At 37.5% G+C, this 72,089-nt stretch overlaps 1 protein-coding gene and 1 long non-coding RNA gene across 3 annotated transcripts; both read left to right on the top strand.

Moving 5' to 3' along the window:
• The first annotated feature begins 14,117 nt into the window (after positions 1-14,117).
• On the top strand, positions 14,118-39,053 carry LOC129350297 (uncharacterized). Of its 2 annotated transcripts, XR_008603649.1 has the most exons (6): positions 14,149-14,479; positions 19,100-19,171; positions 21,154-21,251; positions 29,250-29,321; positions 32,939-33,036; positions 38,865-39,053. It is a non-coding gene; the product is annotated as an uncharacterized LOC129350297 (long non-coding RNA). The 2 variants fall into 2 exon arrangements; XR_008603648.1 differs by having other exon boundaries at positions 14,118-14,479; positions 19,100-21,251.
• A 28,140-nt stretch (positions 39,054-67,193) lies between these two features.
• lbx2 (ladybird homeobox 2) lies at positions 67,194-70,522 on the top strand. Its single transcript, XM_023272605.3, has 2 exons — positions 67,194-67,920; positions 68,694-70,522. Exons 1-2 carry the CDS (start codon positions 67,596-67,598, stop codon positions 69,155-69,157), a joined length of 789 nt encoding a protein of 262 aa, XP_023128373.1. The 5' UTR covers positions 67,194-67,595; the 3' UTR covers positions 69,158-70,522.
• Positions 70,523-72,089: the final 1,567 nt, after the last annotated feature.

The raw sequence follows: 72,089 nt of genomic DNA, 5'->3' as shown, positions 1-72,089 counted from the left end.
ATTGTATGCAGTGGAGGCTTCCAAGTAGAGTCCCATAGACTACAAAAACTGGTAACAGCTATGTATCTGTGTATCCACAGCTGCCCATGTGAGCATCCACACTGGAGTATAATCAGGGGCTTTATGATTTCAGCATCTGCAAATATGCAAGGGTCCATGTGATGTAAATTTTGCCTTTTCCCCAAGTCCACAAGAGTCCATTCAGACCCTTCTGCACACTTGCAACCCAAAAATTGCACAATGGTGCAACTGAGTCCACCAAGCAAACTCCTGTAGACTAGAAAAGTAGTATAATAGCAACATCTAGACATCAATTTGTGTCTGTAGCTGTGTGTGTTTGCACTGGAGTATAATCAAAGCTTTAGAGTCTAAATAGTAGATATTAGTCCAAGAACTGACTGGTAGCCTGTATGTAACTGCCCTGACACCCTACACAAGATAAGCAGGTATAGACAATGAATGGATTTTATTTGGAACTTTGCGTGTAGATTACAGTAAGAAGAAGAGAACAAGTAAACAAACTGTAAATACGTTCTCTAATTAAAAACAATCAAGCAATATTTAACTTTTGGAAATAATCAGAGGAATTTCTGAATTCTATGACAGGATCACTCAAGGTTAATCCTCTAAATATGAATGTGACAACACAGACTACAGAGTACTGTTTCACATGAAACAGTTTCAGAAATCAGGAATTAGTTGTGACTTAACCTTGATCTCATGTCTGACTTGTACTTGGATAGCTGCTGGTTTAAGGAGATCAGTTTTTTTCTGGGTCCACAAATCCTCTCCAGTGTTAGTTTAACATTGTTGCTGCAGTGGCAAATACTCTTAGGTAACATTGATCCTCCAACCCCATCTCCATGCCTCTGCACTTGACCTGAATGTGTCCTCAGAGATCAACAGTCAATTAAGCGCCCCTTTATTTTATTTTTTTTACTTGTTTTACCTTGAGAATAGAGAGGAGCTCAGTTTAGCCTTCTTCACTGCTACTCCGCTAATTGGAACCAGGATCTGTAAAAATGGGAACTTAAGTAAAACATGCCATAAAATTCTGAAGGCTAACCATAAACTAACCAATTTCTTTCGTTCTTTTAAAGGGAACTCTAACTGAAACCTCCACGTAAACTTTTACGAGGATCCCTGGGGTCACCCGTAAACCCGTTAATAGAGATGAGATATGAGCAGGGCGCTTGGGCCTCCCATTTCGTTTGCATTTCTTTCTCTCGCTTTTTTTTTTCCTCGTGTTCCATTGCATTCTTGAAAGAGGTCAAATGCTGTTCGGAGCAAACACTGCCAAGAATCCATGGTCGTTTCTATCAAAGAGCAAAATGACAATTCGATCCACGTGGAAAGATTTGAGTGGTTAAGTGTCGACACATCTGTGCCATCGGTCCATTTCGCTGTAGTTGTGTTCTTTGCTCGCTGCTCGCTGCGATGATGTGAGTTTGGTACCGAGGTGTGAAAAGGTGAAGCTCACACTGTTTTAGTAGCCATCATGCAGAGACATTTCTCTTTCAAGTTCAGCTTGAGACCATACATTAGCTTCAATTACCATGTGATTGACAAAGTGGGGAAATTAGTACAGAAACTATGAGTCAGATTTTTTTTTCTAAGATTAAATGTAAAAGAAAAATCCCATCATCCTCCTGTAAACATTGATACTCTACAACACTGTTTATTAGTAGAATATAAAATATACAATAACCACACCAAAATTCCCATTAAATTCCCCACATGGCTTAGAATCTGATCTTAAGAATTTTAAGAGGCTCTGAAATAAAGTCGCATCCACTGAAATGATAAGTATCTTGACAGTGTTAGAGGGCTTAAAAGCCCTCTAGACAATAACAAAAATAAATGTGTTCTGGCAGCCTGCAATCCTGCTAAAAAACACTCTTAGGAGAAGTGATCATACTGTTTGGTAGCTTATGTTTAGAAAAGTCCATTCTGCAATATCCACCACATGATAAAATCCTGTAGTTCAGTGTATTAGCTGAACCTGTGATAACCTGACATTTTATTTCCTGATTAGTGTTTTATTAAAGATAATCATAAACTCATTAACTTGTGGTTTTGTGGTCTTCACAGAATCTCTGTCCAAGTAAAACATATAAGAGGAAAAAAAGAAGGAAAATAACAGAATCCTGGACTGCTCAGAGTGTAATGTTGGGAATCATTATCTACTTAAATGCTCTAGCCTTGTTCTCTTTGTTGCTTTACCCAAGCATGAGCTGTGTTTCATATCCCACTGAGACTAATGAGAACAGGCTTGGGACTCATTGTGGTTATTTTGACAAATTGAGCCTGTAGTTGTTTTCCTTTTACTCCCTCATATATTGCAATCTAAATCACTACTCTTACTGTAACAGAGATGATTTGGATCTTTAGTTTTGTGCTTTCCGGGACCAAATTATAACGCTGAGCATTGTAACCGCATATCCTGGGAGTGAAGTAAGTGGTCACTGACTCATAGCAAGTCTATTAGCAAAGGAATGATGGTGGTGCTGAAAAATCTGACAAAACAATTGGTTAATTTTACAAATGATAATGATTTTTTTAAAGTCAGATGGTCCCTCCGGGCAACCAAAATATAGGCCTCGGTAAAACGTCATGTCATCAGAGTTCACAAGTGTGTGATGCCTTTGGTCGACAGGACAGCCGTCCACATTTTTTAGAGCGACACGATCGTCTCAGGTTACACTGTAGCCCGAGCCAAGCAATGGCCTGAGACCACCCTTCAATTAATCTTGCCCTTGTAGCGGCTTATAATTTGCCATTACAAAAGCCATTAAACCTGAGGGCCTGATTCGGAGCTCCTGGGACTGCTTTGGGAGGAGGGGATGGGGCTCGGACAGGCCTCTAGTTGGCCCCTTGGACTCCGGACGAGCCCCCTTCCACAAAACAGACAGGTACTTAAAAACAGGGTGAAAAGATCACCTTAAAGAAAACAAGGAAGATTAATGGGGAAAAATGAGGGCCCTTTAGGTTGCTTTCATCTGGGTTTGATTCAGGTCTTCAGTGAGCCATTAACCCAAAGGACAACTGTCCACCGCCAGAGTGAGAAATGAAGCTCCCCTGCACCGGTTCAGACAAGTATTTGAGTCACTGCCGAAACTTTCGAGTGGGTTAGGACACGGGGAGTGAGATCTACTGAGCTCATCAGTGATTCACTAAGCAGATGCTGATAATATTTACAGTGATAAATAACATCATGCTTTTTGGGCCTGCAAATCATCTCCAATACAATCTTGTCACGGAAATTGCACTTACAGTAAAGATCAAGTAGGATCAGGCAAAATTAATCAGTCAAGTTCAGTTCTGCCAAATACAATTCATAAAGTGTAATAGAAATTGTGCAGGAGAAAAAAGAGGAAAATTAGATGACAGCTAATTCTGGGATGAATTGTATCTGCACGCATAACACGACAAGAAAAGATTATGATAGCTCACCCTAATGTTTCAACAAATTGCTTGAAACTCTGATCGGACTGTTGCTTTTGGAACAGCTCCTCACAGCAATGAAGGTTGCATCGCTCCCTCTTCCAGTTTTACTTAATACGTCTCCATGACACAGTATGAAACAGATCTCAACCATCTGGTGCCGCAACCGCTTCATGTGACCACTCAGAAATAGTATTTTACCTATATGTGTTATTTATGCCACAGTGGTAAAGGTTAAGTAGCAATGGAGATTCGTAAATGACAAAATTATTGAGTGAGCACAAAAGAAAAGTTAGCAGTAAACAACATTAAGGGCAGGAGGGATGTTTTCAAGAAGAAGACAAATCGAGTCACTATAGGACTTTAAAGCTGCTTGTTTGAGGAACTCACAGAGGAAGCTGCATTAGATGTGGTGAGACTTGGCAACACTGGTTCTGAAGTGCCTTTAAGTCCCAAAACAACGAGACAAGAATATGAAAGCAGAATGATTCAATGCAGACAACAGGATTATGACTAAAATCTGATTGTGTCCAATACCTAGAAATTCATTGAGGTTTTGCAGGAAGCTATGAGGCGAACATCTCTTGCACTATTCAGACATTAGAAATTACATCGTCACGCAGCCTCTAAAGGTGGATATAAATAATACAACACTGGACGGGAAGGCTGGAGTGCCGGTACGGTTCGTGGCAAGTACAAAGCCCACACCTGGCCCCGGAGTGAAATCAAATCTATCCTGAACTCTGTCTCTCCTCTCATTTTGCTTCGGCAGTTTTCCGTGAGCGGAGTTCTGGGTCAGGAGCTAGAAGGAGTGATTTGAGTTCAGGTCACACAGACGGACAGCTTCACACAATAATGTGTTTCAAAGCTGTTGCATAACTGGGGTAAAAGAGAACCACGTTAAAATGTTTTTATTTTTCAAACATTTCCCCATTTTAAAGAAATAAGTACAGTGACTCAGCCCTGTTAATTTATAATTTATGCAGTGCATCTTGTGAATTATTTACAGCTATAAAAAACTGGACCCTGGCTGATAATGGGCTGTAATCATTGGCCATTAAACCACTTTCAATGGATTAACACCCATTGAATCTTCTATAAGTCAGTGTGTGTGTTTTTTTAAAGAGATCAATAAACCATTTCCTCTTGGTTATGTTTTCCTTGTCTACAGCAATCAGTTCGGTGCTGATTAAATCACAACACGTTATCTCCCCGGGATTTATCTTGCCTAAATTGAGTTCCTTTCACCCTCCTGGCCACAGGAGAGTGGGCAACGCCTGCTGGGAGAGAGAAATAATCATTCATTAACCTCTGACCTGAAAGGAGTGTCAACTGAGTCACCCGACTGTGTTCTTACCCCCCCCGTGCTCCCTGAGCGCCCAGCCACAGCAAATTGACAATTTACACACTGCAGCCTAAACTTTATTAACCTGCGCCGTGGTTTGATGCAGTCACTTGATCAGCTGGTAAAATGAGGCGCAAAGATCGTCTCAGATCTGAATCACACGTGTTCACAGGGGAAAGTGTTTATGCCTGTTTTCTCCTTTAGACTTTCAGGGTGACGTGGAAAGAGACCAAAGGCGAACAGTGGGTGAGTGGGAGGATTGCATGTGAAAATATAACTTGAGCTTAATTTATGGAGTGTGACAATCTCAAAGGGATGGACGTGTACATCGTATCATTTGTCATTATGGTTCTCAGCTGCCTTTCTTTCTTTTTGAGCATCACATAGCTGCCGACCCACTGCGATGCTTTAAGCCTCAGTACAGTTTGATGTCTTCATATGGTCGCAGTAGGTGATAAATTACTGGATATTTTTTTCCCCCTCTACACCACATGGATGTCTTCATGTGTAGGCATGCATCAGATTTTTTTTAATGTGCTTCAGAAGAGTGCTATCACAAATCATGCTGAACCATTTTTGTCACAGTGATGGTGAAATAATAAGCTGGCATTCTGTGGCACCAGTTTTTCTACCAACAGACCAAAACAAAGAAAAGAAGACCGACAAAAAACTGGAAGTCTGAAATAGATATATTTTGTCTGAGAACTGGTACATATTTCAACAATAGTCCACCGATCGTCACGCATGAGATAGAAAAGCCTAAATGTAAGGCAGAAAAGGCATTTTCTCTGACTTTTAAAGCATTACCTCGAGTATTGATTGTGTTGTCAATAGTCTTGCAGTTATGAATCATAATTCTATGTCTGTCCCTGCACAGTAGCAATAAACACAACCAAGCTGCCCCAAGATCTTTCCCTCTGACATTATTAGGAGCTACAACTGTGTGAGACTCAACATGGTGTAAAAACAAACCAAATGTCAGCGCTGCTGCCCAAGCGCTTCTGCTATAGCCAACAGCAAATGTAATGAAAGCTTGGAAGGGTCTGTTAGTACGCCGCTGACCTTTTATACATTTATTGTTCTCTTGACATTTCTCCAAGATGGAGGAGGTGAAAAACAGAATGAGGTGCTAAAGCAGAAATCAGGATTTTCAACTTCCATCTCCCCCCCGTTAGAGAATGACTTTCATCGATCCAAACTCTTGGACTTCACAGAGGGTCGATGCTCCATGATTGCCAACACTAACTAACTTGCTGCTGCTCTCTCTGTAGACATGATGCAGTTTTTATTAGCTTTTGTGTCCCTTTAGTGTTACTGGAAAGTGAAAAGTGAAGAAAAAGGTTCTGCCCACTGGGCTGTTTTCTTTTCCTTTGGAACAAAATAGTGAACATTAAACTGGCTGGTGGTTTTCTATATTTCACACAGCCTGACTTTGACACGACCATAGAGCAGGTTTAGCAGAAAAAACACGCTAATGAAACAACTATCTAACCCCAAAAATGTATCTGAGTTGCCCTCTCAACGACAACCATTTTCCACAACACATGGTGAGTGAAGACAAGAATGTGTGATAATATTTGTGCAGGTATCCTAATTTGAGTCGGCCTCTGAGAGGAACTGATCTAGCAACAAGAAGGGGAAAACAGCTGCTTAATAATTCAGGATGCCGAGATTAAAAAGTGAGTTTGCTGGGCGCGTTATTAAAAGGCAGAGTAATTACTTCAGAACTCCGTGTCACCGCTTCAATAAAAGGCGCCTAATTTGGTTACTGCCACCTCACGTGTAATTGGCTGAAGATGAACAATGGCTTCCACTCGAAGGGAGCTGCAGCTGAGCAAAGTCCCCACTACACACCGGATTTAATAAGAAGAAACCTCGAAAATGATAACTGGAATCTGGCATGTTGTTTGACAGAGACGGTAGCTTGCTAGTGCAGATAACTGTATGTTCATGCACATGCATTTGTCTTTATATATCAATTGATATTATTCTTAAGGAACTTAAGTGATCTCGTTCTGTTGAAAGTTTTTTTTTGTTCATTTAAAAGTAAATTTTACTACAATGCCATATAATCCTATACGATGTATCTAATATTTGAGAAATTACAAAGAAAATGCTCCCAGTAAGCTAAAAGAATAGCATATGCTTGTTAAAGAATAGTCTAGAAAAGTGCAACCTAAAGCAGAGCAACTTTGATGTGGAGCATCCTGAAGGATTCAGTAAATTTTTACAATAATTTAGGTAATATTTAACTAAATGATTACAATGAGTGTCTAACAAAGTGCTCCATGGTACTAAAAATGAGCTCATCAGAAGTACATCACTCAAATCTTCTTTCCTTTACCTTGACCCTCTCAAATCAACACTGTACGCATCCACATTGGGACTGGACTCCTTCCCTCCACAGGCACTCCATCACAAAACAGAGGGAGTTGCTACCAGATGGTTAAACAAACACATCGCCCAACTGACCATAACTCAAATCCACTTAGCACCCTCTTGTCAACATGTCTCTCACTCGTTCTCTACCTCTCCCGTCTTCGGCCTTCGCAGAGGAAGGAAGGGAGGAGGGTGGGAGGGAAAAAATAATGCAGAAATAATGAGAATCAGCAAGAAATTCCTGTGGGGTGTGTTTAATTTTAATCACCAAGACTATCCATCCTCGGTAGCTCTCATCTCTCCCCCGCTCTCCCTCACTTCCTCCCTTCCCTAGGTGTATTGAAACGAAGGGGAACAGCGAGCACCTGGAGTGACAGCATGCATAGGTTCATGAAGACAAAGTCCAAACGCGATGTTTGACTCAGGCCTTTTCTGAGAGCTCTCGGGGAGGAGCCCAGGACTCAGGCCAGGGGTTAAGAGTTTGGAGGTCGCCAGGTCACGCAATTTTCCCTTTTCCCTTGGCCTCATCCCTGCGCTTAAAACCTCAACGGTGTACTTGAGAGGGTAATTTATTATCCTGAGTGCTGTCCAGCTTGGACAAGAAGTTAGAAGCACAGAATTACGCTTCCCACATCTGAGGACAGAACACCTTTTCTTTATACCAGGCCACAATTTTTAGATACTTCTGCAGCATGGCTTACAGTTGGGTGATTTAATATTCATTGAGGTGTTCTCTTCATGTTGCCTACGTAGGTTGTCCTGCAAAGATTTATCTTGATTTGTGGAAACTTTGCAATGTTGGTTAAGTATCTGACTAAATCTTTCCATTACAAGTATATTTTTAGCTCACAGTGATTTTCATTTTGCTTTTTTCTGAGTCATCTTCATCACACGGCAGAGGCAGCGCTGCTCTGTTTTTCTTAAAGATTTATCTCATAAATGCCATTCCAACAAGTGGTGTGACTAAGTGCAAGTCTGAGGTATCCTGTGTGGTATCTTCACCATGTTGATAGTGCAGCCTCGCAGTGTTTCAGCACAGGTGAAAAGGTGAAAAGATAAGCATTATCTCGGACACATAATTGTCAAAGGCATGGATAATTGACATGCATGCCGAAAGTAGGCCTGCTGATGACAGCCAAACTGCATTTGGCCCCTGGAATGTGCAGAGGCCGTTCTCAGACATCTGAACATCAAACGGCGCTCAGCTCTGTCAATCTAATAGCTCTGGATATGGGATTTATTGGCTCTCACAGGCCAAAAGAGAGACGAAGGGGCGAAAGCAAAACCAGATTTTCTCCCCCATATCAGTTTCTCTTCTGTCAGTCATGCTCTCATCAGTGCACGGGGAAAGAAGTGGGCCACATTGTTGCTTCAGTTTAACTAGAATAAAATCAGTTCTTATATATGTTCTTGAACCCAGTTACAGAGAGTCTAAAGAAAAATAGTCTATCTATAGACTGGTGGTCTCAGTTGTACCCCACCTCTTGCCCAAAGTCAGCTGGGCTTCAGCCCCCTGTGATGCTGTAGGGGATAAAGTGGGTATAGCTAATAGATAGATGGTCTGTAGGCATATAAAATCATGTGCAGAATTTGCAAAACAAATTACCAGGTAGAGTGCAGCTAATGCTCTATATCATGTAGTTCAGGATAACACTGAAGGATGAGTTTAAACAACAACCTGCTCCACAGCTCTGCATGTTTACAGCAATAAGTCTTCACCTGCATCCAGATCACTAATATTGTATGCTTCTATATTAACATTAACTCTTTATTTCCTCAGTCAGTGTTTTGCATGAGATGAGATGCGTGAACAGAGGATGGATAAATCTGCAAAGTATTTTGATGAGGGATTCATTGATTATCTCTATGGGTCTTCTGAGACCATGTTTTTATATCGTTAAACTTTTGTCCTAATTCATGACACAAACATGATCTATGGGGCAGCGGAACAACAAAGCTGTTGCTGATGAAAACAAATGACAGATAGCCAAATATGAAAAAAAAAGGGAAAAAGCGGGGCCAAAAGTTGAGGACCGAAGTCAGGCTCATCGTCTTCAAAAGCTGATAAACATAAAGTTCTCACAGGGAAGGATAGAACCTAGAGGAGTTCTATTTATCTCTGTTAGCCCTCTGAAAAACTCCCTGTCCCTGCTTAGATAGCCCTGCCAATTCGCCATGATGTCATCCCCCTGGCGTGCGGTGATTGATGCATCCTGGCTGCCAGCTCTGCACTAGTTGGAGGCAGTTGAGCGGGGATAGGCGGTCGGGGTGGAGAAGGGGTGAATTTTCCACAGATAGAGACATCCAAATGTGAACGGAGCCCGGCATGGGGTCGGTTCAGAGCTCAGACCAGTACGCCGCATACCTGCAGCACTGGATGTGCTGTTTCTGATGTCGCTGCTCCCTACAGTCAGTCAGTTTTGATGTTTCAAAGGCGTTCACAAGAAGGGATTGGTGGTGATGGCGTCTTCCTCGCTGGTTTGATGGAGACGCAACGGGGGGAAAAGGCCCGGCTCTGATTATGTACGTCCACTCCATCTTCCTTCTGAGTTCTGTTACATATCAAGGCTTGGGGAGGGAGCGAGGGAGAAGAGAGATGGAAGGGGTTATTGTGAGTCGAAGAGAAAGTGTTTCACAGATAGTCATGGAGACGTGCTGAGATGAACACAACAGGGAGCCCCGGTGCTCCTGTCAGCAAGCCAAGTTAGTTCTGGCGCTTTAATGGCTCTATCATACACTATTTCATAACATCTTACAGGTCTTTGTGTCCAGAGGGGGATACAACATATTCTTTAGTCTTGCAGTTGCTGGTTTCCATGTGTGTTTGGCTGTTTTAAAATATTGACAGAACAATTCTTATTTATGTAATTTTTTTATTCCTTTTTTTCAATCATAGCATTTAAATGTGAAGAGAGAGGGAGCAGGAGATACTGGGCTAACAAGTACAAAAACATCAAACCTTTAGTGCTGGATCCTGTTAAGCGCTGCAGACATCTTTTCTGTTTGATTCAGGCTCTAGGTGTAAACTAGTTCTCCAAAAACTAAATTTGCCAAAATACAGCATCCCGTATTTTACTAAAACATTTTTTAAAAAAGCAGCTCAACTCCTCATCAATGTGACTTTTTAATGGCTTGTTTCCCAGAGGGGGTCATTATTACCTCCAGATCAATATCATTTAAAAATAAACATCAACACTGACACGAAGTCAATGGTCCTTCTCTGAATGTGTAAATGAGTAAACACAACGTCATGCTTTTTGACTCAGTATTGACAGATTCACAATTAATTAGAGCCTGTTTTCTGTTCTGTACTTTAAAGGATTACATGGGATTTAAAGTGGTGCATATTCAAAACTCAAAAGTGCTTCTAATTTGCTTATAACTGATTATCCTATCTGTGGTAATCTAGTGGAATTTATTGTGTTTTTGTTTAAGATACCAATAAAACCTAAAAAAAAAAAATCAAATATATTTTAGAAGACGGTCCGTGTATTTATCTGGCAATTGGATTTTCCGTTCTGAAACGGGTATTGAAAAACAAAAAACTAGTGGTTATTTGATTTTCGTTTTAAAATACAAAAATTAAAATTGAAATACAAGGCTTTCCTTTTCATGATCAGAAAGGGATATACGAAATTTTTTAAAATGCGTTGATTTTCATTTTATATTCAGAATAACAAGAAAGTAAATTCAGTAAGAGACAAACGAAAAAGGGTCAGTTTTTTCTATTTTCTGAGACCGGAAGTGGTCATCAGCAAGTGTGGCGCCAGAGTACGGTGCATAGACGGTATTTTTTTTTTTCGTTAGTTTTCATGGTCAAAATGAGATATCAGGTGGCCGATCTTAAAATAAATCAATATTGATTTTTTTTATAGAGCGTTAAAGTTTTGTGAAGCCAGGGGGCGGGACTACTTGATTGACAGTCTGGTCTGGAATGATTGACAGGTCCTATGGAGGAGGCAGCAGAGACTCTGCTCTCTTCGTTTGGATTAATTCTGATATATTAACTGTTGCTTTATTTATCGGTGAAAGCAGCAGAACATTTTCCACAGACAATTTTCCTGCCCATTGGCTTGTTTTAACCAGTTTTCTACCTTCGGCAGATTCTGCCAGCAGACACTGAAAGGACTAATTCAGTAAGTTAATGTTTATTTTCGTATCGGTGCCGGTTTTACTGCACTTTATATGCAGCTTTAGTGTCAGATATAATGTGTGCCATGCACTCCAGATGTTGGTGGAGTTTGTTTCAGTGTGTGTTGACCAGAGAAGAAAGTTAGCATCCGGTAAATATTAGTTTTAGTGTTAGCGATGCTAACCGAGCTAGCTGCTCAGTCGTAGTCTGAGTAAAGCTAACGTAGCATTAAGCTAGCGAGGTTTGTGTTGTGTTTCATGTAAACAGCTGAAGTGTGTTGTGTTCGTGTAACGTGGTACATTCAGTTAATCAAACTGTCAGTGGAGACGCTGGTTCACACTCATGTATCATTTAGAAAACCTAAATGTGATTAAAACAGTAAGGTTAAGGTTCTGTGTTGTCAGTAGTCCTGAATATCTGCTGAGTCTCTGAGGCCTTGTCCACACGTAGCAGGGTTTTTGTAAAACCGAATATCCTTCTCCCTCCGTCTAGAAAAAAACTTACGTACACACCACCTCGTTTTTAGATAAAAACTTCATCCACACCTAACTGCAAAGTGCGTTTTTCAGCACATTCATAAGCATGCCGGACCTTTAGGTGGCAGTAGTTCCCCAAATCCTAGCAAGGTGGTGGAGAATAACCGTCCTTAACGTTGTCCTTCGCCTGTGTTGTTGAATGTGGAGCAGTATCTGGGGTTGTAAAAACAAGCAAATAAAAAGCGCCTGTACAAGAAACAGCGCCCAAAACCTTGTGAGAGCATCCATACTGTTACCGAATGTAAACACAGGTCGCATATGTGACGTAAGAACATATTTTGTCGCAGGTGGTGACGTTTCGAAACGCAAAACCTTGGTTACTGATGTCCACATGGCATAGCATGTCTTCCACAAAACGTCATAGTATAGCATGTTGCTCAAGAAACGTCACAGTATAGCCTTTGGTCCAAAAACCATCATAGTATAGCATGTCACTCTAAAAATTTCATAGTATAGCATGTCGCTCTAAAAATGTCACAGTATAGCATGTCGCTCAAAAAACATGATAGTATAGCATGTCGCTCAAATAACGTCATAGTATAGCATGTTGCTCTAAAAACGTCATAGTATAGCATGTCGCTCTAAAAACGTCATAGTATAGCATGTCGCTCTAAAACTGTCATAGCATGTTGCTCAAAAAACGTCAAAGCATAGCATGTCTTCCACAAAACGTCATAGTATAGCATGTCACTCAAAAATGGTCATAGTATAGCATGTCGCTCTGAAAACGTCATAGTATAGCATGTCACTCTAAAAACGTCATAGTATAGCATGTCGCTCTAAAAACGTCATAGTATAGGATGTCGCCCAAAAAACATCATAGTGTAGCATGTTGCCCTAAAAACGTCATAGTATAGCATGTCGCCCAAAAAACGTCAGAGTATAGCATGTCGTCCAAAAAGGGTCATAGTATAGCATGTAGCTCTAAAAATGTCATAGCATAGGGCTGGGCGATATGGCCTAAAAGAAAAATATCCGATTTTTTCACAAAAAATTCCGATTCACGATTTATCCGATTTTTTTTTTTTTTACCCACTACCTAATCTCTGCAAGCCGGAGTCCAGTCTACTTTATGCAAATGAGCTGCAGCCCTCTCCGGGTAAACACACCGGATTGCAGCTGGAAATGCGCTGCATGTGGCATGCTGGTCCAGTTGCGGTGCGTTTTTACCTAGAGAGGGCTGCAGCTCATTTGCATAAAGTAGACTGACTTCTACTTTATGCAAATTACATGCCACGTGCAGAGATTCCACACATCGTTAAACTGTCCTCAAACTTCTAAACTAGGCGTCGGTGACATAAAACGAGGACAGATTCAGCTGCTGCACAGATTATTTCTCGCCTCAAATGCTGTCAGAAATACTTTTCGGTGATGTGTTTTTTGAAATAAAAGGGAAAGTTTGCGGCCGAGCCGCTATGTTTATCCGACTCATCTGCAGGACTGTCCAGCTGAAAGCTCGGTCACGTGACCATGTAGCGGCCCGCTGTTGCTCAGCGCTGTCATGTGACCATGTTGTGGTCCGCTCGTGACCGCCGTCCGTGCGATTTTCAGATGCGGTGCGTTGCCGTGCAGGAAAATCGCATCTAGTGGACACGCGCCTTTAGATCTGCGCCCCTCGCCGCCATGTTGTTTGTGTATCAAGCGTGGGGGGGAAGGGGGGCACACTCTGAACTACGGGAGCCCAGCAGGCAGGCGCTGGTGGTGGATGTTGATGAGAAAATCGATTTTCATAAAAACAAATCGACATTAAGTACAAATTCGAATTAATCGATAAAATCGATTTATCGCCCAGCCCTAGTATTGCATGTCGCCCTAACAACGTCATGATATAGCATGCCGCTCTAAAAACGTCATAGTATAGCATGTCGCTCTAAAAACGTCATGGTATAGCCTTTTGTCCACAAAACGTCGTTTTGTCCCAGCTGTCTGACGTAGGTCAGGAGCGACACAAAAACAGTCCAAACGCTGGTTTCCAGAGGGTTAGACGAGTATTTATTTATTTTTTTTTTTTTTTTTTTTTTTTTTTTTTTTTTTTTTTTTTTTTTTTTTTTTTTTTTTTTTTTTTTTTTTTTTTTTTATTTATTTGAAAGAGTAAGTTTACAACAACACAACATGTGAGGGGGTTAAAAGCAAATGGGTGTGAGTAAAATAAAAATATATAAACAAAACTAAAAGTGAACTTCAAGTTGACGTTGATGGACATTCCAACCAGGAACAAAGTAAAAGATAATCAGTACGAAAAAAACTCTTCCGGTTCACCTCTTAAAACCCAAAACCACACCACAGTAGCACCCTAAACTAAAACTACCAATGGGTTTCCTGTTTTCCTTTCTGAACAATTCAAAGGTCTCTCTCTATCTCCCCACACATCCACCAACCACTGGAACACATCTCCAAAGTTCTGCCTGGCCAGCTCAGCTTCCCCTCAGAAGAAGTGCCGCCACCTGCCAGATGAAGGAGCCTTTTGAGAGGCAGCTGGCATCGTGATTGGACTGTACTTTGGTCTGTTCCAATCCAGCTTCAGCTCCAGAGACGGCAGGCGGGACGAGTCAACGGAGGCCGGGTGGACGAAGGCATGCAGCTGAGTACAATCCAGAAAACAACAGAGGAGGAGTGCAGTGGCCCAGGGCCAGAACAAACAGAGTAGCATCGTATGTCTCTTAGAAAACATCATAGTATAGTCTTTGTGAGGAAAAAACGCCATCATATACATCGTGTATTGTACATATAAGTCAAAGGAAAGAGACATACATTGTAGAATTGTAGTAATTGTGGGCTGACTGATTTACTGATTATCAGTATTTTTTACTGATTTATGGTAATAAATACATTTAAAAATGGCGCTACTTTGGCTCTGAACCTTTGTCTACCTGTGGTCGCTCTGTCTTCTGGAGTGATTTGATTGGTTCTACATCACGAATAAAACTCCTTTAACTTAACATCTGTAAACAAAAAAAAGTATCAACAAACTTTTCTGTTAGAGTTTGTGTTCTTCTAAGTTTAACTCCAAGATTTAAATACTCCAAATGTCTCACTAATAATCATTATCAGCCTTAAAAACACACAGAACACTCGACCACACTTAGTACAGTCCGGTTCCCCCTTCTATAAATCTGCTTGGAATTGTCCACTTCCTGTTTGTCAAAGTGGCCTTCTACCTGGACAGGTTTTGTTAGAGCACATGCAACAAACATTTTGGGTAACTGCATTTTAATATGGATGGATGACACTGAATTAGAGTCTGTTTTAATGAGACTGAGTTAAGATGTGTAGCTCTGTCATTAAATAAGAAATTATTTTCCAGAATTCACAGAGAAAAGTCTGAAATGTTTGCTAGGTTAGCGTCCCACATGTTCTTTGGCTCAGCTAAAGCTAACTCTCTCCAACTTCTGGATCTCTTGAGTTGCTTGTTGTTAAATTATCTTGCTAGAGGTGCTGAAGCTCAGAAAGTCTGAGATGTTTGTTCAAAATAAGCTCATTCTCAAGTCTTACCTGAACTGTCCTCTTTTGTTTGAACTTTCCCTAAACTTAAGAGTTAATGAAAGAGCAGCACATCCAGACTCAGTCTCATTTATGTAGAGATTAAACTTCAATGTCATTCATTGATGTTAAAGTGCACTTTTTCAAATGTTTGTTGCACATGCTCCCGACCAAAGCAATCCAGGTGGAAGACGATGTGAAGAGAAAGCTCCAGAGGATGAATATCACACATTTATGTTGGAAATAAATGTCCTTTTATTAGACATTTTCATGCAAAAGTTGGATTTCCCTTTAATGATGTTCAAATCCTTGTTGAGTGTTTTGTTGATGTTGGTTTCTAAATGTTTTCTGACACTTGGCCCCAAAGATTAAAACCTTTTACGGCTCACAAGCTGTAACAATTCACACTTTATCAACTATCTTTCTGACTAAACTAAGATAAAAAGTGAAAAACTGCCTGATTCCTGCATCGTGAATGTAAATCTTTTTGGTTTTTATGACAGTAAACTGAATATATTTGGGTTTGACATTTTATAAACCAAAACAAGAAATGAATTAGTGGAGAAAACAATCAACAGATTAATGGACAAAGAAAATGTGTTTTCCAACATATATGGCTGAATTACTCCAACATTACAAGATGCATACAATTTTAATTCAATTTTATTTATATAACGCCAGTGACAGGTCAAAGTGTCTCAAGACACCTTATTTTTATATTTTTTTGTCATATTTAAAATATGACAAAGTAAGAAATTTAAAGCTCTTGACTAATCCAATTTATTATTTGGTTTTTAAGAGACTAATGGACAATTAAAACTTTCTCCACTAAAACTAATAAACATGAGGTCAAATAGAAGGAACAGTTTTAAATACTGCAGTCCCACGACGACAGGAATAAAGTTTGTATAAAGTTTGAATAAAGTATTATTTTTTAAATGTTTAATCTAATTCTTGTTTAAAAAGTATTCTTTATTTAATGTTTAGTCTAATTCTTGTTTAAAAAGTATTATTTTTTTAAATGTTTCATATAAGCCTAGTTTAAAAATTATCATTTTTTAAATGTTTGATCTAATTCTTGTTTAAAAAGTATTATTTTTTTAAATGTTTAATATAAGCCTTGTTTAAAAAGTATCATTTTTAAAAATGTTTAATCTAATTCTTGTTTAAAAAGTATTATTTTTTAAATGTTTAATCTAATTCTTGTTTAAAAAGTATTATTTTTTAAATGTTTAATCTAATTCTTGTTTAAAAAGTATTATTTTTTTAAATGTTTAATCTAAGTCTTTTTTTAAAAGTATTCTTTATTAAATGTTTAATCAAAGTCTTTTTAAAAAGTATTCTTTATTAAATGTTTAATATAAGCCTTGTTTAAAAAGTATAATTTTTTAAATGTTTAATCTAATTCTTGTTTTAAAAGTATTATTTTTTAAATGTTTAATCAGTCTTTTTTAAAAAGTATCATTTTTTAAATGTTTCATCTAATTCTTGTTTAAAAAGCATTATTTTTTAAAATGTTTAATGTAATTCTTGTTTAAAAAGTATTCTTTATTAAATGTTTAATGTAAGCCTTGTTTTAAAAGTATTATTTTTTAAATGTTTAATATAAGCCTTGTTTAAAAAGTATTATTTTTTTAAATGTTTAATCTAATTCTTGTTTAAAAAGTATTCTTTATTAAATGTTTAATGTAAGCCTTGTTTAAAAAGTATTATTTTTTTAAATGTTTAATCTAATTCTTGTTTAAAAAGTATTTTTTTTAAATGTTTAATCTAATTCTTGTTTAAAAGGTATTATTTTTTAAATGTTTAATCAAAGTCTTTTTTAAAAAGTATCATTTTTTAAATGTTTCATCTAATTCTTGTTTAAAAAGTATTATTTTTTTAATGTTTCATCTAATTCTTTTTTAAAAAGTATTCTTTATTAAATGTTTAATCTAAGTCTTTTTTAAAAGTATTATTTTTTAAATGTTTAATCTAATTCTTGTTTAAAAAGTATTATTTTTTAAATGTCGAATATAAGCCTTGTTTAAAAAGTATTCTTTTTTAAATGTTCAATATAAGCCTTGTTTAAAAAGCAGCCTTCTTTGAATGTGTAGTTGTCTGAAGTATTTTCTCTGTAATTTTTAATAATGTTATTTTAAAAATTTTGTTTAATTTCATACTTACATGTGTCGTATCGTGTTTGATTATCTCATTCAATGTTTTGTCTGTTTAATATCATTTAAATTTATTTAATCTTTCAGTTTATTAAACAGACAAAACATTGAATGAGATAATCAAACACGATACGACACATGTAAGTATGAAATTAAACAAAATTTTTAAAATAACATTATTAAAAATTACAGAGAAAATACTTCAGACAACTACACATTCAAAGAAGGCTGCTTTTTAAACAAGGCTTATATTGAACATTTAAAAAAGAATACTTTTTAAACAAGGCTTATATTCGACATTTAAAAAATAATACTTTTTAAACAAGAATTAGATTAAACATTTAAAAAATAATACTTTTAAAAAAGACTTAGATTAAACATTTAATAAAGAATACTTTTTAAAAAAGAATTAGATGAAACATTAAAAAAATAATACTTTTTAAACAAGAATTAGATGAAACATTTAAAAAATGATACTTTTTAAACAAGAATTAGATGAAACATTTAAAAAATGATAGTTTTTAAACAAGAATTAGATTAAACATTTAAAAAATGATACTTTTTAAACAAGGCTTATATTAAACATTTAATAAAGAATACTTTTTAAACAAGAATTAGATGAAACATTTAAAAAATGAGACTTTTTAAAAAAGACTTTGATTAAACATTTAAAAAATAATACTTTTTAAACAAGAATTAGATTAAACATTTAAAAAATGATACTTTTTAAACAAGGCTTATATTAAACATTTAATAAAGAATACTTTTTAAACAAGAATTAGATTAAACATTTAAAAAAATGATACTTTTTAAACAAGAATTAGATTAAACATTTAAAAAATGATACTTTTTCAACAAGAATTAGATTAAACATTTAAAAAATGATACTTTTTAAACAAGAATTAGATTAAACATTTTAAAAAATGATACTTTTTAAACAAGAATTAGATTAAACATTTAAAAAACGATACTTTTTAAACAAGAATTAGATTAAACATTTAAAAAATGATACTTTTTAAACAAGAATTAGATTAAACATTTAAAAAACGATACTTTTTAAACAAGAATTAGATTAAACATTTAAAAAATACTTTTAAAACAAGAATTAGATGAAACAATTAGAAAATACTTAAATTTTTTTTTTTTAGTTTTATTGTATTAATTTTTTTCCTTTGATTTAATTGCTTTTTGTTACGTAGTTTATTTCTTTAATCTTCTTTTTCTGTCAATATTTTAACCCCAACCTTAAAAATGAAATAAACCCTTGAATCACAATGAAAATACTTCTCTTGTCACAATCATGAGTTAGTCAATTATTCAGTTTATCAGTTCAACTTTATTTGTTTAGCACCTTTTACACAGATGACAAAACTAAACAAGCAAAGGGAAAAACTGCTAAAACTATGATTAAAACTCCAAAACACATTTAAAAAAAGATTTAACATGGTAATAAAATGTGTTGTGTCCAGGGGATGGAGGGAGTTTATTGAAGTCTTCTTGGGCTCACATGGTAAATCATTTAAAATATAAACTTGATATTCAGTCTTAGGAAACTGCAGAGTGACAGAAGAAGCAACAATATCTCATGTTTTCTCCTTTAATGACTCGACTCTTCTTGTGCTTTCAGACCAAAGAACTACAGACTCTTCACAACCTGCTCAAACTCTTGGTACAGGACCTCACCACACGGGTCAAGAAGGTTTCCGTCTCATTTGTACTCTGAAGCTCACCTTCTCCTGCTCAAACTGCTGACAGATGTTTCTGCTGCTCTAAAGTCTGGTCTCCAGAACTTCCTAAAAACTCTCAAAGTCTCTTCTGCTGCAGGTTGCTTTGTAGAACTGTTCCAGAAAACCTCACTAAACCACATGGAGGGGCCTCAAGATAGTCGTCCAAATGAAACTGTACAAAAACCAAACTAGCACAACCCAAATGATAAAGTCTCCTGTAGCCTACCAGAGAACCTCTGAGAACAGAGAATCAGGACAGGAACTCTTACCTTCTGGACAACCAACGCTGATTCACAAACAAGAATACAGAATGTGTCTGACCAAAAACCCCTCAAGACTCACTACAGCCAAGATAAAGACACAACTCAGCTGCACCAAATCCGCTAATCACTGCACACATTAGCACCATGTTATAACTGTGGCTAAAGAACCATATTTACCAAGACAACTATCCAGTACAAAGCCCTAAAACACACCAAGAAACACATTAAAGACGATTTTACTGCTGGAAGCTGCAAGCAAACGCCTAAAGAACAAACTAAAGCAACGGAACCAAACCCGGTTCTGTGGTGTAGAGAAACAGAGGAAATGTTTGGCTGCAGCTATATAAAGCAGGAAGACACTGAGCTGCTCAGGTGTTCCTGATAACACCAAGCTGCTCAGGTGTTCCTGATAATACCAAGCAGCCACCTGGACAGCCAATAGGAACACAGCTTACTGGAAGTCCAGAGGGCTGGCTTAGTGAAGGAAATTTAATTTAAAGTTGAAGCAGAAAGTTAACAAAGAAAGTTGAAAACCACTTTCTGATACCTGAAATCTCTGAGTTTTCACACAAAGAACGCATGAACATGTCATGTTATTTTAGAAAACAAACCAACTGAGAGGCATTTGTTCACACGTGGCTGAATAGGAGGCCGTCCAATCAGATTCAAGGTCTTCACTCTGTAGGTTGTTTGTTGGGTGAGACTCTTGGACCTCCATCAGCTGACGTGGATGTTTGATGGTCTTCCTCTCTAGTGCCAGATGATTCATCCATGAATTCAGCAGCTACAGACTGAAATGAAGCTCATGCTGCCGTGATTGAATTCCTGTTCCAGATCAAATGTTCAGAGCTCACCTTGAATGCAGCCGTCTGCTGTCTGATAGTTTTTCTCATTGTAGTCTTCAATCAAGTCTTTTTCCTCATGTCAGGATGTGGTGAGACTCTTTCTCAGTCTCTGCAGACGTCCCTCATTGTGCATCTCCAGAGAAGAAACAGAAAAACTGGTCACTGCTTCAGCATCAAACGCTCTCCAGCATTGAGAGTGTTTTAGGAATTAATTCATTGTGTTGTGAACTTTGAAGGAGCAGAAACTTTACAGCTGCCAAAGATATGAGCTCCAATTCTGATGTTTTAGGAAATGAAGTTCATCAAATGAACACTTGATTTTTGCTGATAACTCTCATTAAATTACTGAAGAAATCCAACATAAAAACCTGTAAACTCTCAGGCAGCTTTTGTTAAAGTTTGTCTATAATTCTATCATCACGTTCTGGAGCCAGGACTCTGCAGAAGTTCCTTCAAACAGATACTTGTGTGTTTCACTATTTAAGGCCTCAGGTTTGAACGTACAGCAGAGGATTAGAAAGGAGTGATTTTAATATTTAAATCAGTCCAGTAAATGTTTGGAGTAAAAATGATTAAATTTTTGATTTAGATAGATTTGTGTCAAATAATAATGTAGAGCCTCACTTAAATGTCAGCTAAGGTAAAACTATCCTTTTAACGTACGCTTTCAACAGATTAAATGCACGAACCAAAAGGAAATACATATGACAATGTGCATTGTATTTCAGTTTCTTGCTTTAATTTGTTTTTATCTAGGCATTTCAAATCCTCTGCAGTTGTGCCAGTTTTGGTTTGCTTCTCAAAAGCATGTTTAGCCTCAGGTGACGCGTGTTTGTCCCACTGCAGGTCGCTGGTCGAAGCAGTTCGTAGAGTCGGGATGCTTGGAGGAAAATGAGGTTCGCCGGCTTTCACATGGAGATGCTGCTGTAGATGCTGCTGTAGAGGTGATCGATCTTCGCCTTGAAGGATTCCTGTTTTTGCGCCAAAATTCATGATGTTTTTTTTTTTCAAAGAAAACCTTTCTGGAGTGGTTCTCACGGCCTCCTTTACATTATTTCATCATTTGGCATGTTTTCACAACATGTTGAAAAATTGAATTTTTTTTCATCATAGTATCCTATGGCGTTTTTTTTTGCGCCAAAATTCATGATTTTTTTTTCAAAGAAAACCTTTCTGGAGTGTTTTTCACGGCGTGCTTTACATTATTTCATCATATGGCATGTTTTCACAACATGTTGAAAAAAGTGATTTTTCAGCATGTTGTAAAAACGTGCCATATGATGAAATAATGTAAAGTAGGCCGTGAAAAACACTATGGTAAGGTTTTCTTTGAAAAAAAAATCATGAATTTTGGCGCAATAAAAATGCCATAGTATACGATGTTGGAAAAAAAAATGCGATTTTTCAACATGTTGTAAAAATGTGCCATATAATGAAATAATGTAAAGGAGGCCATGAAAAACACTCCAGAAAGGTTTTCTTTGTTTTAAAAAAAAAAAAAAAACTCATCATGAATTTTGGCACAAAAAAGTATACTATGTCGAAAAATGTTATTTTTCAAAATGTTGTGAAAACATGCCATTTGATGAAATAACGTAAAGGAGGCCGTGAAAAACACTATGGTAATGTTTTCTTTGAAAAAAAAATCATCATGAATTTTGGCGCGAAAAACGCCATATGTCGAAAAAAAATGCGATTTGTCAACATGATGTAAAAATGTGCCATATAATGAAATAATGTAAAGGAGGCCATGAAAAACACTCCAGAAAGGTTTTCATTGTAAAAAAAGAAAAGAACTCATCATGAATTTTGGCGCAAAAAAAACGCCATAGTATACTATGTCCAAAAATGTCATTTTTCAACATGTTGTGAAAACATGCCATATGATGAAATAATGTAAAGGAGGCTGTGAAAAACACTATGGTAAGGTTTTCTTTGAAAAAAAACTCATCATGAATTTTGGCGCAAAAAAAACGCCATAGTATACTATGTCCAAAAATGTCATTTTTCAGCATGTTGTGAAAACATGCCATATGATGAAATAATGTAAAGGAGGCTGTGAAAAACACTATGGTAAGGATTTCTTTGAAAAAAAAACATCATGAATTTTGGCACAAAAAAATGCCAAATTATACTATGTCAAAAAAAAAAATATGATTTTTCATCATGTTGTAAAAACGTGCCATATGATGAAATAATGTAAAGCAGGCTGTGAAAAACACTCCAGAAAGGTTTTCTTTGAAAAAAAAAAATCATCATGAATTTTGGCGCAAAAAAAAACGCCATAGTATACTATGTCGAAAAAAAAATGCGATTTTTCAGCATGTTGTAAAAACGTGCCATATGATGAAATAATGTAAAGTAGGCTATGGAAAACACTCCAGAAAGGTTTTCTTTGTTTAAAAAAAAAAAAAAAAAAAAAAACTCATCATGAATTTTGGCGCAAAAAAAAACGCCATAGTATACTATGTCAAAAAATGTCATTTTTCAACATGTTGTAAAAACGTGCCATATGATGAAATAATGTAAAGTAGGCTATGGAAAACACTCCAGAAAGGTTTTCTTTGAAAAAAAAATCATCATGAATTTTGGCACAAAAAAAAACGCCATAGTATACTATGTCAAAAAGAAATGTGATTTTTCTACATGTTGTAAAAACGCGCCATATGATGAAATAATGTAAAGTAGGCCGTGAAAAACACTATGGTAAGGTTTTCTTTGAAAAAAAAAATCATCATGAATTTTGGCGCAATAAAAATGCCATAGTATACTATGTCGAAAAAAAAATGCGATTTTTCAACATGTTGTAAAAATGTGCCATATAATGAAATAATGTAAAGGAGGCCATGAAAAACACTCCAGAAAGGTTTTCTTTGTTTAAAAAAAAATTTAAAAAAATTCATCATGAATTTTGGCGCAAAAAAAACGCCATAGTATACTATGTCGAAAAATGTTATTTTTCAAAATGTTGTGAAAACATGCCATTTGATGAAATAATGTAAAGTAGGCCGTGAAAAACACTATGGTAATGTTTTCTTTGAAAAAAAAATCATCATGAATTTTGGCGCAAAAAAAACGCCATAGTATACTATGTCGAAAAAAAAATGAGATTTTTCAACGTGTTGTAAAAACATGCCATATGATGAAATAATGTAAAGGAGGCCGTGAAAAACACTCCAGAAAGGTTTTCTTTGTAAAAAAAATCATCATGAATTTTGCCGCAAAAAAAAATGCCATCGATCCCGGCGATCTTGCACTTCCTGCAGCACGAATGGGCCCGTTTCGAAGTAGAAAGAGCACAATGGGAGGTGGAGCGGGCTGAATTACAGGCCCAAATCGCCTTCCTGCAGGGAGAGAGGAAAGGCCAGGAGAACTTAAAAGTATAATATAATGAAATATAATATAATATAATATAATTTCATTATAATATAATGAAATAATGTAAAGGAGGCCGTGAAAAACACTCCAGAAAGGTTTTCATTGTAAAAAAAGAAAAGAACTCATCATGAATTTTGGCGCAAAAAAAAACGCCATAGTATACTATGTCCAAAAATGTCATTTTTCAACATGTTGTGAAAACATGCCATATGATGAAATAATGTAAAGGAGGCCGTGAAAAACACTATGGTAAGGTTTTCTTTGAAAAAAAACTCATCATGAATTTTGGCGCAAAAAAACGCCATAGTATACTATGTCAAAAAATGTCATTTTTCAACATGTTGTAAAAACGTGCCATATGATGAAATAATGTAAAGTAGGCTATGAAAAACACTCCAGAAAAGTTTTCTTTGAAAAAAAACTCATCATGAATTTTGGCGCAAAAAAACGCCATAGTATACTATGTCGAAAAATGTCATTTTTCAACATGTTGTGAAAACGTGCCATATGATGAAATAATGTAAAGGAGGCCGTGAAAAACACTCCACAAAGGTTTTCTTTGAAAAAAAAAAATCATGAATTTTGGCCCAAAAAAACGCCATAATATACTGTCGAAAAATGTCATTTTTCAACATGTTGTGAAAACATGCCATATGATGAAATAATTTAAAGCAGGCTGTAAAAAACACTCTAGAAAGGTTTTCTTTCAAAAAAAATCATCATGAATTTTGGCGCAAAAAAACGCCATAGTATACTATGTCCAAAAATGTCATTTTTCAACATGTTGTGAAAACATGCCATATGATGAAATAATGTAAAGGAGGCCGTGAAAAACACTATGGTAAGGTTTTCTTTGAAAAAAAACTCATCATGAATTTTGGCGCAAAACAACGCCATAGTATACTATGTCAAAAAATGTCATTTTTCAACATGTTGTAAAAACGTGCCATATGATGAAATAATGTAAAGTAGGCTATGAAAAACACTCCAGAAAAGTTTTCTTTGAAAAAAAACTCATCATGAATTTTGGCGCAAAAAAACGCCATAGTATACTATGTCGAAAAATGTCATTTTTCAACATGTTGTGAAAACGTGCCATATGATGAAATAATGTAAAGGAGGCCGTGAAAAACACTCCACAAAGGTTTTCTTTGAAAAAAAAAAATCATGAATTTTAGCCCAAAAAAACGCCATAATATACTGTCGAAAAATGTCATTTTTCAACATGTTGTGAATACATGCCATATGATGAAATAATTTAAAGCAGGCTGTAAAAAACACTCTAGAAAGGTTTTCTTTCAAAAAAAATCATCATGAATTTTGGCGCAAAAAAACGCCATAGTATACTATGTCAAAAAAAAATGCGATTTTTCAACATGTTGTAAAAACGTCCCATATGATGAAATAATGTAAAGGAGTCCGTGAAAAACACCATGGTAAGGTTTTCTTTAATATCTGTAAACAACACAAAAACGTATCAACAAAGTTTCCTGTTAGTTTGTGTTCTTCTAAGTTTAACTCCAAGATTTTAAATACTGTCATTTACTGCAAATGAATATCTACTCCAAATGTCTCACTAATAATCATTATCAGCCTTAAAAACACACAGAATACCCCTCTATACTCGACCACACTTAGTATAGTCCGTTTCCCCCTTCTATAAATCTGCTTGGAATCTTCCACTTCCTGTTTGTCAAAGTGGCCTTCTACCTGGACAGGTTTTGTTGGAGCTCATGCAACAAACATTTTGGGTAAGTGCACTTTAATATGGATGGATGACACTGAATTAGAGTCTGTTTAAATGAGACTGAGTTAAGATGTGTAGCTCTGTCATTAAAGGAAATTAAAAGGAAATTATTTCCCAGAATTCACAGAGAAAAGTCTGAAATGTTTGCTCGGTTAGCGTCCCACATGTTCTTTGGTTCAGCTAAAGCTAACTCTTTCCAACTTCTGGATCTCTTGAGTTGCTTGTTGTTAAAATATCTTGCTAGAGGTGCTGAAGCTCAGAAAGTCTGAGATGTTTGTTCAAAATAAGCTCATTCTCAAGTCTTACCTGAACTGTCCTCTTTTGTTTGAACTTTCCCTAAACTTAAGAGTTAATGAAAGAGCAGCACATCCAGACTCAGTCTCATTTATGTAGAGATTAAACTTCAATGTCATTCATTGATGTTAAAGTGCACTTTTTCAAATGTTTGTTGCACATGCTCCCGACCAAAGCAATCCAGGTGGAAGACGATGTGAAGAGAAAGCTCCAGAGGATGAATATCACACATTTACTTTGGAAATAAATGTCCTTTAATGAGACATTGTCATGCAAAAGTTGAATTTTCCTTTAATGATGTTCAAATTTTTCTTGAGTGTTTTGTTGATGTTGGTTTCTAAATGTTTTCTGACACTTGGCCCCAAAGATTAAAACCTTTTACGGCTCACAAGCTGCAACAATTCACACATTATCAACTATCTTTCTGACTAAACTAAGATAAAAAGTGGAAAACTGCCTGATTCCTGCATCATGACTGTCAATCTTTTTGGTTTTTATGACAGTAAACTGAATATATTTGGATTTGACATTTCATAAACCAATACAAGAAATGAATTAGTGGAGAAAACAGTCAACAGATTAATGGACAAAGAAAATGTGTTTTCCAACATATATGGCTGAATTACTCCAACATTACAAGATACATGAAATTTTAATTCAATTTTATTTATATAACGGCAATTACAGGTCAAATTGTCTCAAGACGCTTTATTTTTATATTTTTTTGTCATATTTAAAATATGACAAAGTAAGAAATTTAAACCTCTTGACTAATCCAATTTATTATTTGGTTTTTAAGAGACTAATGGACAATTAAAATAGCTTTCTCCACTAAAACTAATAAACATGAGGTAAAATAGAAGGAACAGTTTTAAATACTGCAGTCCCACAACAAGACTCAAGTTTGTCAACAAAAACTAAATCTGCTGCTGGATTCCATTAAAGTCCTAAGAAATGATAATAAAGTGTGATACTGAAGGTTTGTGGTGCTAAAAATGTCCAAGTAAAGATATGAAGTTGAACATCTGGATGGAGGTTGATAAAAGTTGACCTCCCTTCATTTCTCTGGAGTCGACTCCATGGATTTTATGGATGGTGGTTAAAGACCTGCTCTTCTAGTCGTCTTCCTTCTCGTCGCTGTAAAAAGTCAGTCCATCCTGGCCGACTTCAACACCTCTTCATGACAACTTGTTCTGCCTCCGACCTGGTGGAAACTCCAGAAACTGGGGAAAACCTGTCGAGGCTCGAAGAACTCGTGGCGACTCGAAGAACTCGTGGGGCGGGGGAAGGTGTGGTGGGTGGTGGGGGGAGGTGGGGGAGTAGAGGGGGGAGGCCGCCACCCACCTCCCCGCCTACTCTCCGCCCTGACTCCACCCAGACTCCGCCTTGGCTCCACCCATGTGGTCACTTCAGGAACTACGATGCCAAAGGGACGACGAAATTATTTCTTTGTATCTGATCTGTAGCTCAGTGAGTTAAGGATTTGCCTATGGAGCTGCAGGTCGCTGGTTCAAGACCAGACCTTTCTTAAGTTTTATCAAAATCCTGACAAAGACAAAGAAAGAAAACTGCCAGTGGCGGGTCTTGAACCTGCGACCCTCCGCTTGGGAGTCTGTCTTCTTTTCCCCTGAGCTATTCGCTCAGATACTAATTCTTCTTTTTTTTGCGCATTTATCATCTATTTTTTGTCGTTTTCGAGTTTTTTTTTTAACTTGAGTCTCGACTCGACCGTTTTTCTCAGGAGGTTGGACTTCAGCCTTTGTTCTGGAGGGTGGAACCCTCAGTTCCAAGACTTTCCAAGCCTCCACACCTCCCGAGTCCTCAGGACCTGAGCTTTCACACAGTCTGTCCCACAGTCCCACAGTAGTTCTCTGTTAGTTTGAACCTTCAGACAGTCTGAGGACTGAAATTTTCTAAGTCCCACAGTAGTTCTCTGGTAGATTGAACTTTCAGACAGTCCAAGGACTGATATCTTCTAAGTTCTTGAGTAGTTCTCTGTTAGTTTGAACCTTCAGACGGTCTGAGGACTGAAATTTTTAAAGTTCTTGAGCAGTTCTCTGTTAGTTTGAACCTATAGACAGTCTGAGGACTGAAATTTTAAAAGTTTCTCAGTACTTCTCTGTTAGTTTGAACTTTCTGGTTAACAGAAGCCTTAAAACTTGTGACCATGAGTCTTGATTTCACATTTAGACCATCAATCTGAGTTCTTCTCAGACCTTCACCTGTGGGTTTTTAGAAATCCTCAACAAACTTTGATTCTCTTCACTGAACAGTAAAGTTTGTGGAGATCAGAAGGTAACATTAGTTTGATCGATGCCTTCAACTACTAGTAGACTTTATCTGGAAAGCAGTTTTCTGAAATGAGTTCTTAGTAAATCTGTCCACAATCAAACCAAGAACATAGAAAGAGGAAATGTTTGAAGAAACAACTTGATGTTTTCATTTCAGACGAGAAAACACTGTAAGACCTTTATCTGTTTTTGCTCTTTTTGATCCTTTTATTGTCTCTTCTGTTTAATTTGATCTTCTAAAGTTTAACTGGTGTCTTTTCAAATGTTTTGTCTTTAATTTGATTCTTCTTAAATGTTTAGTTTTTCTCTTTTCTCACCTTTTATTCTTTTCTAATGTCTGATTTGATTTAGAAATGTTTTGTCTTTTAATGTTTAATTGTTGTTTTTTCAAAAATTCTTTTTAAATGATTCATTGTATTTTCTGTTTAATTCCTATTTAAAGTTTTATTGTCTTTAAGATTAAATTTTCTAATTAAACATTCAATTTTTTTAATTAAATGTTTTGTCTTTTTAACGGTTTAATAATCTAATTAAATGTTTTGTATTTTTTTTTACATGTTTAATATTATTCTTGTTTAATTGTATTTTTCAAATGTTTAATTATCTAAAATATTTCATCTTTAATGTTTAATATTTTTGTTTAATGTCAGAATTACATGTTTTGTATCTTCTGTTTAATTATCTAATTAAACATTTTGTCTGTTTAATATAATTTAATTGTATTTAATGTTTAATTTTCTTTTTAAAAGTTGTATTGTATTAAATGCTTTTTTCCTTTGATTTAATTGCTTTTTTAATTTAGTTTATTTCTTTAATCTTTTTTCTGTCAAGATTTTAACCCCAACCTTAAAAATTAAACAAACCCTTAAATCACAAGGAAAATACTTCTGTTGTCACAATCATGAGTTAGTCAATTATTCAGTTTATCAATTCAACTTTATTTGTTTAGCACCTTTCACACAGATGGCAAAACTAAACAAGCAAAGAGAAAAAACTATGCTAAAACTATAATTAAAACTCAAAAACACATTTAAAAAAAAAATTTAACATGGTAATAAAATATGTTGTGTCCAGGGGATGGAGGGAGTTTATTGAAGTCTTCTTGGGCTCACATGGTAAATAATTTAAAATATAAACTTGATATTCAGTCTAAGGAAACTGCAGAGTGACAGAAGAAGCAACAATATCTCCTGTTTTCTCCTTTAATGAGTCGACTCTTCTTGTGCTTTCAGACCAAAGAACTACAGACTCTTCACAACCTGCTCAAACTCTTGGTACAGGACCTCACCACACGGGTCAAGAAGGTTTCTTTCTCATTTCTACTCTGAAGCTCACCTTCTCCTGCTCAAACTGCTGACAAATGTTTCTGCTGCTCTAAAGTCTGGTCTCCAGAACTTCCTAAAAACTCTCAAAGTCTCTTCTGCTGCAGGTTGCTTTGTAGAACTGTTACAGAAAACCTCACTAAACTACATGGAGGGGCCTCAAGATAGTCGTCCAAATGAAACCGTACAAAAACCAAACTAGCACAACCCAAACGCTAAAGTCTCCTGCAGCCTACCAGAGAACCTCTGAGAACAGAGAATCAGGACAGGAACTCTTACCTTCTGGACAACCAATGTGGGTTCTCAAACAAGAATACAGAATGTGTCTGACCAAAAACCTCTAAAGACTCACTACAGCCAAGATAAAGACACAACTCAGCTGCACCAAATCCACTAATCACTGCACACATTAGCACCATGTGATAACTGTGGCTAAAGAACCACATTTACCAAGACAACTATCCAGTACAAAGCCCTAAAACACACCAAGAAACACATTAAAGACGATTTTACTGCTGGAAGCTGCAAGCCAACGCCTAAATAACAAACTAAAGCAACAGAGCCAAACCCAGTTCTGTGGTGAAGAGAAGCAGAGGAAATGTTTGGCTACAGCTAAATAAAGCAGGAAGACAGTGAGCTGCTCAGGTGTTCCTGATAACACCAAGCAGCCACCTGGACAGCCAATAGGAACACAGCTTACTGGAAGTCCAGAGGGCTGGCTTAGTGAAGGAAATTTAGTTTGAAGTTGAAGCAGAAAGTTAACAAAGAAAGTTGAAAACCACCTTCTGATACCTGAAATCTCTGAGTTTTCACACAAAGAACACCTGAACATGTCAAATTGGTTTCATAATAGAACCATCATTGTAAAAACGTCATAGTATGGTGTGTTGCTCAAAAAACATTACGACCTGGCTGTCTCGGGTCGCCGAGGAGCAACACAAAAACAGGACAAACGCTGGTTTCCAGGGGGTTAGGCGGCTATTTATTTGAAAGAGTAAGTTTACAACAACACATGTGAGCAGAAAAATCACAAAGTCTGTCTTTAGTTCAGCTGAAAATATTAGTTTTTGTCTTTTTTATTGACCAAACTTTTCAGGAAGTAGATGAAGAATAATTAAAGCTCTCATGTAGAAGTTCAACTTATTTTGGATCCTTGTGGAGAGTTTAATCTTAGAGTTTGTAAAGCTGTTGAGTTTTTAGAGTCACATGGATTGTTTTGACATTTAATAACCGAGTCCTGAAATAAAATTACAGTTGTGGATTTTTGTCATTTAGTCTGGACTAAACAAATAACAGCAGCGTAAATCTCAAACATCATTATGAGGACTCTGGATTGAGGTTTCTCACTTGATAATGATCAAAACATGAAATTTAGGTTGATTTAAAGGAATATTCCACCTTAAATCTTTGAATGTTGACCTAAAAGGTTGGTTTCAGGAAGTATTCCACCTACAAGGTCCTCACAAATCCACCTTAAAGGAACATTCCACCAAAAATCCTTGGACATGCACCTAAAATGTTGGTTTAAACAAGTATTCCATCCAAAATCCTCAAAGAGACCTGAGGGGCTGGTTAAAGAAAAAATCCTTCAATGTAGACCAAAAAAGTTAGTCTGGAGGAATATTCCACCTGAAATGTAGACCTGAGAAGTTGGTTCGGAAGAATATACCATCCTAAACATCCTTAAATGTAGACTAAAAGGCGGTTTGGAGTAATATTCTACTCTAAAATCTTCCAATGTAGACCTAAAAGGTTGGTCTGATGGTATATTCTACCCAACATCCTGGAACATTTACCTAAAAGGTTGGTTTAATGGTATATTCCCAGAAGAATCCTTGAACATTGGGCTTAATGGTATATTCCACCCTAAATACTTGTACATATACCAAGAAGTCAGTGTAAAGGAAATGTAGACCTAAAAGGATTGTTTAAAGGAATATTTAAATGATTATTTTCATTATTTAATAATCTGTTATCAGTCAGAACCCTGGCAAACTTATTTTCATCAGTTTTTTTAATGGAAGTCACAAATAAAGGAGCTCTTGGTTTTTCCCAGCATTACTGAGTCAAAAGCTGCTGTTTCAACACAGAACGTTCACATGCATCCACAAACCTCTCAGCACTCAAACACCCACAGACAGGAGGCCGGCTGGGCCGAGGCTCGGCGGCGTCCTCAGACCCACAAGTCGGGGAATTTGTTGGTCCTGTTTGAAGGCCTCCGTGTGGTCCAGTAGAAGTCCACATAGTCAGTGTTGGCTTTGAACCGCAGCGACTGGCCGCCATCAGGTGGACCGGCTCGTCCTCGTAGGGCTCCTTCTGTAGCCTTGAGGGGACCACAGGAACATTCAGTAGCTGTTGGAGTTCTTCCTGTCAGGTTTGTGGTAGAACGGCTCTGAAGAATCTTGTACTTGTCTTATCTGGAACAATCTAACAGCCTAAACTGTTAACAGTGGTGTAAAGAAGCAAACACACAGGCAGAGATTAGGACTCAAACTAGATTTATTTCAGAAAACAAATCAACTTAGAGGCATTTGTTCACACATGTGGCTGAAAAGGAGGCCATCCAATCAGATTCGAGCTCTTCACTCTGTAGGTTGGTTGTTCGGTGAGACTCTTGGACCTCCATCAGCTGACGTGAATGTTTGATGGTCTTCCTCTCTACTGCCAGATGATTCATCCATGAATTCAGCAGCTACAGGCTGAAATGAAGCTCATGCTGCCGTGATTGAATTCCTGTTCCAGATCAAATGTTCAGAGCTCACCTTGAATGCAGCCGTCTGCTGTCTGATAGTTTTTCTCATTGTAGTCTTCAATCAAGTCTTTTTCCTCATGTCAGGATGTGGTGAGACTCTTTCTCAGTCTCTGCAGACGTCCCTCATTGTGCATCTCCAGAGAAGAAACAGAAAAACTGGTCACTGCTTCAGCATCAAACGCTCTCCAGCATTGAGAGTGTTTTAGGAATTAATTCATTGTGTTGTGAACTTTGAAGGAGCAGAAACTTTACAGCTGCCAAAGATATGAGCTCCAATTCTGATGTTTTAGGAAATGAAGTTCATCAAATGAACACTTGATTTTTGCTGATAACTCTCATTAAATTACTGAAGAAATCCAACATAAAAACCTGTAAACTCTCAGGCAGCTTTTGTTAAAGTTTGTCTATAATTCTATCATCACGTTCTGGAACCAGGACTCTGCAGAAGTTCCTTCAAACAGATACTTGTGTGTTTCACTATTTAAGGCCTCAGGTTTGAACGTACAGCAGAGGATTAGAAAGGAGTGATTTTAATATTTAAATCAGTCCAGTAAATGGTTGGAGTAAAAATGATTAAATTTTTGATTTAGATAGATTTGTGTCAAATAATAATGTAGAGTCTCACTTAAATGTCAGCTAAGGTAAAACTATCCTTTTAACGTACGCTTTCAACAGATTAAATGCACGAACCAAAAGGAAATACATGTGACAATGTGCATTGTATTTCAGTTTCTTGCTTTAATTTGTTTTTATCTAGGCATTTCAAATCCTCTGCAGTTGTGCCAGTTTTGGTTTGCTTCTCAAAAGCATGTTTAGCCTCAGGTGACGCGTGTTTGTCCCACTGCAGGTCGCTGGTCGAAGCAGTTCGTAGAGTCGGGATGCTTGGAGGAAAATGAGGTTCGCCGGCTTTCACATGGAGATGCTGCTGTAGATGCTGCTGTAGAGGTGATCGATCTTCGCCTTGAAGGATTCCTGTTTTTGCGCCAAAATTCATGATGTTTTTTTTTTTCAAAGAAAACCTTTCTGGAGTGGTTCTCACGGCCTCCTTTACATTATTTCATCATTTGGCATGTTTTCACAACATGTTGAAAAATTGAATTTTTTTTCATCATAGTATCCTATGGCGTTTTTTTTTGCGCCAAAATTCATGATTTTTTTTTCAAAGAAAACCTTTCTGGAGTGTTTTTCACGGCGTGCTTTACATTATTTCATCATATGGCATGTTTTCACAACATGTTGAAAAAAATGATTTTTCAGCATGTTGTAAAAACGTGCCATATGATGAAATAATGTAAAGTAGGCCGTGAAAAACACTATGGTAAGGTTTTCTTTGAAAAAAAAATCATCATGAATTTTGGCGCAATAAAAATGCCATAGTATACAATGTTGGAAAAAAAATGCGATTTTTCAACATGTTGTAAAAATGTGCCATATAATGAAATAATGTAAAGGAGGCCATGAAAAACACTCCAGAAAGGTTTTCTTTGTTTAAAAAAAAAAAAAAAAAAAAAAACTCATCATGAATTTTGGCACAAAAAAGTATACTATGTCGAAAAATGTTATTTTTCAAAATGTTGTGAAAACATGCCATTTGATGAAATAACGTAAAGGAGGCCGTGAAAAACACTATGGTAATGTTTTCTTTGAAAAAAAAATCATCATGAATTTTGGCGCGAAAAACGCCATAGTATACTATGTCGAAAAAAAATGCGATTTGTCAACATGATGTAAAAATGTGCCATATAATGAAATAATGTAAAGGAGGCCGTGAAAAACACTCCAGAAAGGTTTTCATTGTAAAAAAAGAAAAGAACTCATCATGAATTTTGGCGCAAAAAAAACGCCATAGTATACTATGTCCAAAAATGTCATTTTTCAACATGTTGTGAAAACATGCCATATGATGAAATAATGTAAAGGAGGCCGTGAAAAACACTATGGTAAGGTTTTCTTTGAAAAAAAACTCATCATGAATTTTGGCGCAAAACAACGCCATAGTATACTATGTCAAAAAATGTCATTTTTCAACATGTTGTAAAAACGTGCCATATGATGAAATAATGTAAAGTAGGCTATGAAAAACACTCCAGAAAAGTTTTCTTTGAAAAAAAACTCATCATGAATTTTGGCGCAAAAAAACGCCTTAGTATACTATGTCGAAAAATGTCATTTTTCAACATGTTGTGAAAACGTGCCATATGATGAAATAATGTAAAGGAGGCCGTGAAAAACACTCCACAAAGGTTTTCTTTGAAAAAAAAAAATCATGAATTTTGGCCCAAAAAAACGCCATAATATACTGTCGAAAAATGTCATTTTTCAACATGTTGTGAAAACATGCCATATGATGAAATAATTTAAAGCAGGCTGTAAAAAACACTCTAGAAAGGTTTTCTTTCAAAAAAAAATCATCATGAATTTTGGCGCAAAAAAACGCCATAGTATACTATGTCCAAAAAAAATGCGATTTTTCAACATGTTGTAAAAACGTCCCATATGATGAAATAATGTAAAGGAGGCCGTGAAAAACACCATGGTAAGGTTTTCTTTAATATCTGTAAACAACACAAAAATGTATCAACAAAGTTTTCTGTTAGTTTGTTTTCTTCTAAGTTTAACTCCAAGATTTTAAATACTGTCATTTACTGCAAATGAATATCTACTCCAAATGTCTCACTAATAATCATTATCAGCCTTAAAAACACACAGAATACCCCTCTATACTCGACCACACTTAGTATAGTCCGTTTCCCCCTTCTATAAATCTGCTTGGAATCTTCCACTTCCTGTTTGTCAAAGTGGCCTTCTTCCTGGACAGGTTTTGTTGGAGCTCATGCAACAAACATTTTGGGTAAGTGCACTTTAATATGGATGGATGACACTGAATTAGAGTCTGTTTAAATGAGACTGAGTTAAGATGTGTAGCTCTGTCATTAAAGGAAATTAAAAGGAAATTATTTCCCAGAATTCACAGAGAAAAGTCTGAAATGTTTGCTAGGTTAGCATCCCACATGTTCTTTGGTTCAGCTAAAGCTAACTCTTTCCAACTTCTGGATCTCTTGAGTTGCTTGTTGTTAAAATATCTTGCTAGAGGTGCTGAAGCTCAGAAAGTCTGAGATGTTTGTTCAAAATAAGCTCATTCTCAAGTCTTACCTGAACTGTCCTCTTTTGTTTGAACTTTCCCTAAACTTAAGAGTTAATGAAAGAGCAGCACATCCAGACTCAGTCTCATTTATGTAGAGATTAAACTTCAATGTCATTCATTGATGTTAAAGTGCACTTTTTCAAATGTTTGTTGCACATGCTCCCGACCAAAGCAATCCAGGTGGAAGACGATGGGAAGAGAAAGCTCCAGAGGATGAATATCACACATTTACTTTGGAAATAAATGTCCTTTAATGAGACATTGTCATGCAAAAGTTGAATTTTCCTTTAATGATGTTCAAATTTTTCTTGAGTGTTTTGTTGATGTTGGTTTCTAAATGTTTTCTGACACTTGGCCCCAAAGATTAAAACCTTTTACGGCTCACAAGCTGCAACAATTCACACATTATCAATTGTCTTTCTGACTAAACTAAGATAAAAAGTGGAAAACTGCCTGATTCCTGCATCATGACTGTCAATCTTTTTGGTTTTTATGACAGTAAACTGAATATATTTGGATTTGACATTTCATAAACCAATACAAGAAATGAATTAGTGGAGAAAACAGTCAACAGATTAATGGACAAAGAAAATGTGTTTTCCAACATATATGGCTGAATTACTCCAACATTACAAGATACATGAAATTTTAATTCAATTTTATTTATATAACGGCAATTACAGGTCAAATTGTCTCAAGACGCTTTATTTTTATATTTTTTTGTCATATTTAAAATATGACAAAGTAAGAAATTTAAACCTCTTGACTAATCCAATTTATTATTTGGTTTTTAAGAGACTAATGGACAATTAAAATAGCTTTCTCCACTAAAACTAATAAACATGAGGTAAAATAGAAGGAACAGTTTTAAATACTGCAGTCCCACAACAAGACTCAAGTTTGTCAACAAAAACTAAATCTGCTGCTGGATTCCATTAAAGTCCTAAGAAATGATAATAAAGTGTGATACTGAAGGTTTGTGGTGCTAAAAATGTCCAAGTAAAGATATGAAGTTGAACATCTGGATGGAGGTTGATAAAAGTTGACCTCCCTTCATTTCTCTGGAGTCGACTCCATGGATTTTATGGACGGTGGTTAAAGACCTGCTCTTCTAGTCGTCTTCCTTCTCGTCGCTGTAAAAAGTCAGTCCATCCTGGCCGACTTCAACACCTCTTCATGACAACTTGTTCTGCCTCCGACCTGGTGGAAACTCCAGAAACTGGGGAAAACCTGTCGAGGCTCGAAGAACTCGTGGCGACTCGAAGAACTCGTGGGGCGGGGGAAGGTGTGGTGGGTGGTGGGGGGAGGTGGGGGAGTAGAGGGGGGAGGCCGCCACCCACCTCCCCGCCTACTCTCCGCCCTGACTCCACCCAGACTCCGCCTTGGCTCCACCCATGTGGTCACTTCAGGAACTACGATGCCAAAGGGACGACGAAATTATTTCTTTGTATCTGATCTGTAGCTCAGTGAGTTAAGAGTTTGCCTATGGAGCTGCAGGTCGCTGGTTCAAGACCAGACCCTTCTTAAGTTTTATCAAAATCCTGACAAAGACAAAGAAAGAAAACTGCCAGTGGCGGGTCTTGAACCTGCAACCCTCCGCTTGGGAGTCTGTCTTCTTTTCCCCTGAGCTATTTGCTCAGATACTAATTCTTCTTTTTTTTGCGCATTTATCATCTATTTTTTGTCGTTTTCGAGTTTTTTTTTTAACTTGAGTCTCGACTCGACCGTTTTTCTCAGGAGGTTGGACTTCAGCCTTTGTTCTGGAGGGTGGAACCCTCAGTTCCAAGACTTTCCAAGCCTCCACACCTCCCGAGTCCTCAGGACCTGAGCTTTCACACAGTCTGTCCCACAGTCCCACAGTAGTTCTCTGTTAGTTTGAACCTTCAGACAGTCTGAGGACTGAAATTTTCTAAGTCCCACAGTAGTTCTCTGGTAGATTGAACTTTCAGACAGTCCAAGGACTGATATCTTCTAAGTTCTTGAGTAGTTCTCTGTTAGTTTGAACCTTCAGACGGTCTGAGGACTGAAATTTTTAAAGTTCTTGAGCAGTTCTCTGTTAGTTTGAACCTATAGACAGTCTGAGGACTGAAATTTTAAAAGTTTCTCAGTACTTCTCTGTTAGTTTGAACTTTCTGGTTAACAGAAGCCTTAAAACTTGTGACCATGAGTCTTGATTTCACATTTAGACCATCAATCTTGAGTTCTTCTCAGACCTTCACCTGTGGGTTTTTAGAAATCCTCAACAAACTTTGATTCTCTTCACTGAACAGTAAAGTTTGTGGAGATCAGAAGGTAACATTAGTTTGATCGATGCCTTCAACTACTAGTAGACTTTATCTGGAAAGCAGTTTTCTGAAATGAGTTCTTAGTAAATCTGTCCACAATCAAACCAAGAACATAGAAAGAGGAAATGTTTGAAGAAACAACTTGATGTTTTCATTTCAGACGAGAAAACACTGTAAGACCTTTATCTGTTTTTGCTCTTTTTGATCCTTTTATTGTCTCTTCTGTTTAATTTGATCTTCTAAAGTTTAACTGGTGTCTTTTCAAATGTTTTGTCTTTAATTTGATTCTTCTTAAATGTTTAGTTTTTCTCTTTTCTCACCTTTTATTCTTTTCTAATGTCTGATTTGATTTAGAAATGTTTTGTCTTTTAATGTTTAATTGTTGTTTTTTCAAATATTTTATCAGCTTGTTTGAAAAATTTCCTTTTCTTTCCCAGTGTTTAATTTTTCGATTAAATCTTTGTTTTTTCTTTTTAAATGTTTTACCACCTTTTAATGTTTAATTTTCTTTTTAAATGATTCATTGTATTTTCTGTTTAATTCCTATTTAAAGTTTTATTGTCTTTAAGATTAAATTTTCTAATTAAACATTCAATTTTTTTAATTAAATGTTTTGTCTTTTTAACGGTTTAATAATCTAATTAAATGTTTTGTATTTTTTTTTACATGTTTAATATTATTCTTGTTTAATTGTATTTTTCAAATGTTTAATTATCTAAAATATTTCATCTTTAATGTTTAATATTTTTGTTTAATGTCAGAATTACATGTTTTGTATCTTCTGTTTAATTATCTAATTAAACATTTTGTCTGTTTAATATAATTTAATTGTATTTAATGTTTAATTTTCTTTTTAAAAGTTGTATTGTATTAAATGCTTTTTTCCTTTGATTTAATTGCTTTTTTAATTTAGTTTATTTCTTTAATCTTTTTTCTGTCAAGATTTTAACCCCAACCTTAAAAATTAAACAAATCCTTAAATCACAAGGAAAATACTTCTGTTGTCACAATCATGAGTTAGTCAATTATTCAGTTTATCAATTCAACTTTATTTGTTTAGCACCTTTCACACAGATGGCAAAACTAAACAAGCAAAGAGAAAAAACTATGCTAAAACTATAATTAAAACTCAAAAACACATTAAAAAAAAAAATTTAACATGGTAATAAAATATGTTGTGTCCAGGGGATGGAGGGAGTTTATTGAAGTCTTCTTGGGCTCACATGGTAAATAATTTAAAATATAAACTTGATATTCAGTCTAAGGAAACTGCAGAGTGACAGAAGAAGCAACAATATCTCCTGTTTTCTCCTTTAATGAGTCGACTCTTCTTGTGCTTTCAGACCAAAGAACTACAGACTCTTCACAACCTGCTCAAACTCTTGGTACAGGACCTCACCACATGGGTCAAGAAGGTTTCTGTCTCATTTCTACTCTGAAGCTCACCTTCTCCTGCTCAAACTGCTGACAGATGTTTCTGCTGCTCTAAAGTCTGGTCTCCAGAACTTCCTAAAAACTCTCAAAGTCTCTTCTGCTGCAGGTTGCTTTGTAGAACTGTTACAGAAAACCTCACTAAACTACATGGAGGGGCCTCAAGATAGTCAGTGCCAAATGAAAACCGTACAAAACCAAACTAGCACAACCCAAACGCTAAAGTCTCCTGCAGCCTACCAGAGAACCTCTGAGAACAGAGAATCAGGACAGGAACTCTTACCTTCTGGACAACCAATGTGGGTTCTCAAACAAGAATACAGGAATGGTCTGACCAAAAACCTCTAAAGACTCACTACAGCAAGATAAAGGACACAACTCAGCTGCACCAAATCCACTAATCACTGCACACATTAGCACCATGTGATAACTGTGGCTAAAGAACCACATTTACCAAGACAACTATCCAGTACAAAGCCCTAAAACACACCAAGAAACACATTAAAGACGATTTTAACTGCTGGAAGCTGCAAGCCAACGCCTAATAACAAACTAAAGCAACAGAGCCAAACCCAGTTCTGTGGTGAACGAGAAGCAGAGGAAATGTTTGGCTACAGCTAAATAAAGCAGGAAAGACACTGAGCTGCTCAGGTGTTCCTGATAACACCAAGCAGCCACCTGGAACAGCCAATAGGGAACACAGCTTACTGGAAGTCCAGAGGGCTGGCTTAGTGAAGGAAATTTAGTTTAAATTTGAAGCAGAAAGTTAACAAAGAAAGTTGAAAACCACCTTCTGATACCTGAAATCTCTGAGTTTTCACACAAAGAACACCTGAACATGTCAAATTGGTTTCATAATAGAACCATCATTGTAAAAACGTCATAGTATGGTGTGTTGCTCAAAAAACATTACGACCTGGCTGTCTCGGGTCGCCGAGGAGCAACACAAAAACAGGACAAACGCTGGTTTCCAGGGGGTTAGGGCGGCTATTTATTTGAAAGAGTAAGTTTACAACAACACATGTGAGCAGAAAAATTCACAAAGTCTGTCTTTAGTTCAGCTGAAAAATATTAGTTTTTGTCTTTTTTATTGACCAAACTTTTCAGGAAGTAGATGAAGAATAATTAAAGCTCTCATGTAGAAGTTCAACTTATTTTGGATCCTTGTGGAGAGTTTAATCTTAGAGTTTGTAAAGCTGTTGAGTTTTTAGAGTCACATGGATTGTTTTGACATTTAATAACCGAGTCCTGAAATAAAATTACAGTTGTGGATTTTTGTCATTTAGTCTGGACTAAACAAATAACAGCAGTGTAAATCTCAAACATCATTATGAGGACTCTGGATTGAGGTTTCTCACTTGATAATGATCAAAACATGAAATTTAGGTTGATTTAAAGGAATATTCCACCTTAAATCTTTGAATGTTGACCTAAAAGGTTGGTTTCAGGAAGTATTCCACCTACAAGGTCCTCACAAATCCACCTTAAAGGAACATTCCACCAAAAATCCTTGGACATGCACCTAAAATGTTGGTTTAAACGAGTATTCCATCCAAAATCCTCAAAGAGACCTGAGGGGCTGGTTAAAGAAAAAATCCTTCAATGTAGACCAAAAAAGTTAGTATGGAGGAATATTCCACCTGAAATGTAGACCTGAGAAGTTGGTTCGGAAGAATATACCATCCTAAACATCCTTAAATGTAGACTAAAAGGCGGTTTGGAAGAAAATTCCACCTAAATTCCTCCAATGTAGACCAAAAAAATCTTGGTGTAAAGAAGTATTCCACCTTAAATGTAGACCTAAAGGATGGTTTGGAGTAATATTCTACTCTAAAATCATCCAATGTAGACCTAAAAGGTTGGTCTGATGGTATATTCTACCCAACATCCTGGAACATTTACCTAAAAGGTTGGTTTAATGGTATATTCCCAGAAGAATCCTTGAACATTGGGCTTAATGGTATATTCCACCCTAAATACTTGTACATATACCAAGAAGTCAGTGTAAAGGAAATGTAGACCTAAAAGGATTGTTTAAAGGAATATTTAAATGATTATTTTCATTATTTAATAATCTGTTATCAGTCAGAACCCTGGCAAACTTATTTTCATCAGTTTTTTTAATGGAAGTCACAAATAAAGGAGCTCTTGGTTTTTCCCAGCATTACTGAGTCAAAAGCTGCTGTTTCAACACAGAACGTTCACATGCATCCACAAACCTCTCAGCACTCAAACACCCACAGACAGGAGGCCGGCTGGGCCGAGGCTCGGCGGCGTCCTCAGACCCACAAGTCGGGGAATTTGTTGGTCCTGTTTGAAGGCCTCCGTGTGGTCCAGTAGAAGTCCACATAGTCAGTGTTGGCTTTGAACCGCAGCGACTGGTCTCCATCAGGTGGACCGGCTCGTCCTCGTAGGGCTCCTTCTGTAGCCTTGAGGGGACCACAGGAACATTCAGTAGCTGTTGGAGTTCTTCCTGTCAGGTTTGTGGTAGAACGGCTCTGAAGAATCTTGTACTTGTCTTATCTGGAACAATCTAACAGCCTAAACTGTTAACAGTGGTGTAAAGAAGCAAACACACAGGCAGAGATTAGGACTCAAACTAGATTTATTTCAGAAAACAAATCAACTTAGAGGCATTTGTTCACACATGTGGCTGAAAAGGAGGCCGTCCAATCAGATCTGAGGTCTTCACTCTGTAGGTTGTTTGTTGGGTGAGACTCTTGGACCTCCATCAGCTGACGTGGATGTTTGATGGTCTTCCTCTCTAGTTCCAGATGATTCATCCATGAATTCAGCAGCTACAGACTGAAATGAAGCTCATGCTGCCGTTATTGAATTCCTGTTCCAGATCAAATGTTCAGAGCTCACCTTGAATGCAGCCGTCTGCTGTCTGATAGTTTTTCTCATTGTAGTCTTCAATCAAGTCTTTTTCCTCATGTCAGGATGTGGTGAGACTCTTTCTCAGTCTCTGCAGACGTCCCTCATTGTGCATCTCCAGAGAAGAAACAGAAAAACTGGTCACTGCTTCAGCATCAAACGCTCTCCAGCATTGAGAGTGTTTTAGGAATTAATTCATTGTGTTGTGAACTTTGAAGGAGCAGAAACTTTACAGCTGCCAAAGATATGAGCTCCAATTCTGGATGTTTTAGGAAATGAAGTTCATCAAATGAACACTTGATTTTTGCTGATAACTCTCATTAAACTACTGAAGAAATCCAACATAAAAACCTGTGAACTCTCAGGCAGCTTTTGTTAAAGTTTGTCTATAATTCTATCATCATGTTCTGGAACCAGGACTCTGCAGAAGTTCCTTCAAACAGATACTTGTGTGTTTCTCTATTTTAGGCCCCAGGTTTGAACGTACAGCAGAGGATTAGAAAGGAGTGATTTTAATATTTAAATCAGTCCAGTAAATGTTTGGAGTAAAAATGATTACAGTTTTGATTTAGATAGACTTGTGTCATAAATAATATTGTAGAGTCTCACTTAAATATATCCAAATGAGTTCAGTGTATTTACATTTTATAGAATATTTGATTTATTAATCTCAATACTGTAGGGTCTGACCCTAAATATTATAATAATGATGTAAATTTAAATAATATTGTAGTGCAGAGTCATAAACTTTAATCAGCTAAACTTACATAATAAATGTCACTGCACAATCTTAACCTGAACATTCATATTATTGAGGTAAATTGACATAAATCCTGATATTCTAGAGTCTGAACTGGAATATTTCTAACATGAATCTTTTTGTATTGTGCTGATAAACAACAATAACCTGAGTTTCAAATAATATTTATTGTCTGTGATTATGAGACTAAATTCCTCCACATTCTTGAACTTTACCTGCATCCACTGTAGAAATAAATTAAAATAGAATCTGTTCACTTCCACATTATGCACATTTATTTACTCTGAATATCTCAGACTGAATGTAGCTGGCATTAAAAACAAACTCATCTGCTGGACTGCGTCCCAAAATGAAACATGGACAGAATTTAACACTCATGTATCCATGGCAACGCTAAAGTTTCTGCTTCTTACCAAAGTTCACAACACAAGTAAAGATTTTAATGTAAAACTTCAGGGATGACTGCTGACCATAAGTATTCTGATCAATACTTCATGATCAATATCAGGACAGATGTTACAATTCCAGCTGTTACATTAGACTGCAGTTATTCACAGAGAAATTAAAACATCACATTCCTCATAAAAACTAGATGGGACTTTTATTTAATAAAGTGTTGGTGAATAAACAGTGTAAAAAGTGCAAAGCAGCTCCATTAAATCAGGAGATGTGAGACTTCCACAGCATGGATCACCATCTGCTGTGTTGATTCATAGCTGAATGTCAGAATGAACTGAGCTAGAAAAGCTGCTTTGAGCTGCAACATTACAGTCTGACAATCCAACACCATCACAGTTTTCATCTGGTTGTTTTGCTCCAACATGCTGTGAAGTTCAGTTTTTACCTGAATCAATACAGAGATTCTATTTCCAACCAAGACTGGAATAAAAATTAGAATGTTATGAGGTTATTAATGCAACTAAATCCTTTCAGATGGAAGGATTTACTTCTAAGTTCTAATTCAACTTTCAGTTGGAGCACATTGCATTCACAAAGAAAAACAGCGAAACCTTCATAGCAACATTTAATAAACCTAAAGCTTCCCTGTTGGCTCATTGGTGGAGTTTGTTACTGAGCATCTGAACCTTAAATCCAGTGAGACGACCATCTTCAGTCGAGGCCAGTCAGAGAACTTCAAGACCTTCCATCAGCTGGACCAGATGTGGCATCATCTCCCTCTGAACATCTGGATGACAGGAGAAAAGACAGAATCAAACACAGTTCACAGAAATACAATTTATTCACTTTCATCATTTTATAAAAGTAGCATGAACTTTATTAAAACTTGACAACATCAGTAATGAAAGTAAATGTTTTTATCTCATGTTGAAGCTAAATTTAAAGTAAATTTTAATGACAGTTTATCCTGAGAGGAGTGAGAATGGAGCTTTTCTTTCCTTTTTAGAATATTTAGAATATTCAAAATATTCTGTTTATTATTGGCTTTAGAAGCATTTTTCTTCATTAATTTTTAGATACCTCAGAGTGATGCACTTTGCTGGTTTGCTGATAATTCCATGTACAATGACAAGAAAGATCTTCTACTATAACATTTTGCTAAAACAAGAACTGCAAACCTTCTCAACCATCTCTCAGTCTGCAAAATTCCAACTGCGAGAAAGAATTATCTGATGTAGTTGTTATTATAAGGGTCATTACATATCATTTCATCAAGTGGTCCCCACCTGACCCTCTCAGATTATTCTAAATTTTTACATACTTATAGAACATTATATATGATGGAAAAATCCAAAATTGCAAGTCTTAATTGTAAAGAGTTCCAAAGTTATGACCATGTGAAGTAGGTAGGGGGTACCCTAAAATTGCGACCAAAATTAAGACTTGAAATTTTCGGCTATTTTTATGCTTCTATAACTTCTGAACAAAAAGAGCTAGAGGTCTGAAATTTTCAGGATCATTTCATAGGAATACATAGTCCTAAGAAATATGAAAATATTTACTTAAAATTTATAATTGCATGTTACAGAGAATGACAAATTTGAGATTTTATCCATTGCGAACTTCTAAAATGCTACTTTTGGCCACCTGCTACACAAAAACTAATCATCCTATTCATTAGAAATTTTATGTGCTGTATCTTGGCTACCTAGGGAATGGATCTCTGTAAAATAAAGGTCCTATGTTATGTTATGTATGATATATGAACAACTAAAATCAAAAATATCTGTCCGACCTTCGGATTCAAAGGTCAATATCTGCATGTGGGATAGGTAGTATCACAAAATAAAAGAAACCATGTGAAAGTACAGGAATTGCCCTAAATTTTGACACCAAGCACAAGTTGCTTCTATAAATCCTTCTATGTTAAATGTTCAAATTAAATATGCACGTTTTCACCCCATATTTTAGCCATATATAACAGAAAATTTAGTGATTTCCAAGTGTTCAAATGTATGTATTGTAGAGTAAAGAAGATATTAAGTACTTATAAATTTATACATCAACTGTTGTTGATTTTCTTAAAATCTGTTGATTTCATATGGAATGACCCATAATCTTAACTGAACCAGCCCTGGAATTAATAAAAATCTGTATATGGATATGATTTTCTCAGATGGGACCACTATGGAAGCCATAGTAATTATTAACTATCCTTTGAAGGGAAAGACTGGGTCTTCATTCAGGTGGATAAAAAAAAAAAAAATGCTCTCCCTTTAAAAAAAAAAAAAACAATAAAAAAACTGCATACAATAAAGTAAATCTCTTCTGCACTGCACACATACTACACCTTTGTATAACTCTGGATGTCAGAGTAAAGGCAGACAGATCCACCGATCAGCCACAACATTCTGACCACTGACAGCTGAAGACAACAACATCCATCATCTTGTTCTAATGCTACGTTCTGCTGGGAAACCTTGACGTTCATGTGGATGTTTGACATGTACCACCACCTAAACACTGCAGGACAAACAACCCCCTAGTCTCCATGGCAACAGCAGTCCTTGATGCCAGCTGCCACCCTCAGCAGGACAAACTAAAACTCCTCAGGAGTGGTCCGAGGAACACAACAGAGCTAAGCTGTTCACCTGGGTTCCACACTCCCCACATCCAGATCTGATTGAGCATCTGTGGGATGGTCCAGGATCAGCCTGGTCTAGGTAGGACCCACCCTGCAACCCACAGGATCCACAGAATCCACAGGACATCCCCAGAGGTTCTGATGAACCACTGGGTCAGAGGAGTTTTAGCAGCATAAAGGGACCAACACAGTATTAGTCAGGTGGTCAGAATGTTATACTGTTATATTGTCATGCTGATTATATGATCAGTAAATGTTACCATCAATTATAACGTCCACATTGATCAGGGAAAAAAAACAATCAGTTCATTCAGAAACTGTGGGGTTAAACCTAAAAACACAGACCTCAACAGCAGTTTGTTTCAAAGCAGAACACCAGCCGGTTTTCACTAAAGAAGCTTTCAGAGCAACAATTAAATGACAGTTTTGTTCTCATTAAGTTCAGAGTCAGAGTCAGCCACATCAGGAAAAGAAAAACTTTTATAAATATTTCATTTGTATAAGTACTTCTATACATATAGATACCTCTTTCTAAGTTTTATCAAATCATGATAACTCTGTGTCCTGTTGTACGATGTTTTCCCAACAGATGGCGCTACCCTCATGAATGGGCATCAACAAGTGACGTCTACAACACAACAGAAATGTCTGGAAGCCAGTGGCCACCACTTTGAGCACCTCTTGTAATTGTAGAGGCCAATGATAACTTTTATTAATCTTGTGATGTCTGAATAAATTTGGTATTTAAATATTTATAAAAGTTTTTCTTTTCCTGATGTGTGTAAACATTATTTTGGCTGACTCTGTATAATGGGTTTCTGACAGGTCACCAGGCAACATCTTTTTATAATAACGACAAACATACCTGCATTCTACAGGAGGGATTTTCCTCATGTGCAGGTAAAGATGTGTGAGGAGCTTAGAGATGACAGGAGCAGGAGTCATCCTCACTAATTCAGCTTCCACCTAGAAACAGAAAGACCACAAACAAACATACTGATATACTCTCAAACGTTCAACCTCACAGCCTCAAAATATCTGTTTAGGAAGTGTTGTGTTTCTAAATTCTGCTGAAAGCATTGACAGACATTCTCTTACAAGGTTGTGTAAAAAGCAGCCTGTCCTCTGAACTACTGAGAAATTTGCCTGAACAAAGTTTCTACGTGTAAATCAGCTCAACAAAAACTAAAGCCTCAGTCAGAGGTAACAGGTATTGCAAATGATAAAAAACTTTCTTTGTTAACTCGGACTTTCTGCTTCAACCTCACATAAAAAGGGGAGTTTAACTCATCAGGTGACTGAAAATGAACTTCTTGTGCAGTTCTAGACCCAAAAGTAGGATGTTTCAACTCATGTTTTACTACAAATACATGCAGTAATAAATAAATACAATGGCTGAATGTTAGTTTATTCACCATTAATGTCATTTTATATACTGGATTGAACTTGAGCAGTGGAAGAGAGAAGGAATTTAATGAAATTATGGAGATTCAGAGAGGTAATGTGCTATGTTAAGAGTGGTTTAATTCAAACCTGCTGAATGTTAAACTTCAGTGCAGCTGAACGGGTTTCAGTTAACCTTAAAGTAAAATAACTTTTTTAAAACCTAAAATACACAGCAGAGAAATACAGGTTGAGAAGTTGATTCTAAAGACGGACAGCTGCGGCAGCAACTAACACAGGTGTTCAGCTGTAAGTTAGCCACCTGTGCTAATTAGCCCGCTAGCTAACTTAGCCGCTTAGCTAGCTAACGCATCCGGACCAACACGAAAAAACACAACTCTTCACAAGTCGCTGACTTAACGTACAACAAAACAACGCTACTGGTTAGAAGTATTTATCTTCTTACCGTGTTTTACTCCAAAAACAAGGTCAACAGCAGCCAGAGATACTATCAGACGTGCCGACCACAGATGTATATAGCAGACTAGATCCGCTAGCGAGCTGCCTTCTATAGTATCTATGCTCTGTCCAATCACTGCTCTCTGGCTCCGCCCTCTGAGAATCTTGGTGTCGTTTGGCTCCACACTTGCTGATGACCACTTCCGGTCTCAGAAAATGAAAAAACGGACCTTTTCTCGTTTCTGTCTCTTACTGATTTTATTGTTTTGTTATTCTAAATATAAAATGAAAATCAAAGCATTTTTAAAATTTGTATATCCCTTTTTGATCATGAAAAGGAAAAATGACTTGTATTTCAATTTTATTTTTTGTATTTTAAAACGAAAATCAAATAACCACTAGTTTTTTGTTTTTCAATGCCCGTTTCAGAACGGAAAATCCAATTGCCAAAATATACATGGACCGACATTTATAAATTTCTATTCTGTTTCATCATCTTGCTGTATACCTTTAACATAACCATACTGTAAGTATTTGCTTCAGTGGAAGCTTTATTTGCTGGATTTTGTTTTAGTGAATTGAAATCCAGATGATGTGATGTTCCTGCTCTCATAGTGATGCTTCTGTTTCTGTGCCTCTGCAGGTATTTAATATGTTGTAAGTGCGGATGTTTGTGCGTGCGTGTCTTGAATTAGTCATGTGCATGTTTGTGCGTTCGCCTGTTTGTTGACATGCAGGGAGGGAAGGTGTCCGCCGCTACACAGTCAGTACCGGCCCCTGCTCCTTTTCACTGTGGTCCGGCAAGTGAGACTGAACACGAGGCGCAGGGAATTGAGGTGCATTGATCTGTCCTCTGCAGCGTCTCCCTGGGCTGCTGAAATCATTAACCTCACTGGCTCAGACACAGGAAGCAACAACAGGGTATCTTTGAGAGGTTAATTAAAAATAAAAGCACAAGGGGGAAGGGCAGAGGGTGTATTCACCAGGGAAAAGTGCACTGACTTCCAAATGAGCTCACTCCAGTGTGTGGTCAGCATGCAATAAGGCATAAGGAGTAGCTGCTTTCTTTATCTGCGTGAACCAGACCAACCAGGTGAGTCCAGGTGGAAGCAATGAAACTTTTAGTCACAACAGATTCAGACGATAGAAAGCAAACACATAAACACAAAGAACAATTAACTGTTCTCAATTATTCCCATATTCTCTGTGCTATTTTCTGTTATTTTTGTCATTTTATTGACCTACAATATAAATGCTCTCATCAAAGTGTTAAAAATCTGCAAACCTGGTGACACTGCTGTAAGAAGAGCAGTCAGATGAACAGACAGGTGGTGAGCGAGCCAGCAGTTTCCAAAATGGAATTATGCAAATTACTTAATTAGGAGGTAAAACTGAAAGCGAGTGTGTTCAAAACGTAGGTAATTATGATGTATATATTAATTTGTTACACAGGAAAGCTGAGAAATTGCTCTAAAGTCTGTAATAGAATAGAATAGAATTTTATTGTAATTGTGATTTGCAGTAAAATGGGTCAGTCTTTTAGTGCAAAATAAATAAATACAAGGTACATAGATAATTAGTAGATGCTCAGATGCTCGTGACTCAGGGTTGGAAACTGTTTTTCAGTCTGTCTGTGATTTGATGGACCTGAAGCGTCTGAGGGTAGTGCTTCAAATAGATGGTATCCAGGATGTTGCTGCTCTACTGAGACAGTGAAATCTGAATAAATCCTCCAAAGAAGCCAGTGAGCAGCCGATGATCTTCTGGACAGTGTTGATGATCCTCCTGTCCACTGTTGAGCAATTGGAGAACCACACAGTGATACAGTACGCCAGCATGCTCTGTTGTAAAAGTACACTAGCAGTTTTTCCTCCAGGTTGTTTTTTCTGATAATCTTAATCACTTTAAGGTTGATGTTTGTTTTCCTTTAAAATACAGCTAACCTGATGAAAACCTTCCTGATCATCTGTCTGCTCATGTTTCTCACAATGTCTGATGTTGTTGAAGCAATCATGCCATTGATTGCAGTCCTTTTAATGAGTTACTTTATGGTTTTCTTATTATAATGGCGGCTAAAACTCAAACAGTAACACCCAGATGGTCATAAACCAGACTGATCCATCAAGCAAAATGGGCTGCACAAGCTGTTTTATCAATTTTCCCGATAAACAAATCAATTAGGTCAGTCCAAGTGTAAGCTAAATTAAATTCAACTTATTTTAGTTGCAGTCGCGATAAAGACAAGAGAGAGCAGACACATGGATAAATCAAGTTTAAAATGCTGATTTAAGGAGATGTGGACTGTGCAAAAAGTAATACAATATCCTCTGGACTTCTGTTGTAGTTAAGATAACGTGTGCCCAGTATGTGACCAAACTCTGCAGTGTTTTTGATGAGTTTCTGTATCTGCTGCTCAGAATATAAACTGTTGTGTTCTACACAAAACATGAAAACTAGATTATCTTAATATCTACACTTCAGAAAAGAAGCGACAGCAGTCCGTGGCCTGGCGTTATCCAATGAAATGCCATTCAGCGGAGAGACCTTCAGTATCTGTCAGCTCCCAGTAGGTGTGACAGCTTCAAGACAAATAATGGCTGATGTTCAAATGTCAATAAGATGTCAAATCAGCCCATATGATGAGGTTTGTGAGTCACCATCGATAAGGCTGGCGGTTCAGACATTTTAGACTATTTCAGCTTCACGGGACAGTGACGTAAAGTGAACTGAACATTTTGGCAAACCTTGTCGACAGCAATGGCCCCAGTTCTGTCTGAATTCATACATTCTTTATGAATGTGTTATTGAAAAGTCCCATTATGTTCATCAAAGACATATTGGGACCAATGTTTCTTTACACAATATTGTGTAAAGTACAAGAGACATTATTTAAGAAGGCACTTCATTGGATTACATCCACACACAGCAATGAGATGTTTTATTAGCTCGCTGCTGTTGTTTACAGCATAAATGGGTTAGGTGTTTGCAATTGTGTGAAAATGTGATGTGGATCAACTTGATAGGCCTGTTGAGTGGTGTTATTGCAGTCTGCGGTCCCTGGGAACACTCGGGAAATGATGCTCCCCCTGTCAGAGCTGCAAAGCCCCTCTGCCTCTGGATCTATGGGTAATTACTGAGACTGTGCTGACTCAGGAGGCACACACAAACCTATACGAACACACAAACCCCTACACATGAGAAAACAGCTCACACGTGAACACAGACACACGGGCGAGCTCATGTTAAATCTAACGCACATGTCGTAGACTCACACCACCACGACAGATTGGACAGCGCTGGAAATAGGAGTTTTAGTTCTACCAACATTTCTCAGAACTGGTCTGGACAGAATTAATCTTGATGGTTGAGTTAAAACTTTGAGGACAAAACCAAAGAACATGACTTATTCAGAATGTAAATAATCTAACAGTTGTACAGTACCCGGTTTTCTATTTTTGTGTTACAGATTGAAACAGAAATAGTTGTATTGGACATTTTTAAACTTCACATTGTAAGGCAGAGCAAACATGTATGAACAGGAATAAAGCAAAATTAACATGTAGCTAATATTGCCTGTCTTGGTTACTATGGCGACACATTACCGATGTTATGTTTATTTTTATGGCTGAGAGACAAACAATGTCGCTGCTACAGGTAAACTTTAATTGCGACCTTGTTACCAAACAATATCTTCCAGTTACATCTTGTTGCGAATTCAGTTTGGTCGATTGGTAAATAACAGAATGTAATATGTACTTATTTGCATTTACCCCCTTATTAGCTGGTTACCTCTTTGCAATATCAAAAGAACTTCAAGATATAATATATGGCCACTGATCTGCCAAAGTCTGCAATTGTTTACCAAAAACAGCATGGGTTAATTGGGTATATTTATGCTAATTATAGCCCAAAAGCCCATCTGACTGACTCTGGATCCCACTGTTTTGACCCTCAGGGAATAATGAACATAATCAAAATATAACACTAACCCTGTAAATTAACAGTGCACCAAAGGTGGTCTTTATTCACCCCCGCCCCTTAGAGATTCTGTGCACATCACTGATGGTTAGAGGTCAACTAATCAAATAATCCAACTGCACAGTTAACAGAATACATAATTGGCTTATTAATTCCTCTTTGTTGTTTGCCTGTTGACATGAGTGATAACCCTCCTCTGTGAACTCACCTATTAGCACATAAGTGGAAACTCTGAATTTCTTCACCTGAATCTGAAATAACAAATAGACCAACTTCAGTGACGTGCACCCATGGGACCTCATGATGTTTCCGAGAGAGAAACCCCATCCCTATGCCGAGAGAAAATAATTCCCAGGTTTATTAGCCTCTGGAAATTGGCTTCAGTGGGAGGCGGAAAAACAAATCATTTCAATATATACCCGGGTGTCCTAATGTTCATTTCAATGCTGTCACTTAGAAGGGGGGAGGGAGGAGGGACGGATAGAACGCATTGTGCTGCTGACAGGATTGGCTTTGTGTGTGATGAATGGGGCTGTCACAGACGGTGACAGGCTTGTGTTCAATACATGTGGATGTACAATACGCTCTGCATCCCGTGACAAGCTGGGAGGCTTTTTGTCCCGATAATCTCCATATCGTTTCATCTGCGGCTGCTTATGGCGGATGTGGTCACTGAGGGGTGTGTCATGGCCGCTGCACACAGACGGTCGATCCTCTGGAAGCAAAAAAATGGGACACCAAGTTGACTGATGTGTTGGAGTGCTCTTTTTTTTCCCCCTCTGTGTTGTTTTCAAAGTCACTGAGAGTCTGTGGAAAATGCAGATTGAAATTTCTGGTTCCACATACGTTTGTAAGGCCCTGTTCACATTAAAATGTATCTGAGATAATCTGATCACAAGTGGACAGAATTTAAATATCGGTCTTAATGTACCCAAAATACACTACTTTGGAGGTTGCCACAATGTGCATTAAATACACAAGCAAACAATAAAATATCTATCATACTGATTTACGATGGCATCTTTATAGTGAAAAGTTTTTATCATTTCATATTCCAGCTATTCCTCAAAAAACACATTTTTGATATCATTCTATTTAAATTTTTAAGCTACCTTTTATACTTTTAAAGAAATTGTAATATTTGTATTACGACCCCAAGCTCTTCTTCACTGACAATATCATGCAAGAGGTGATGCAGTGCAAAGACTTGGAAGAAAAGAGTGGAAAAATGTCTACAAAACGGATGTTGACATTCTTCTTTTGCTGTTCTGTGTAATACTCTTCTTTTTCAATTATCAAAATGTTCAAAATGTGTTATGAAGTGAAAAATAAACACATTTCCAACATGAAATCATTCTTGTGTGGGCAAAAATATGAAACAAACAATAATACAAATGCAAATTCTTAACCAAAATGACAAAAACGTTAAAAAAAAAACAAAAAAAAAAACACATTGATTCTTCTACAGGTCATTTTTGACCCATTTTTGGAAGAGCGTAAGTTCCAATCACTCATGCATCTAAGGGTTAAAGGGAAAAAATACTGAAATTGACAAATCATCAAACATCACTTGCTTAATAGCCTGTCTTAAATAATCCTGTTTTGTTTCTCTGGAATGTATTCGATGTTGAGAATTGATACTAATACTTTATGTTGTACAACTTAAGTTCACCATACTTCTCTTTTTAGTATTGTGATGTGACCCATACTTTTTGCCTTCATGCAGAATGTCAGTAATGTAGTTGAAAGTTCCATCTGAAGCGGAGTCACATAATAAAAATAATACATATGTGGTTTATGTTCATGTTTCTGAGATGAGATGAGACACTTGCTACCAAATCACCACTTTTTCTATCCATAAGCACAGCAGTAACAGTTTCTTGCAGATCAAACTCAAAAAGAGAAGCCAGATCCTGTCACCAGTGTTTACTCGAGACACAAGTATCCACATCTGGACACGTGTTTGTGTAAAAGCTTAAAAAGTTCTGGGTTCTCTTATGTTGTCACTGTCAACACTAAACTGGCACACTAAGTAGTACTCACACACAGATGGAAGCTAAAGTATGAATACAGTAAAAAGTAATAAAAAACAGATTGGCATGGAATGAATTTAGCGTAATTTGATGCATCCATTGAGCTAGAAGGTCAGTAGAATCTCTGTTGTTTTGTGAACATGCAAAGATACTGCTGTGTTTTTAACAAGAGCGCGAGGACTGCTAACATTATTGGAGCTTCCTCTTCTCTCCCTCTGCCTCTTCTGCAGGGCTTCAGATCTCTCATAAAAGCTGTGGTTTTGTTGCCTCTTTATGTTTCTTTCTTTGCTTCTTGAGCTCTTCCTTCTGCTGCATGAAAAATATTTAAAGAATGAAAGAAAGAAATGGAGTTGGAATGCAGCATTTTCTGCTTGCATTCTGAAAATATTTATCACAGTTGACACCTAGTCTTTAATTTGCATTTTAGTGTTGGGAGAAGTATTCAGATCCTTTACTAAAGTAAAGGAGCAATCTAGAGACTCTCCATTACAACTCAAAGTTCTTCATAAAAAATCCTCACTAATCAAAAGTATTAATATTTTGCTGCGAAAATAAAAGTACTGATTTGATCCCTCAACTTATATATTAATATATATGGCATCATTAGGTGACTCAGTGTGTCAGCAGCATGTTACTGTTGTAGTCTATTTCTCTCTGAAATGCAATGAAGAGGAAGTAGAAAGTACACCGTAAAAATTGCATTTGAGCTGCAGTTGAAGCAAAGTACCGTTTTGAAAGAATCTTGTTCATTTTTCTGCTTTGGTAGTAGCAATCTTTTTGGATTCTATCAACTAGAAATTAGTCTTTATCCCTATTAAGCTGGTTTTCTAATTTCAGTGAAAGTGTAAATATTAGGTGTACTACTCCCTTAGCATCTCCGTCACACACGTTCTTCAGATTTTCTGCTGCAACTCAACTGCTGTTTGCTTCAAGTAGGATTACAGAATAAAGAAAGGGAAAGAGCAGGAAGTCTGATATGTTTTTTGGTTTGTGAAAAGTTAATACTTAAGTTGCAAACTTAAAGTTGAGGTTCTTTAAAATTAACTTCAATTAATTCAAACTGTTTATCTGAGAGGAATCAAATGATTTAAGCAGATCAAACTGAAACCTGTGGTATTATTATTACTTGTAAATTAAATTTGGATTATTCCATTTGCATGTTAACAATCGAAGCAATTAATTTAAGTTGGCCCAACAATTCCCTTTTTTCAGTCTAGCAAACAATGGAAATATTTAAGATAACTAGAAGTACCTCAAAGTTGTACTTGAATAAATGTGTTTACTTACTTTCCACCACTGGCTTTCAAAACGTTAGTTAAACAGCAATGCAATTCTGAAGTGTCTAGACAACTGAAAAAAGCAGTAATGAGAAAAATTAAGCTAAACAATTTATCACTTTATCATGTGAGACCGAAACAGCAAAGCGAACACAACCAGTAATTCCACAACTGGGCACAAGAATCAGGATGATGACAGCAACAACATGGAAAATATGGTGAGAATAAGAAAACATACATAAAATGAAGCAAAGGAAACAGAGAAATTTATTAAAATGGCTCAAGTGCAGGAAATAAAATCATGGAGGAAGTGTGAGTGGGAGGGTGAATGTATGCGAGTCTGTCTCCTCACAATTTGTATTCATGCAGGCAGAAAGAATGGTAAAGAGGAAAAGGGAGGAGAGTGAACTCTTGTGCTAAGTTACAGTGGAAAAATTTAAAGCAGGTCAAGCCATAACACCGCCAGCAAGCACATATAAAAACTTTATTCTTTTGTGGAAATTGATATTTAACAGTCAGTTTAGATATTGATAACTTCAGCTGTCAGTGCTGTGCATGAAAAAAGCAGTAAATTACCCACTAATTAACACCGAATCTTACTAATTTCCTAAAACACAACAGGTAAAGGTTGTTTTTTTTTTTACATCCATCTTGATTCTGATTTGGAAAATAAAAATTAAACGCAGGCACAAAGGAGTTTTTCTCCATGGATTCATTGCTCATGGCTGCGACAGGGTGAGCCTTTTTCCCAATATTTATGAACTTGCGAGGCAGAGTTAAGTTATGGACCCAGATCGGGCCAAGACCTCGCTTAGCGTTTTCACTCCCTTAATATTTATGCTTCCCGACATTTTTTTCCTATTGCTATTTTTCCTGTTTTCCTGTCCATTACAATACCAGAACCTGAGAAATGAAAAGGAGTTCTTATCAAACAAAAGTAAGAAAAAGACCTTAAATTACTGAATACCATGGCTTTTTTGTTTTTTTTTTGTTTTGTTGCAACACTTAGTTTCATGTAAATTCATCAAAAGATGCAAAGGTCTGAATGGAATTTTGTGGAATGGCTCTCCTGAAAGCATTAAGATTTTCATTCTTTTTTTCTTCTTCTGTTTTCCAAGAATTGAGTTAATACAGAAATTTTAGCATCTACAACTAGAGAGGGGTTTCCAGAAAACAGCTGATGTCACCATATGTCTAATAAAAACAGGTTTTGTCATTTGGTTTTTCTGAAGAATTTCTTATGCATGACAATGATTTGAATACTTCAGGAGATAAAGGAATGTCCTCCAAGAGGACCAACTCCGATTTAAACCATCTCTGAAAAATAGGAAGCGATAATAATGATTTAACAGCTGGCTGGAAGCACCCAAACATGTTCCAGTGCTGCTCCTCAGTGCAGTTTAATACCTTATATTTCACTTATGGACACATTCATGATTCCATGAAGTGCATCACAATCGGGCCAGACAGTAACACATCTGCCAGTAATTCCTAATGTTTGTTTAATCCCGCTGCAGCGAGAGGTGATTCCTGCTTGAAGACTATTCATATTTCACATTAGGTCTTAATGACAGGAAAGAACACATTTATATTCGCTTTCAAAATTATGAAATTTTCTGGCTGTCAGATTTGCTTGTGTGAATATCTTAATATATGTGGCTGTCCTGGTGGGACAAAGCAAAGAATTACAACAAATCGGTTATTGCACTAATCTGAGGTTTACAAAAACAGCAACAACAAACAACTTTGTGTCTGCAATGAATGAAAATGCTTGCTGAGAAGTTTTACTTTTCAACTCGGACTGCATTAATACCATCCTATGCATAACATCCATCAGATATAGGTTGACATGTTGTTTTAAAAGTACAAAGCACCATTTAGCATTTACAAGGAGCTCAGTTTAAAAACACTCAATTATAGCTCACTAAAACAAATTGTACACACATGAATAAGTGATCATTTGTCGTATTTCTTCACAATAAATGCATTTTTTTTGCATAGTTGTTTGTGTTTAGTTTGCATTTGTACATTTTCCAGCAATTGTGGTTGTGAGAAATCATGAGTATATCAATGAGAACTGAGAACCATTGGTGTTCAGATATAGACCCTTGACTATGTGAAACCGTTGATACTTCCTTGAATCCATGAGCTTTATCTTTTAGACAGTCATGGGGGGCTATCCAAGAATACACTGGGTAAGAGGTGGGTTCATCCACACCTACAGCCAAATCACAATCACCAATTAACCTCAGTATGTCTTTGGACTGTGGAAGGAAATCAGAGCATCTAGATAGATAGATAGATAGATAGATAGATAGATAGATAGATAGATAGATAGATAGATAGATAGATAGATAGATAGATAGATAGATAGATAGATAGATAGATAGATAGATAGATAGATAGATAGATAGATAGATAGATAGATAGATAGATAGATAGATAGATAGATAGATAGATAGATAGATAGATAGATAGATAGATAGATAGATAGATAGATAGATATAGTGTTGGTTGAACAAACAGCAATAAAGTGCCTAAAATGCTAGTATTAACAGAAATGTGTGAAAAAAATGGTTGGTATTTGCAATAAATAGAACATTATGAGTACAAGTATAAGTACAGAATACAGTAAAATAGAGTGTGCAATGTGAAAAGTAGAACTTTAATATATATAGGAGGGGTGTGGAACATGGGTATTGTTTATTGCACAGTTGACTTGAGTCACAGAAATGTAGCAGCTGACAGATCAGGTCATGAGCTGCTGCTCTGGACTGAGGTGTAGTAGTGAGAAGAACATGCAAACTCCACACTGTTCAAAAAAGAATCTTCTTGCTGTGAGGCGACAGTGTGAAGCATTGCATTGGGCTGCCTACTTTGAATTGTGGAAAATATGCAATACAGCGTAATTCATACATTCTCCTGATTAAAACATTGAATAAATTTAATGGTCTCTGCCTCATATAAAGTGAAGAAAAGTAAAAACATCTATAAAAATCTGAAATGTGATAACATGTGATGCTGAAGACACAGCTGGAGGTGTAGAAATGAGTGAATGAGCGTCCTTTATCTCCACATTTACTCCAAATCTAAAACCTCTGAGAACATCCTCATTGCAGCAAAACCAACATTTCCTCCAAGCAGACCGACAATGACTGGATGTTTCATTTGTGAAAGTTTCCCACCATCCTCTGAATATTGATACAGTACAGGTAAATGAGCACTTTCACCTTTAGCCTCAACTTTAAACACAAGATAACACAAGCTCAATTACCACAGTCCCTCGAGGGGATCATTCAACTTTCGTTAGGACAGCATGATGAGGCAATGACCACATTCACATTTATAATGTCGTGCAGTTTGGAAATGACCTCATATCCTGATTAAAGGCCGCATAAGATTATATGCATCTTAATATCTGGATCATCAATTTTCCTGGATGCTTGAAAAGCCTTAATCTGCAAATAGATACACCAGTGACTTCAATAACCTGCGGTAAATACACACTGAGGTTTTGTAGGCCAGTATCAGCGCTCTAAAACTGTTTTTAGCCAGTGGTTCTTGCCAAGAGGATACTTACTATTTTTAAATCTGATTTTCAACAATTCCTGAAGCATTTGTGTTTGGCGGAGCGGGAATTCCACTGAGCAGCGATTAGGCAATTTTCCACTAAAATGCAGATTTATCAGATGTACAGTATTTGGCTAAACACTTCCCAAAAATGATGAACTAACCGACCACAAAGTAAATCAAGTAGAAAATGTATGTTGAAAGCTGCATTCCGACTCTGTTTTCTGCAGCTATGGTCAAGACCAGACCTTCATCATCTCGAATGGGAATAAATAATGGTGGCAAATAAACATGACATTGCTTCAGCGTTCGGACTTTTCATTTCTGCCAGAATATTCTGCTAAGTCTTTGTTGTGGTTGGAAAACTCCAAAACAGGACCTCTGCTCCGGATGGCGTCGGAATATTAATGTGATTAATGTGATTTTAAGTGAAAGCACTCCTTGTGTTTTTCATGTCGACCCAATTAAGCATCCTCAGTCTTAACTGTATTGTGTGTGTGTGTTTTGGGGTTTTTTTTACCTTTCGTGGAATCACTTTACCTCCCAAAACATGATGCACGAAACATGAGACACGGTGAACGTCTCTAAAAAGTTCAGCCTCTCAGCACTGGATATGTACTTATCCTAAATATTGTTTGACCTTCCCAGTGCCCGGCTATTACTCTCCTGAGTCCCCATCACCCCTCCCAACCCCACCTCCTTCCCTCCTTCTCTCTTTTTTCCACAGATGGATTTTTTGTTGCATTAATCCCACAGATCAGGTGGGTTTTGTCAACGTGTTAAACTTTAATACTTTGGGTCATTTATCTTTACGGCCAAACCCGAGGTCTGTCAGCGACCAGACGAGCTATTTCCTCATTTGGTTTGGGAGCAAAGTGGTGCAGGAGAAAGAGCAAAGGGGGAAGAGGGGCTGGTGGTGGTGGTGATGGAGTGAAGTGGATTGGGGGCTGGGGGGTGGGGGTTTGCAGCTCACCACTTAATGAAATCCTGATGTGTGGAGGGAGAGGAAGACTTGGCGGAGGGGTAGAGGGGTGATCTTGGAGGTCGAGGCGCCACACCATCTCGAGAAAACGACGGTCCTCCAGAGGGGTGGCTTCGCTTTCTCATTTATTTTTTTTTCTCCTTTTGAGCTTCAACTCTTGGCTTGTAAAAAGCGCCCGGCGACGTGGCCCTCATTACGAGCTGGACGCCGCATCTGGGACCCGCCAGGCGCCCAAGTGGACAAGTATAGAATTGCAAGTGATTAATTTGTTGAACGCTCCCCTGGAACATGGTTTGCTCACACAAGTATTTGTCTTCATTGGCCAAGATATGTACAGTGACATAAGAAGACAGGCCTTAGTGAATGGAGCCCGTGTATTTCTCTCCAGTGGTAGTAAAGTTCAGCTTTCCTGTATGATAGTTGGGTTTATTGCTGGTGCATTGTCAGCCGTGTTCACGTGTTACTGAAAATGGTCCATTTAACAGCTAAAATCATGGAACTAATGGACAAATAAAGAGCGTGACAATGCTGAAACATGCATTTTGTTTTGTTGCCTGTGCGGATGCTAATGAAATGATGAAATGTCAGCACCATATTTCACTTCTGTAATTGCAACAAATAATTACAAGTCTGTCAGTGACTCCGAAATACTGAAAGTGTATGAATCAGGGTCGTTCTTAATACTGTTTGATGTAAATTTTTCACTGATCACATTTACTGATCTGAAAAAGTATTCTTTATTCACATGAGAATGCAGAATTTTGGTACAATTTTGTACTTAGTGTATGTACACTGCCGTTCAAAAGTTTGGGGTCACATAGAAATGTCCGTATTTTCAAGAGAAAAGCATTTTTTCAATGAAGACAACATTAAATTAATCAGAAATACAGTGTAGACATTGTTACTGTGGTAAATGACTATTCTATCTGGAAACGGCTGATTTTTAATGGAATATCTCCATAGGGGTACAGAGGAACATTTCCAGCAACCATCACTCCTGTGTTCTAATGCTACATTGTGTTAGCTAATGGTGTTGAAAGGCTAATTGATGATTAGAAAACCCTTGTGCAGTTATGTTAGCACATGAATAAAAGTGTGAGTTTTCATGGAACACATGAAATTGTCTGTGACCCCAAGCTTTTGAACGGGAGTGTATTCATTCAATTCTTCCACTGCAGGGCTATTAAGTAAAACAATTAAATAATTCAATAAAACATGAACTCAACCAAATATATTAGACTTGGAAGTAGATAGCAACAAAATGAGGCACTGATTTGGAGGATTTGGAGTAACAGAACAGTGAATGTGTCTATAAAAGAGCAGGTTCGAGGCTCTTTGAAGACAGAAATTGTCTGTGATATTGACTGAAAGTTGCTGATGTCCTTGTGACATGTGTGATGTAGCTAAAATAAACACAAAGTTCTGAGTATTGAACTCATGTTGTGGAAGGTGAAGCCCAGAAGACAGTGTCTTTACGTATCAGGCCGATATAAATCACTCTAACAAGAATTTCTAGCAAGCAATATTTAGGACATATAAAGGTTTAATCACAGTACAACATCTAATGTAATTCTGATTTTTGTTTGGAACATCAGTTTTTTAAATCTCGTTTAGATGATGACCAGCTGTAGCCTGAATTTTCTCCAACATCAAAGGTCATGAAGATCTTAACTCTGCTTCTGTTTTTCGGCCTGTTGAATGTTCATGTTTGTGGTTGCTGCTGATCACAGAGAGACTCAGTGGCTGAATCCCATCGTCACCTATAAATAGATTTGGTCAAGTACGTGTGTGTGTGTGTGTGTGTGTGTGTGTGTGTGTGTGTGTGTGTGTGTGTGTGTGTGTGTGTGTGTGTGTGTGTGTAATGTAGGGAATTAAAGACTGACCAGTGACCTATATCTCGTACGAAAGGCAATGCAATTTTTATGTTTTTTAAATGACACTAAAAAAGATGGTAAAATATGCTTAGAAACAAGGCTGCCTTATCCTTTTGATGCTGTAAAATTTTGTTTTCATCACTGTTGTTTGTAAAAATGTGAGTTTAAAAAAATCTTGCATTTGAATTAAGATCTGTTAACAATAACAAGATGCTGACTTGCAGCTTGACTTGCAGTTTGTAGGCGGTAATTTAGTAGCCAAAAAGTATTGCACTAACCCTTTCATGTAGAGATATAAAACACGTTGGACACGTTGCATGAGGTTAAAGAAACTTAGAATGAAATTTTTGAAAACATAATGTAATATTCACACTACTCCAATAATAATATTAATAATAATCATGTTGTATCAATGCTCATTAGTTACTCTTCTTTACTGAGCTGGCTGTGAACCACAAACACACACATCAACAATACAAATCCAGTGTGTCGTATCACATTCCCTACTCTGTACCTCCATTCAGTGGGATAATTACAAAATAATGAAGCTAGTCAAAAGTCAAACAGGAGAAACATTCAGCCGTAATGCTGTAATCCTGCTTAAAGCCTCCACACATCCTTCTTTATGATCTTAAATGGGCCCCTGTGGGCCATTAGTGAGCAACGAGGACGACCACGGTCCACTCCCAGGAGAGGTCCTCGGGGAGCTGGGCTGTGTGTGAGCTCAGGCCAAGGAACACAATGAAGCTCCAGCAGCTTTGTGCTCGGAGGTGTTCGAGCTTGGAAGCTGCTCGTGTTTATTTGGGAATCTCTGCAGCACTGCGAGGAATGCGAAGGACGGTACAGTACATGCGAGTCAGGGGAGATGAGTGGAAGATGGTGGATCAGCAGAGCATATTCAGCAGAAACCCAGTTCACTCACTTCACCCATGTATGATGGAAACAGGTGTGTTCTGTTCATGGTGCACCGACTCTGATCTCTTCATCAATCACTGCTGTAACAGCAGCACCTTGTTCACTATGTCTGTGACCCAGTTATTAACACTGTAAACAGACACTACGCACCGAGGTTTCCAGTTAGACTGCAAAAGATTATTGTAGCACATTGTGTTTAGCAAAAAAGTATTCAGGATGTGTGTTCACGGACGTCCATAAAACTGTGAAAAATAGAATAATTCTTGCTTTACTTCAGCGACCTGTGAGCTTGAACCAGGGCTGTTAAACAATATTGAGTGTCTAAATAGGTTTTTACATTTTACAGTTTTCTGAATTAAGACAAAAACTACACTTTAACTTGAGTTCATATATAAACAATCTAAAGAACATGCTTCAGTTCTGAGCATTGCTGTACACAGTATATTATATGCAAGAGGTCAAAGGTGTCATATAGAATTACAGCAGAGCTTCAGCAGTTTTTTTTTTACATGTTTTGATTCTATTTTGCCATTCTGATTTGTTTCAATAATTGTCAAGTAAAAATGTCAAACATTTACTGCATGTCTAACCTAATGTTTTTGAGATTTTTGGCAAAATAAATCATTTGTCATCCTTTGCTACTGGAAATATCAATGAGAATTCTAAACTATTTTCTGTAAACAAATCATGACTTAATGACTTAAGGAAATAATTGCAATATTAATCTATTATGAAAATAACAGTCAATTGCAGATCCAAACTTTGGGCAATGACATGTGAAAGCTTGAGAATCCAAACTGGATGTTGTAGATATTTGATGCTCTACTACAAAAAGCAAATATAACACAAAAATGACAAACTGATGTGACATCTACATCATCAGTCGCAGGTTCAACGTCACTGTAAAGTGTTACTGCGATGATCCGCAGTCTGATTCTGATCAAAGAATAAAACGCTGTCAGTCACCAGTAACTGCTCTTCTGTTTCTGTTCCAAAAAATCTAATCAGCAGCAGCTTTTTTGACAAAACGCATTAAGACACAAACCTGGTCCTGACACAAAGGAACCCTGAGCAGTAGTGATGTAATGTAATGTCCTGGACTGTGATGGCCAATGAGAAGTGACGACGTCACCGCGTTGCTGTGAAGATCAGCACCTGTGCGTCTCCACCGATGGAGCGACGTCGAACTGTCACGGTGCGTTCGCGGACAGCTTGGAAAGGACACTTTCCTCTAATTACACCACTATCGACTCTGGCGCTCTCGTAATTTGACGCTGGCCTGTTTGAAAGACACGCACACGCACAGTACAGGGCATGTGTGATGCGTCGTAGGAGGTGAATTTGAAGGATGCCATCACCATTACGCACGAAGAAAAACAGACCTCAAATCTTCACCACTGACTCTCTGTTGATGTCTTAAATAAATATGATGCCTCTAAATAGCCCTACACGTTATTGTAAATTTTGTGGGTTTTTTTTTTTTAGAACAACACAAAATATGTATATATTCATGGAGAAAACTAAATCAAAAACGTTGTTTTACATTAAAGGTGAGTTAAACGGCAAGTAACTTGCCACTTAGCCCACCTTTCATTTAAAATAACAATGTTTCATATACAGATTTTTTTTTAACCTGAAGCTGTTGCTGTGACAAACAAAAGGTGCACGCTGTCACGCACGGTGCAGTTTATTCAGACGCACAGTGGAGCCTCATCAGCAGCGCCTTCATCAAGCTCCTCGGTGCGCCGCATGGTGGAAACAGCTCGGTTAAGAATGGAAACAAACACACCCACAGCGCCCCGAGCAGCCTTCTCCTGTATCATGATATACTGAGAGGCGTTTACAGCTGTTTTCTTTCATAATACAGGACGACACGCTGCGCTGTGAGAGCTGCCTCTTTACAACAGCAGTGGACACAAAAACGCAGCCTCCGCGGCCTTCACAAAATACAAATGACTTGTGTTCTTTTTGTGGGGGTATAAAAATGAGCATAATAATCCGAAATAACACTAAAATCATCTGAGTGGGGTTGAGAGTGTGTGTGGTTCTCAGTTTATAAGACTGTTATTTTTATGACGGATTAAAATATTTTAAAGAATATTACTGTGAATATTTGTGGTTTGAATTTAGTTTTCTATGGGGGTGATGCTATTTTATAGGCTGCTATATTTCCTCAACTCTCCACAATGACAGCAGTGAAAATGTATTAATAAAACGCTATTTTAGCCCCCTTTTTTACGAGAGAAAATTAAGCTTAATCAAAAAAAAAATAAAAGTCTGTGAAAGAATGTGCAACTTGAACATGAATCTAAAATTGCTTTTCTGTAGATTTTTATATTATTGTTCTATTTTTTAAATATACTTCACGTTGTTTAAATCGGGGTGAAAAAAACAGGCATTTTACATAGTCTCTGCTTCAAAAACGCACTTTTTCCTGCGTAAAACACCTGATTCCAGGCGCTGGAGATGCAGGGCCCATAAACGATCTGCGGTAACGCGTTACAGCCCTGTAACAAATTACATTTTGCAGGGCTATTTTTGCAGTTGCTGCATTTGTCACCAGCTTCTTTGAGTCTCCGGTGGAGGCTGAATTTGATACTTGAAGCATTCCTCGATATTCGCTCTGCGCCGTAGTGAATTAATTCGGTGATTAATGACAGAAAGGCTGGCCTTCACCGGGTGGGAGTTTTCCCCCTGCTTTGATTTTATCGAGCTCAGGGACGACACAAACGTTGCACATTTGGCCCCGCTGACTATTAACAGGAGACCTGTGATTTTTAAATGTAAGAGAGAGAGAAAAAAACGAACTGAAGAAAAGCGGTGCTACTGTTTGATAAATTGCTCCTCACAGAGAGAAAATTCTAATATTAATTTCTGAAGTGGCTGACAACATTTTGGAGGAAGGAGGCCAGTGTGCTGATAGGAGGTAAAATCGAAGCGAATCATCCAATTAAATCCTTCAAGAGCTGATGATTGATGATGTCAGCTGCTCTGCTTCTAATTAACGTTTAAATGAAGCCAAAGAGAGAGAGAGAGAAAAAAACTTTCGGACAAGCTTCATGTCAGACCTTAAAGTCCATTGAAGCGTAGTTTGGAGGCTTAGATCTGAGGTTAATAATCTACAGAGCTCAGAACAGGTTCATCCTTTTAAAGATCATATCTGTTAATCTGCAGGTAAAACAGATGAACCTCCTTCTCACATCCAGATTAGTTACAAGATGATGCAGGCCTGAGGATAATATGTATAAATTAAAAATAGATATCTTCAAATAGTCACAAGATTTAAGATTATTTCCCCCAAACATCCAAACAAAGGTAAACAAAAAATATCTATTTAATATATTTAGACTTTTCTGTAAAATCAATGACATTTTGTATTTTTTAAACAATAATTTATTTATTTTATGTAGCAAATGCACACAAAACTGAATCCACCCACCACAGTCTGCCCTTAAACGCTTTTAAATTTCAACCTAATTTTAAATTCAAGCCCAAAAGTGTCAGGTTAAATCACCTTCACTGTGATATTAATATCTTCTCAGCTACCTGCACCCTTTTTCCCTCATGTTTCTGCCCAAATTCCCTAATTAAATTTATCCCCACAAACTCCTGCTCGTTATGGAGAAATATGTATTCAAAGCAGCCACGAAACGTGGACCTCCAAGGCAGATAATAGAATTTCCTGCTGTTTTATAGCTCTGTCCCTAAACCAATGTCACCATATGCTCCTGTTGGCACAAGACTCTCCGCAGTGGCTCCACGGGCGGCAGGCTTTACCCAGTGGGGTCAGGAAAAATACAATTGTGCTTTAAAAAACACTGTATTTTCGCCTGCTTTTTGCTTTTATTCAGCCTCTGGTCGGTTTGAGCAGGTGGTACTGCGAGCAGTTTATAATCCAGCTGCCAAACCCAGGGCTTAATTTGTCACGAGAAGCTTTGGTTCCATTTTGTGGTAAAGAAATTTCGATTTCAGCCAAACAACGATGCTTTCCCTCACAAATCTTTATTTTGTTTTTGTTACATCCGCAAAAGAACATTTTGATCTATTTCTTTGCAGCTGTTAAAACGAATATATGACCCACGTGAGGACAACAAACAAATGTGCTACAAGACGAGCTTTAAATAAAACAAGGTGTGTTTCCTCTGAACAGACGTACCTGCTGCTCTCCCAGGCGTCCATCTCGTCCCCGTTTTCTCTCTCTAATCCGTTTTTCTCTTTACATCCTAAAACCTCCTTCAGTAAAATTTCACATTCTCCGTCCTCAGACTCGGAGCCACGGCACGGCGTCACCTTTATTATACGCTTGTTTCACGCTAGCGCATTAAATTACACTGGAACTCTGGATCTTACCTGCAGGGACAGACAGGGGCAGGGGTGACACGCCGAGGAAAAATAACAGAACATAAACACACCACATGATCGAAAATGGAAAAAAAGAAAAATAATAAAGTCAGCCCTCAAACTGAACAACTTTTTTCCTTTCTGTTTTTAAATTCTAAGATATTTTTGTTTATTATCTTAGAAAACCTCGGAAGTGATTTTATATAAGCTCTTGAGAACTTAGTAAAGTGATATAAAATATTCCACGTGTTCATCATTCCTATCTTTAATCATCTGGAAAAAACAATAGTTGAACGTTTTTCTGTGATAATGCTTCAAAAAAACAAAACAAAAAACAAATCCATCGCCTGCCACGTTATTTGCCAACAGATAATTTATACAGGCTTTTAAATCAAGTCCGTAAATGTGGTCACAGTGACTATTTTTAAGCCAAATTCTCGTGCAACGCATTGCCTAATGTACACATTACGCAACATGCTCTATGCGTAATTACGCACGAAAAATGACCAAATGAATATCACGGCTGGAGACTATTGTTGGCTGGGTGTTCCTCCAAACTTTTCCATAACAGAATGATGCCGGTGGCAGTATTTTAATGGCCATCAACTCTCCCTTTCTAGAAGAATACACCAGCAGAGGGAAACAGATGCATAAACATTTCAGGGCATCTTCCTCCTCGGCAGCAACAGACTCCTCCTATTCCCCACGTCCAATTAGTTATTATGGTCCGGCCCTTTAAGACGCAGCAGCGGGTCAGCAAGTAGTGTAGTGTTTCTCTAATTGAACTTCGCCCAATCAACAATAACTCGTTAGCAGTCGCTTTCTTTTTCTTGGTGCCCGAGAAAGCTTTTTTCCCCTTGCAGGGATTCACCCCCTCCAGTCTGTTACTTCCTAAAGATCTACATGGAGCTTGGCAGAGGACCTGCGACTCTCTGAGGGGGGATACAGTCCGGCTGCCTTTACAACTACGCCCGAAGCATGGTTATTTTGGAGGAAAGCTCTCAGGCGAGCTAAGTTGCAGCATTCGGCTTTAAGTGTCAAAATACAGTGGAGGTCTAGGAGAAGCCCGAACGCCGGAGGAGAACTTGTGGATCCGCCATTTGAATGAAATAACCAACTTTTTTTGCAAGCAGCGATTCTTCCGGACTGCGATGACCTCCAGTAAAGACATGAAGGCAGGTTCGGTGTTGCAGACCAGCGGCGAGGAGAGGAGACGGGCTCCCCTGGACCAGCTGCCGCCACCGGCCAACTCCAACAAACCGCTAACACCGTTCAGTATCGAGGATATCCTAAACAAACCCTCCGTTAAGAAGTCGGTCGCGAGTATCTGTCCGCCCAGAGTGCTGGAGAAAGTTACGGGCTCCAACTCGGCGAGGAACGGGATCACCACGCCGTCCTCTCCGCTGTGCGCGCTGGAGGAGCTGGCCAGCAAAACGTTCAAGGGTCTGGAAGTCAGCGTGATCCAAGCAGCAGAAGGTAAAAACTTTCTCGACCAAAATGTGTTTTTTTTTTTAGGGAGACAGAATATACATATGCAGGTGATTTTTTGAAGTGAAGCAAGCAGAATTATTGTGAGTTTCCCAGCTGTTATCGCTGCTAGCTGGGCTTGTTTTGACTTTAAATGTAGACGTGCAAGGACAGCTGTGTGGGAATGTGTGAATAATACAAGATAAGGAAGGGAAATGGAGCATTCACGCATGCAAATGTGCGTGCATGTAAACTACAAAACTGGCTAATATACTGAATAATATTTGCAACCTGTCGAAAAAAAAGGTGAATTAGCTCTAAGGGCCTCCTGGATGCAGTGTTGTGTTTGATAAAATATGACTGACGGAGAAACTTCAGTTAAACGACACATTTAGTTTTATTTTGCAGCAGATTCTTGTTGTATTGCGCACACACTGGTGTCTAACTAGTCCTATTTGGATAAATTGTTGTTTAGTTTAAGATATAGTGGAAACTAGATGATTATTTTCCTCATTTTTAGAGAAATATGCTTTTTTTGACAACGTTGACAGCACTTGAAAATGATCATCTCAGTGCTACCCAGAAGGGGCTTTTGCTTCAGCAGAGTTTATATCAAATAAAAAAATGGTTTTTGTTTGGAGTGAAAGGACAAGTGAAGCCTGTAAACCGAGGTCAGGCCTGTTTTGCAGCCTTCTGTTGCTGCTGGAGTTTAGGGGAAAAGCGACCCTGGCGGCTGTTTCATCCCTCCTGTATGTGTTTTTTTCTTCTCCAACCCCTCCAAGGTCGTGAGCATGTAAACGCCTTTGGACAGAGGCAGACGTCGAAAAAGAGGAGAAAGTCGCGGACGGCCTTCACGAACCACCAGATCTACGAGCTGGAGAAGAGGTTCCTGTACCAGAAGTACCTCTCTCCGGCCGACCGTGACCAAATCGCGCAGCAGCTGGGACTCTCCAACGCGCAGGTCATCACCTGGTTTCAGAACCGCAGGGCCAAACTCAAGAGGGACCTGGAGGAGATGAAAGCGGACGTGGAGTCGCTAAAGAAAATCACCCCACAGACCCTGCAGAAGCTCGTCACCATGGAGAACATTGAGGATCCCCAGGGTGGGGGGCCCGAGGCCAGGTCGCCCAGCGTCTCCCCGACCTCTCAAGGACACCGAGCCTTCCCACAGTCCCCCTCCTCGTCCAGAGACCAAACCACGGATGAATTCTCGGAGGACGACGAGGAGATCGAGGTGGACGATTGACAGTCAGGGGGCTCTGTGATTTTCATAAACAGCAACAATAAAAGAAAATGAAAACGGGGACGTTTTTCTTCCCAAACTTTTGCACGGATATTGACAAAAGGAGAATATATACATATATGAACAGTACGGGAAAGTTTTTTTTTCTCCACCGCCTGTTTAATTTTTTTCTTTCCTTCTCCGTTTTAATTTATTAATCGGACTTGTAAAGCCTTCCAAGTCTGTCGTTTAAGTTTCACTGAGGAATATCTGCTTTCCTTTCAGACAGACCGAACTGTTATGGTACTGGAAGACTGAAAATTGTAAACGTTTTAATATACATTTTAATATTACACAGTCGTTTTGAAGGGGGGGATGAAAAAGTTGTGCAATTACTTTTATTTGCCAGTTATTCACCTATTTTTTTTTCTGTTAAAGGAATCGGATCTGCCAGTTATTTAAATCGCATCCCTCCCTCTTTTTTTTAAAAAACATACTCATCCAGGGCTCTATGTGTCCATCCCACCACCTGAAGTGTAGTTTTTTTTCCTGTCCTGACATAAAGGTGTCTCTGCAAGCATGCAGGCCTATTCGCTGCGTAAAGAAGGCACCACTATTAGTATCGACTGCAAACTTTTCCACGCTCTGAGTTCTGTATATAGATCAAACATCCTATGCGATAATTTTATTGTAACATTCTATTTAATCAGCATCTATGTAAATAAAGGTTATATGATATTTCAAGAAGCTTTCAGCGCGATTGGATGTGTGACTGTGCAGAAGATCATAAAAAAATAACGATAGTGAATTTTAAAACAACTGAGGGATGAATTAGTAGTGTGTTCACAACTTAAATGGGCTGTTTATATATTTTAGAGGCACAAAAATACTACTTTGGTCTCATTGCATTCTGTAAATCTGTACAGGAATGCTAAGAGATAAAGACACGCTTAAGATATTTATTACAGGAATAAAATTACGCATGGATTCGCCCTGGGAGATTAAAGAAACGCATCAAATATTCACCCGAAAATCTGCTTCTCTTGGTAAAAACGGGACTTTTTGAATAATTGACCCCTGCTTTCAGCCTTGAAGTGCCACGACTTCAATTAGCAGCCGTCCACCGCCTTTATTCCCATTCTTTCGCCCGGCTTTGAATACATCTTGTCACAAGAAGGTCCCGGTCTGGCTGCGGTGTTAAGAAAAGCTTCGCCTCCACCCCTGCGCCATATGTTTTCTTCCTCCTTCCATGAATCGTCTTTAACACAACTAGTCGACATGATTGATTAGGTTAACCCGCCTTTGCCTTACATAAAACAGCTTCCACCGAGCCGTGGGCAATAATGGCACGCATCTGCCACTCTTGACTCGGGTTTGTTTGGAAACAGGGAGAGGAGAAAAAAAAAGTCACCCATGAATAGCAAATGGGTGAGTGTGAGCGTCCTAATGAATAAAGCTCAATGGGAGGCAGTGGAAATGCGACGTGCTGCTGACCATTTGCAACAGTTTTGTAGCCGGATCAAAAGTAGTGTGTGTGTGTGTGTGTGTGTGTGTGAGAGAGAGAGACAGAGTGTGAGGGAGGGGAGATTGGTGTCATTGTAGTATTTCATTTACTAGCAATGTTATTTATTCCAAAACAGATTTCACTGAGCTGCTGTTCAATATAAACCGGCCTGTAAATTCTATTTTACAGCTCCTTTTACGCACACAACTACGCAAAATGTACCAATATTTCAAGCTCGTTTTATTTGTTAATTTAGAGACCCACATTTCTAGTATTTGTTACTTATGGTACTGCATTATTAAGAGGAAATGTTAAGGTTATTTTAAAGACAGGCTTTTATTTTCTTGATATTGCAATAGATTTTTCTAAAGTGAGAATTTAAAAATAAAACTAAAGGAATTTCTCTTATCCTACAATATAGACTCTTAAAACATCCCAAAAAATAAGTGTTTATCCTTTCATGTTCAGAAAGCAAATCAGCTCGTTATTTAATTTTTTAAAATTATTTTTGTTAACGCAATTCCACTTAATCGTGGATGATTTGAAAAACGCAAAATGAAATCAGGCCCTCTCACTCTCACCTTCACTATGCTTAGAATTTCAAAATATCTGATCAAATGTGAGACTAAAAAGGAAACCCACAGGCTTGTTAGGACCGATTTTTTCCTCTTTTTTTAAGTTGTAGAGAAACAAAGCAGGCTGCAGATCACAATAGAAGTAATCGGTTGGAATCGTGGAGGTTGAAAAGTCAAGTGGGCCTTTTATTGTGGAGACACTGTTTGAATGGAAGTCAGTGGAAAACCCGCTGAAGTCTCCTGTTACAACTCTACTGTCTTATTTACTGAGAATTAAGAACATCCAGTTTAAGAAATACTGACTTCACTGTAAATTGTAATGACACACTTTAATTCCTTTATCTCAGTCATATTCTTACAATTTACCTGTAATTTACTCTGTTATAATGACATAATGTTTTTAAAACATTGTCGTTTTACTATGAAAGCCAGGTTTATTATTATTACTATTATAGAATTTATGAATTGAATTGCAGTAGAAATAATTGATTCTTTATTTTTTTTCTATCATTACTGAATTTTGTGTATCTGACAGTCTTTCTTAAAAGCCTTTTGAAATTTCAAAAGGTGTTACTTTAAGTGACATAGATGAATTACACACACTAGCAGCCACTGGTTTTCATTCTTGGGGGCCACATTTAGATGCACTTTTTTTTTTCTTTTAATGAGAAAATAAAACCCTGTAGTCCCACAAGAGACAATCTAACTAAGCACTCCATGTATTGTGGCCTGAAGGTCACAGCTTCAGGGGATTATTTTGGGGGGGGTTTCAACATAAGAGTGCCCTGAGGGGAGACACTCAGGCTCTAGAAGTGTAGCAGGGTGAAAGCCTTAATGTGGATGTGTGTGTCAGTGTGTAAGTGTCCAGATTATTTTA

This window comes from Amphiprion ocellaris, chromosome 13, assembly GCF_022539595.1.
Source record: "Amphiprion ocellaris isolate individual 3 ecotype Okinawa chromosome 13, ASM2253959v1, whole genome shotgun sequence".
Classification (NCBI taxonomy): domain Eukaryota; kingdom Metazoa; phylum Chordata; class Actinopteri; family Pomacentridae; genus Amphiprion; species Amphiprion ocellaris.
This window is presented reverse-complemented; position numbering and strand designations above follow the sequence as displayed.

What these genes read in the sequence shown, in the direction of transcription:
- lbx2 (XM_023272605.3), top strand. Translation starts at nt 67,596, where the DNA reads ATGACCTCCAGTAAAGACATGAAGGCAGGTTCGGTGTTGCAGACCAGC. An exon ending in CGTGATCCAAGCAGCAGAAG is followed by an intron (nt 67,921 to 68,693) that starts GTAAAAACTTTC and finishes AACCCCTCCAAG; the next exon opens with GTCGTGAGCATGTAAACGCC.